At 43.9% G+C, this 72,089-nt stretch overlaps 3 protein-coding genes across 3 annotated transcripts; 2 read left to right on the top strand and 1 right to left on the bottom strand.

The window, feature by feature from the left end:
- The first annotated feature begins 26,636 nt into the window (after positions 1–26,636).
- On the top strand, positions 26,637–40,673 carry trpm3 (transient receptor potential cation channel, subfamily M, member 3). The gene is made up of 8 exons (XM_062542462.1): positions 26,637–26,808; positions 28,297–28,425; positions 29,612–29,863; positions 30,399–30,573; positions 33,368–33,515; positions 34,483–34,676; positions 35,325–35,457; positions 36,265–40,673. Exons 1-8 carry the CDS (start codon positions 26,671–26,673, stop codon positions 37,832–37,834), a joined length of 2,739 nt encoding a protein of 912 aa, XP_062398446.1. The 5' UTR covers positions 26,637–26,670; the 3' UTR covers positions 37,835–40,673.
- A 4,842-nt stretch (positions 40,674–45,515) lies between these two features.
- klf9 (Kruppel like factor 9) lies at positions 45,516–49,272 on the top strand. Its single transcript, XM_062542464.1, has 2 exons — positions 45,516–46,407; positions 47,670–49,272. Exons 1-2 carry the CDS (start codon positions 46,005–46,007, stop codon positions 47,945–47,947), a joined length of 681 nt encoding a protein of 226 aa, XP_062398448.1. The 5' UTR covers positions 45,516–46,004; the 3' UTR covers positions 47,948–49,272.
- A 1,759-nt stretch (positions 49,273–51,031) lies between these two features.
- On the bottom strand, positions 51,032–56,419 carry fam219ab (family with sequence similarity 219 member Ab). Its single transcript, XM_062543934.1, has 6 exons — positions 56,167–56,419; positions 54,706–54,805; positions 54,268–54,370; positions 54,039–54,119; positions 53,871–53,925; positions 51,032–53,255 (listed from the first exon to the last, which is right to left on the bottom strand). The coding sequence occupies exons 1-6, from the start codon at positions 56,227–56,229 to the stop codon at positions 53,097–53,099; spliced, it is 561 nt and encodes a 186-aa protein (XP_062399918.1). The 5' UTR covers positions 56,230–56,419; the 3' UTR covers positions 51,032–53,096.
- Positions 56,420–72,089: the final 15,670 nt, after the last annotated feature.

Raw genomic sequence — 72,089 nt, 5'->3', positions numbered from 1 at the left:
CTGTCTACAGCTTTCAATTCCATATCTGTGTATGTGGTCTGCATGATTATCGCTACATGTGTTCCTTTCTCTGTGTTGTGAACCAGTCTATCTGAGTGCATGCTGTGTAACTGATTCAGTTTATGTACAGTATCTTCATTTGTGTCAGCCTTCTCAAATTTCCTTTATTTCATTTGTTTCCAATAAATCAAATAAACCATGGTGTGTTTGTGCCATAAATAAAAGTGGTGTTTATCTGTCTGTGATGCTTTTGTCCCGTGGAACTGTGTTGGCATGATACTCTCACATTCATTCATTTGGACAGCATGCAAACACACCAGTGCTTACTTGACATATACTGTATACTGTAGCTGGGTGAACAGTACACGTGTGTTATATTCCTACACCAACATGACACTAATCCATACACACCATACGAAACCATAACATATTCATGAAACGTCACCATACACACACACACACACACAGAGAGAGAGAGAGAGAGAGACACACACACACACACACACAGACACACACACACACACACTTGAGCGAATGAGCAAAAGCGAGAGCAAGAGATTGAAACCCACACACATTGGGATCTGTGGAGTGAGAGCGCCGTGCGGTTTGCGCCTCAGTGGGGGACTGCAGTGTGACTGACGAGCTGGCAGATGTGATCGCAGTGTGCTGAGATGCACCAGCTCCAGTCAAGCCCCCACAAATCCCATTCCACTGCCTTAGTACGAGCCACACACACACACACACACACACACACACACACATACTGCGCCCAGCAGCATCAGCAGCGTTTAGGCTGCCTTCTCTAATTCCCTCCGGCTAGAGCTCGATTTCCCGCCACCTTCCTGCGGCCATCGTTCCCGAGCCCTAAAGAGGACGCTGCTTAAGCTCGAGACCAAAGAGGCCATCAGCCGAACGTGACGCCGCAGCGTTATGAGACCGCAGATTTCTCTCTCCACTCCACTCGAGTCGTGCACCGTCGGGAGTGGATGACAGTGGATGATGTCTGGAGAGCCCACAAAGAAGCAGAACCAGTCGCTGGACTTATTGGGTCTCTCCTGGACCGAGGATATGCAGGCACCCTGTGCTGTGCCTTGTCTGATGTCCACCCCCTGGGGATGGTCATTCCCCCCATGTTCCCTCCCCCCATATCACATCTCAAGGACGCCCACACGGCGTAAAAACGTCAGCTGGCACTGACCACAAGTTGTTTTGCTCTGAGCTTGTTTTATTACCCTGATCAAAGCTGCGGCTCAGAGGACAATAAAACTGAGGTGTCAATAGATTGAGTCAGTCATGGTGTACGTCGCTAACACACTGACATGGATGGTGGTGGGTGTCTTGTGGGCTGTCTGTTTGACCGACTCCTTTTCAATGGAGGTGAGAGGTTAGAGTGGAACATGTTATTTTAGAGTATTACGTAAAGGACATATCATCTAAACACATCCTTGAGCATAACTGCTCTGCCTCTGACTTGTTGTTTGTCAATGTAAAGGATTTTGCTCATGTACAATTCATGTACAGTGGGCGTATGCATGTAATCAATACTTCCTGTTGACTCATATACCGTATCAAACAGCCCCCCAAAGCAGTTTCTGAAATGATACAGTAAAGAAATGCAAATGAATCATTGATTTATGTCAGACTACATTCAAATGAAATGCACTTCATCAGCTTGGTGGTACACAGCACCAAAGATTAGATGCCGCGGATGTTAAGTAGGTTTGAGAAATAACCTCACAGATGCAGTGTTGGGCTTAGTATATGCTTCTGGTATACATACTGTGACGTGTTAAACATGATCACTTTCTAATGCCATATTATTGGCTACTACATCATAGTACTCTGCTATTTTACAAGGAAATTACTCAATTTGCCTGACAGTTGTCCTGTTTTTGTTTTGGCTCACAGAAAGGCTTGACCACTATGATAGCAAAGCTGTGTAGATTGAACGTGTCAAATAGGCTGTAGGTTGCTCTTGTAGTCTGTTAGGGAAGTCAGCAGATGGGTGTCAAATTTGGCATGATGGGGCAATTGCTCTGTCGCTAGTTTGGAGTTTAACACGGTTTTAAACTCCAACTTCCATCTCAAACTCCAGTTTAAAACTGTGTTAAACTCAAAACTAGCGACAGAGCAATTGCCCAGATGTGTCTTGATGATGGTCCACTTGTTCTGGAACTTCAGTTGAGTCCGACTCTTGGTAGGTTAGTGCCAGTAAGAGGGGGAGCTGTGCTATTCATGCCTCTCAATATTGCATTGTAGTGTGTCAAAGGATAGTGGTAGTGTGTAGTTGTAGTGGTAGTTATTGTGCTTATGTATGACAGTGAAATGGGAAATTCTCGACAAAAAAACACATGTACTGTATGCACATATATTTGCACACATAAACAGTGAGAACCCTATGAGATACATACTGTATATTTACAGAGAGGGAGAGGGAGAAAAAATGACTTTTCACATACCCCAGCCCCAGAAGTGTGTTTTCCTCCTGGTTTGCGGAGGGTGATTGTGTTTCCAATTCCATTCGCCATGGAGGCCTATGTGTTCTACAGTGGAGGAAAGATGGCTATATTAATCAAAGTGACAGGCAGGAGCCAGCCTGGTCCAAATCCCCTCGGGGGGGCAGGCTCCTCTGAGGCCCCACCGCAGTGGGTGAGAGGCTGGGAAGGAGGGGGGGCAGGGGAGAGGGGAGGAGTGGGGGCTGGGTGCAGCAGGGCTCTGTCAAAACTCAGCTCTGCATTGGGAAGTCTAAGCTGTGCAGTCAGGTGTCTTAGAAACACTACCATCCTTCTGCTCTTTCTTCGACATTCTCTCTCTCTCTCTCTGCTGGACAGGATGTGTGCTTTAATGTCTCCGGCTTGTGTCTCTGAAAGCTGGCGGACGGGAGACCCTGGTCTTAGCATTAGAGCATGGCACATACAGTATTCTGCAGATGACGATGTAGGCTTCCTGCAGACAGCTATCGTGGAGTGCGCTGCTAGAATGTGCAGTGGCCCACATCTCTGTATTTGCATAAGCAGACGCATCAGCTGATGACATCTTCCATTAACATGCCTGAAAACACCATTAACTCATTTCCATACTGCGGGGTATTGCACCTCGAGAGAGAGAGAAAAAGAATCCTATTCACTTTGTTTGATTTTCCTTCCAGATATTTCATAAACTGAATTCTGAGTAGTTGCTAATGTAAATAGTGTAACCTTCAAAAAATAATAAGGTCATCCCTCTGTATCTAATATATCTAAACTTGAAGGTCAGTGACAAAATTGGCCTGCATGTTAATTTTCAGCATATTCCGTCAGGAAAGTACGTCTATACTAATTGGGACTTATCAGAAAGGTAATGTTTGTAATACATAATGCATTGTGTAGTGTTAGTTGAGCTTTGTTATAGTGTCAAAACAAGTGTGTAATAATTGTATACTGTAGCATACTTCTAAGAGATATGTGCTACACCACTATTCTGATGCTTCCTGCTATGCCTTCTCCTTAAGCTGAGGGCATGGGGATAAGTCTATTAGGAGAGCTGATTTGATTGAGCATGCAGTCCCAGCAGGCCGGGGATCCGCATTGCAGCTGTTAGCTCTTTGGTTTCGTGTGTCCTTTCGCTTTGTTTTCGTGGGTGGTCCTGTGGCTCATATGATGGGGCCTGAGAGTACCACACCAAAGGCATCACAGAGGAAGGACACATGGTAATGATGGACACCTGTATACACATCTGTATATACACATGACCAACGTGCTGCTTTTGTGGAGGAATGTGGACAACAGAAAGGCTTTACAAGACTCGGAGAGAGACAGAGTTCATCATCATCACTTAAATCCTAGAGTAGACGTCTTATTTTACAACGTTCTGCAGGTAATTGGATCAGCTAACTTATTGATTGATTGATTGATTGATTGATTGATTGATCGACTAAATAGGGACACTGAAAAGGCCTCATGACGTTTGTATATGTGATGGTCTGTGGTGAGAGGAATGTGTTCCTCCAGTCCAGCTACAGAGAGCAGAATATCACCTCAGCAGCCTCTGAGTCCAGCTACAGAGAGCAGAATATCACCTCAGCAGCCTCTGATTGCAGCTACAGAGAGCAGAATGTCAATATCACCTCAGCAGCTACAGAGAGCAGAATATCACCTCAGCAGCCTCTGATTGCAGCTACAGAGAGCAGAATGTCAATATCACCTCAGCAGCTACAGAGAGCAGAATATCACCTCAGCAGCCTCTGAGTCCAGCTACAGAGAGCAGAATGTCAATATCACCTCAGCAGCTACAGAGAGCAGAATGTCAATATCACCTCAGCAGCTACAGAGAGCAGAATATCACCTCAGCAGCTACAGAGAGCAGAATATCACCTCAGCAGCTACAGAGAGCAGAAAATCACCTCAGCAGCTACAGAGAGCAGAATATCACCTCAGCAGCTACAGAGAGCAGAATATCACCTCAGCAGCCTCTGAGTCCAGCTACAGAGAGCAGAATGTCAATATCACCTCAGCAGCTACAGAGAGCAGAATATCACCTCAGCAGCCTCTGAGTCCAGCTACAGAGAGCAGAATGTCAATATCACCTCAGCAGCTACAGAGAGCAGAATATCACCTCAGCAGCCTCTGAGTCCAGCTACAGAGAGCAGAATATCACCCCAGCAGCCTCTGAGTGCTAGCCTGACTCTCGCCAGACCCTTGTAGTTCCACCATGCTCCGCCAGAGGCGTTTCGCTGAGCTCCACAGCGAACTACAAGGATCTGGCGAGAGTCAGGTTATCTGAGTGCAACTATATCACCCCAGCAGCCTCTGAGTGCAGCATGCACAGACAGACACATCCTGTTTGTGTCTCGAGCGCAGTGATAGGATCTAAGGCGGGGTCCAATCTGCCCCAGCTCCTACTGAGACGCTGTGAGCAGCGGCAGTAGGCCTACTGCATAATCCCACGTAACCTTTGCATGGCAACACTACTTTGCACAGACAAATAGCACCAGTGGAAAAGCCCCCACGCTCTAGATAAAGCTCAACTTTGCAAACATGAGAATACTTGTGAAAAATATTTTTCAGTTATCAGATAACCATTTGCTTTCTGTTGAAATCACCGTGATATGAGCTGTCAGCATTCTGCTTACCTCCTGATTTAAAGATAATAATTGAGTGCATTTGAGTTGAACTGTTATTATCAGGGTATTTCCATGAAAACGGAGCCTCTAGCCATGGCCATGGTAATCTGTAATCTGTCCCCTTCACCACTTATCTAATATAAGATGTTTCATGAAGTTCTGGGTGATGAACAAGATTCATGCTGCCATGACACAAGAGGTCTAAGGACCTTGGACTGGGCTGTGTGTTAACCTTGACCATGTTGAAGTGTGTCTTATGAGAATTATGGCCGGTAATTGAGATGCATGTACTGTAGTAATATATTCAGCAACTCCAGAGGCACATCAATCTTGGTTAATGTCATCTCCTGTACGTCAACTTGGATTCTCATCTGGGCAAAATGGGGGGGAAATTCCCGTGATCGTGCAATGTTGCATTTGCATGAAATGACAGGACGGCCCTTAAAGCAACACAGGCAGTTGCGGTCTTACATGCACAGTAACTCCAGCCTGATTTAACCACACTCACAGCTTTATTTCACTTTGTGAGGACAGTCTGGTCTTTCACGATTGGGAATCATTTCCAACCCTTAGCATCATGAAAGGGGTGGAAATCATTGGTGTAGCGTAGCCTAACCAATCACATTGTTCAGGGATTCCTAACATTGCTTCCTACTTCGCTTAACCTTTATAAACGGATAATTATCCGTGTTACCGGTCAGAAAAACATGTATTTAGGCCTACCTTTGCAGTAGACAATCTTCCGACTGCAATTCTTTTATGTTTTCTTTTATTCTACTGCCACAGTCACTTTTGGTTTCGTAACTAACATCATCCCCTCTCGTCACTGGTTAGCCAGCCACCCTGGTGGCTGAGAGAGACGTAAGTGTATCGTCAGGTGCCAGACCAGTATCTCAGTGAAATGAAAACGAACGGAGATGCTAGACTGGCGGGGCCACCTGCTTGGGCTACACCGCCGCTCTCGAGGCTCTCCGCAAACAACACTGGGTGGCTGGTGCTCCAGTAATCGCTCTGCTGCTGAACCACCCTCAATAACAACTCATTATGATGGAGCGTCCCATGGCTGAGCGCTCAGTGGTAACCACCAACCACACGTGCGGGCAGAATTACCCCCCACCCCCCTCACAGCAGAGAGAGAGAGAGAGAGAGAGAGCTGGGTGCAGAGGTCAAAGACTCTTGGATCCTCTCTCCACTGGCGCCGCCGTCACTCATCCGGGGTCATCAATAAGGGAGGGCCTGCTGTAATTGCCTGCTCTGGGTCCGCGCAGTAATTGCCTGCTCCTCGTCCACACACCGGCGCTCTTTAGAGAGCGGGCTGTGAGCCGATGGAGTCGATATCGTGGTGTTCCATTCACCACGCTTTATTCCCCATGGACAAAGAGCTTCGCTGTGCGTACACACTTGCTCAAGCAGGCCTCCAGAGATTGACCTGCACACTACCAACATCTGTGTGTGTGTGTGTGTGTGTGTGTGTGTGTGTGTGTTTGTTTGTTCAATCTCTGACATGCACATACATACATACATACATACAGTATTTACATACATACGTGCATATACATACATACATAGATACATACATACATACATACATACATACATACATAAAGTATATATAATATGACTGTAAACTCATTCAAAGGTCACTCAGAAACCAAGCAGTAGTCTCTTAATTCTTAAAGAGAATCTTCCCTTCCCTTTTTTCCTTTTTAGTTACAGTATATACTCTACAGAGAGAGAGAGAGAGAGAGAGAGTATACAATGTATACCGTGTACACAACTAGCAAATATGGCGGCGAGTGGACCCGGGAAGAACACAGTCTCGTATTTTTTTTGCATTCTACTCCAACTCAAAATGTCTTATTGATTCTCAGTGCAAGGCTGACTGATATATGCATCCCCCATTTAACAACAACAAAAAAGACAAATTGGAAGACATTTGCACCCACATCTGGGAATGGTTGAGCCGGGGAAGTTGCTAGCGGAGGTGGAGTGTGGTGGAAGCAGGGAAATGAGGCTAGGCAGTGAAGCATACTGTAGCACTGGAAGCACCTAGCTCTTCATTATGGGTGGGCGTGTTAACTTCAGCCATGTGATGCATTAGCGCACCAGAAGTACTGTAGACTGTGGTGGTGGTGGTGAAAAATCAATGCATGGTGCCAGTTAGCCAGCGTGTTTAGACGCTCATGAATTCTGCTCACACGCTTACTCATATGTGGAGCAGCAAGGTGCCCTTCATGCATGCGCCATAATGCGGCACGCAGTCTGTTGCAGCGGTTACAGTTCTCTCTCTCTCTCTCTTCCTCTTCCTCTCTCTCCTCCTTCAGTTCCTTCTCCCTCGGTCTCTACTGTACCGTAATCCCCTTGCACAACTGAACAATATGCAAATCACATTTATGCAGGCTTTTATGAGTCACAGAGCAGTCACCCTCCCAGCACAGCACAGCGTGCTCACAAATAGACCTCTTACAACCTGATCTATAGTAAAGGACGAGGCAATCAGCTGCATAAAGAAATGACAAACAAACACATGCCACGTGTCATGCATAACCATGCACCACTCACTATATCCCTTTTATGTATCCCAGGTTTCTGAACGGTGGGCAAAAATCTGAATCTATTTCTGGTTTCTGTTGTGCCCTACCTAGCAAGCAGGAATACATACAGTACACTAGGAAGCAGGAAGCTTTTGCTTCCATTCATCTTCTAGAGTGTGGAACTGAATGCAGTGTGATGGACAGTGCAAGTAGCGTGGAGTAGTAGAGACATCTTTTGGATCGCACTTCACATTCGGTTATCAAGGGCTCCAATGATTCACAAATCCAAGTGGCTTTTAATTTGAAATAGCACTGCACTCCGCAGACTGACTTTGCCGTTGTTGTGTTGGCGCTTGCCATACAGTAAGTCATCGTGCAAGTCCAAGCCCAAAGTGTTGAATCCAGTCTGATGTCCATCTCCTCACCACTGGGGTCCTCCCGCGTCTCTTTCTGTCCCTCAGATAACTGTGTTCCGGATGGGCTCAGAAGGACATCAGGACATCGACCTCGCCATCCTCACGGCTCTGCTCAAAGGTAGCACATCACCTGTGTCACCTCTTACCTGTGAACTAACACACCACTGCATGTACCATGACACCAAAGATCCTTAATTATTGACAAGATAGAGCAACGTAATGCATCTCTATGGAAGCAAAATTCGAAGAGTTCCGGTCTGCTTAAAGGGGCGTGTTGCAAAGACGTCATAGTGGGATATCGATCTCTGTCAGATCGGCAACCCACACAAGCAGTGCATTTCGAATGTTAGCAGGTCTGCTTAAAGGGGGATTTAGCCCCCCTCCCCCTTGTGAAGACAGAACGCGGAAATGATGGAAAGTTTGCGCCTCTCGCTCCGCTTTAACCCTCTCTGATGACACCTACTGTATGGAAGCATTGGCAGTGGGGTCCTGTCCACCTGTCTCTGTCCCGTCATCACTTCTGTCCTCCAGTTCGCAGAGGAAATGCAGTGCAGTCTCTCAGTCCTGCAGTTGCTGAGCTGTCAAACACCCTCAGAAATATTTACAGTCTCGAGTTGTCCTAGGGGCTTTCAGCGTTATAGTTTGAGAGGATAATGGACTAGGCTAACAAAAGGCACACACAAAGGCACACATTTACATTGAGTATCAATAGGCTGATTGTTTTTTTTTTTTTTAGCATCCAGTATTGATTTGATAAAACAACAGGGACTGTTGACAGTGAAAGAGAGTAAACTACTTGCTCTGTTTTCTGAGAAGCGTGCTTAAATCCATTCCCAGAGATTGATTTTTAAATGAGCGCAGCATCAGACTAGCGCAGCTGCTGTCAAGTGGTCTGTCAGCCTAAAAATGCTGCATTGTTCACGGCAGCATCTTCACATACTCTTCTGCATTTTCTCCTGTTTACAGTACAGCATTGTGATGCTAAAATGGAGGCATTGGGGAAATGATCGCTTCTCCAGAAAGAGACACTATTCAACTTCAAGCTCATATTCAAATTCACATTCAACCAACTACAAGTTGTAAACGCAGATTTTTTTAAAAAATAATGCGTACACATTTATATATATAATATAACAAAGACTGTAATTCACTTCACCTAACCCTCTATTGCATGATGTTGGCACATGGCAACAATTGATCTATCTTAGTCTTTCTGATTGGCAGTAACCCTAGAGTAGTATGACCCACACCAGGGACCCCTCGGTTAGGCTGATCCCAGTGTGTGCCTGTAGTATGACCCACACCAGGGACCCCTAGGTTAGGCCGATCCCACACCAGGGACCCCTAGGTTAGGCCGATCCCACACCAGGGACCCCTCGGTTAGGCTGATCCCAGTGTGTGCCTGTAGTATGACCCACACCAGGGACCCCTCGGTTAGGCCGATCCCAGTGTGTGGGACCCCAGATGGGGATGAGGCAGGAGAAGTGTGTCAGGGGGATGTGTGTGAAGGATCCCTACAGTATGTCTCTCTGTGTGTAGGCTACGCCATGGATTTGCACACTTTCTGAAGGAGAGGGCTCTGTGACTGTGCACTCTCAAAGCAGTTGAATATGTCTTCTGACTGTGATAGAAACCTATGAATATGGGAGATGAAAGTCATCCTAATGTAATAAATCAGGCGAATGATGACTTTATTCTTTTTTTAACTTCAGTTTTCTACTGCTAAGTTTTGATCAAAACAATTACTTAGTGTCCCTACAGGAAGGTTATTTCTCTTCCAAGACGGACTGCACTATGATAATATTACCACCACAATATCATCACTTTATTGTCATCACTTTATAGCCCAAAACACAGTTGAGTTTGTATGATGTTAGGATTAAAACTAGATGTATCAGAGCGTAACTAAGGGTGATACAGTAGGACACACCCTATGGGCTGTACAAGTGCCCTTGATGTTTTGGAGGAGAGCCCTTCATCACTCTGTTGCAACACACAGGAAGACAGGCACAACTGTCACAGCAAGACAAGCTCCAGGACAATGGCAGCCAGTGTGCTCACTCTCTCTCTCATGCTGTTCATCAGTGGTGCTCATTTCGAGCAAAATCCCAGATATCTTTTTTACTCTGAAGGAAGAGAATGTAACTTTTACATGGACATGGATCAAGATGATTACTATGTTTTGTATCGGAAATCTGCTGAAGGAGACCTGCTTTTGTTGAACTCCTCTGGGATTCACTTGCCTCAACCAGGATATTATGTTAGGTTTGTCAGTCAACCGCAAATGGGACCATATTTTGTGCTAGGAAACACAGTTGTGTCACATTCTGGAGACTATAGGGTTGATGGGTGGAAAAACGGCAGTTTGGTTGACCAGGAATCTTTCTGCCTCATCATCTGCACTAGACCGACAAAACTCTTCGGATTTCATAAGGCATCACACGGTGAAAGCATTGATTTGTGTGATTCAAATTCAACTATGAAAGACCTTACAACAATACAGCTATACTTATATACACCAACACCTTCTCCGCAGTATCGGTTAGTAGTAGACACCAATTCATCCCTAGAGATGACACCTGAAGAACTGAAGGGTAGACTACAAGTTCTCGATAATGCATCCCAGATTAGACTTAATAACCTCACTGCAAATGACCACCTGTCTCTTTATACCTGTCTGACTTGGAGAAGAGGCCAATGCCAAAGCTTCAGCAAAGCGGTGATGATAAATCCCAAAGAAAAATTTCCCTACCAGAATGACAGCATAATTCTTGCTTGTCATGTCCGTGCAACATACCCTAACCAGGTGTACTGGAAATCTCCGAGTGGCAATATCACTCTTCTGCCAAATGACTCCTCTGGGATTCTTTACGATGGAGCTCCCCAACAAAAGCGGATGCACATGCTAAATGGAAGCAAGACTGGCAACTTCTCCCTTGTTCTACCCTCCGTCTCAACTCACCTCTCTGGGGAGTACAAATGCATGCACCACCAGTATGCCTTAGATATTTACAGAATCTACACCTGCATACGCTTCGCTGCCATCCACATCAGGGTTTCCCACGGCAACGCTGCTCGTTTGGAATGTGCTCCACGCCCAAAAGACGGGGAGGACACCCAGACCGTGACCAAGTGGTACCGCAAGAGGCCCACTGAGTCTGAGGCTTTGATTCTGGACGTTGCGGGGTACTGGCCGCCTGTGCTCCACGCTATGGATCTCACAGGCAGGGTGTCCATGCCTGACCCTTACCTTACCTGGTTCACACTGAACGTCACCGCCGACGACAGTGGGGTGTACAGGTGCCGGGTGTGGGCAGCTCATCCCCGGGTCTATTGCCACGAGCGAGTCATCGACCTGCAGTATGTGGACACCCTTTCAGAGAACGTGGACACCCTTTCCCCGACCCAGAGCATCTACGCCACGCTGATAAGCTGTATCCTGCTTGCTTTGGTGGTCACTGTGATCGCCATGAATCTGAAGAGGAGAGGCTTGCGCCAGGCTGGTGAAGCTCACTATCATCTCCCAGATAGGCATCAGCAGAGTGAGGAGCAGACTTCAGACCTTTATGATGATGTTCGTGTGGCTGAAGTTAGTGTTTAGTCAGACCACCTGTCTCAGTTCATCTGTTAGTGGGTGCCATAGCTATCAGTTAAGGCACAACTTAAAATACTTAAAATCTTACAGTAATATAATAACAATTTCCTTTCTTTACTTTTATTCTTTCTGAAATATGTATTTGCTTAGTCAGTTAACATACTGTACATAGTGATGTTGAGATTACTTATTCTAAGGTGTATGTAAAGTCTATACTACCATATGTTTTGCTGATGAAATTTTGTTTTAAAATAAAAAAAGCAAGAAAATGTAAAGTGTTGGTTGTTATTGTACAGCCATTATTATGAGCACGATCAGGAACACATGGGGCACATGAAACTGTGGCGTATACTGTAGCCCCTCCAGGTTGATAAGGATTAGACGTAGAAAGCTTCCTCCGCAAGGCTATCGCTAAAGCATATTCTGTTCAACTATAACTACTCCAATTTATGTTTTGGTCCCCAACAAAAGTGTACACTTGTTATGAGACCAATGAGAACCATTACCACTTGTGTTTGACTGGAATACACATTCTCTGTACATTGCCAAAGCAGTTTTGACTTGGTTCAGATTGGTGTCCTGCAGAGAGGTAATTGTCTGGGATCTGGGATGGATGCTTGAATTACGTAAGGCTTTGTGTCAGTTTATGGTTAGGATAAGTTAGCCTATACACAAAATAAATGTATTGGAGATACATTTTGAAGATTTTGTGTTCATATATCAGAATAGAATATTTTGACATATGTTTCTAAATACATTTAAATATAGGATGAAATATATTTTGAAATATATGGTGAAATATGTTTCTAAATACATTTAAATATAAGGTGAAATATATTTTGAAATATATGGTGAAATACGTTTCTAAATACATTTAAATATAGGGTGACATATGTTTTGAAAAAAAAAAATAATTTGCATTTATCCCATCCATAAATGAGTGAACACACAGTGAAGTGAAGCACACACTAACCCAGAGCAGTGAGCAGCCTACAGGCCGGGGATTCAGTTTCAAGTCTGATGCCCTCCTCACCAGTTGGCCACAGCTGCCCCACATGTACAGTACTTGTGAGATGTGTCCAATATACTGTATATACTGTATCTTTCAGACAGCTTCTGTTAAAAAATTGCAAATGTATGTCAAATATAAGTGAATTTATATTACAATGTATTTCAAATATATTTCAGGACTCATGTATGTTCTTATTAGCTTTCTGAAAGTAAATTTTAATTGCAATATATTCTATACATATTGTTGAGATACAGAAATGCATTTTAATATATTTGTTTTGTGTATGGGAGTTGTTGATTGGCAGGTGAGAGTCAAAGCAAGGGGAGAGATAGTGTGTAGTTAACAGAAATCTTTGCCGTGTGGACAGGTGCAAACGCATCCGCCCCCGACCAGCTGAGCTTGGCCTTGGCATGGAACAGAGTCGACATCGCTCGGAGTCAGATCTTCATATATGGACAACAGTGGCCGGTACTGTAGCTTCTCCAGCTACTTTGTTGTTGTTGCTGTTGTTCTTGTTGTTGTTGTTGTTGTTGCTGCTGTTGTTGTTGTTGTTGTTATGGGTAGGAGTCACTGGTTAACCCTTGTGCTTGCCACCCCTGCGCCTCAGGTGGGGTCCCTGGAGCAGTCCATGCTGGACGCCCTGGTGCTGGACCGGGTGGACTTTGTGAAGCTGCTGATTGAGAACGGCGTGAGCATGCACCGCTTCCTCACCCTCAGCCGGCTGGAGGAGCTCTACAACACGGTAGCGACGCTCACGCCGCGCTCTCCTCCACTCTTTAACCCTGACAGGGCCCAAAGGGCCTCCCAGGCGTGTTTACGCTACAATAGTTTTGTGTACCTGGTACAAGTAAACAAATAAGCATGTTAAAAAAAGTACAGTACTCTTTCTACTAGTCCAATAATTCAGAGACACAAGGCACAGTCCTTCTATATTCTATTGAAATTCTTCACTCATCCATTAAGATGTCCAGCTGAAGTCTTGTTCCTTGTTTTGTTTTGTCGGACAGAGGCACGGACCTTCGAACACACTCTACCATCTTGTGCGGGATGTGAAAAAGGTATGTTACCGTGTGTGTTCACAGTAGGTGGGTGTATCTCCTCTGCTCTCATTGTGCGTGCATGTGTATGAATGGGTGTGGCTGTGAATGTGTATGACCTAGAGATGTGTTGCTTTATTATGCTTTTTTTTTTTCTTTTAATTTCTTTCTTTTTGAAGCAGCATATATTTAGATTTTTTCGTGGGTACAACTTCTCTGGTAATACCACGCATAGCATAAGGCGCCTCAGCAAAAGCTTTCATCTTGTAAAAACACTGCTGTTTGTTTGTGTGTGGCTACTGCTTTAGTCATGACAATACCAGTCATCAGGTTTTAGTCCGACAGACCCATGCCTGGTATATTGGTACTCATGGGAACTACCCCAGAGCTCTAGAACACGGTGTTGTATCATCGCAAGCGTTGTTAGAATAGAGGAGAACTTGCCTCTTGTACCCAAAGAGTACCAGTGTCTCTCTTGTAGGCATTTCCAAATGGCCAAAGGGTGGAGGAAGTTGTCATAAATCAATTGAACAGTATTCAAGCCCTGGGGTCATTCTTTCTGATACCAATCATTTTTTATTGAGTCTTTGTACCCAGGGCTAACTTAAGCAAGCTCGTGAGTTTGTTTGTTTTTGTATTGATTGTCTGTTGTTATTTGTTTATCTGCTTTTTGTAGGCCATGGCATGGTTGACTAGTTACATGTGTGATTTTAGATTGTTAGAGAAAGAGAGGAGAGGGGTAGTGAATTCATGAATAAAAAACTGCTCTTGTACCCCTTCATATTACATGGCTTTCAGATTTTCAATCAGCTTACCGTCATTGTTACTGCAGTAGGTCTCAGCCAATTAGCATTTGATCAGCCAGAGGCACTCTGATGAACATGTGCTTGCTATGGAGTCAAAAGTACTTGGTCATCACATTCTCTGTTCCCCCTGTGAACTGAAACATACCACTACACTACTGTATTTAAGGTTTCCACCATCATAGTAATCCAGCTCTGCTTTACATTCCATTTAGTCATGTGATATAGTCTACCAGGTCGCTCAGTAGTGTTTCCTCACATCAGCTAGCTAGAATTAGCCAAACAAATAGTTTAAACTTTTGGCGGTTTGTGGTATTTTCAAATGGAAATCATGAAAACAAGGACATTACCCTACAGTATATGTGAATATAATTTGAGGAAAACATGGAAAACATGGCCACATAAATCAACTAAGGTAACAGTCTCGGTAGTCAGCGCTGAGGTGTACTTGAATCAAAATGAAGAAAAAAAAAACAAATCAATAGGAGTCCTGATGAGATCACTTGGGAATGGTTGTGTGCTGACTCTCTGTTTTCCAAATGCAATTCTATTCAGTTAGACCTCTGCCACAACCACTTCTGTTATTATGTCATCAGATATTATAGGCTAGCACAGGTGTTGTTGGATTACAAATCATTTGTGAAGCTCTTGTTACCTCGACTTCTTGACGCCCTGTATCATTTCTTAGATGTTCAAAAGAACGTTGACTGTTAATTGATCTCACAAAATGTGCTTCTCTGATCCCTGTTTTGAGACTTCAAACAGGCAGCTCTGGAGTTTAAAATGCAATTCTGGCACTGTGAAATACTGTAATTTGCCAGTTTACAGGATCAGGTTTTGTTGAAGGTTCAGCATCTACCGGTAGTCAGCGTGTCTTTATTTGCCTCGTAGATTGTAGTCTGATTTCAGGATCTCAGCTGCGAAGATTTTGCTTGTAGAAAGGCAAGCCCACTAGCTGCAGCATACCAAAAGAAAGAAACAGGCTCATCACCAGGGCCGGGAGTATATGTGGGTGGGCTGGTACAAATGTTGGGAAGGAAACATAGCAAAGCAGTCAAATTGGATCAAAATTGACATACACACAAGACGCACAAAGTGTGTGTCCTTTTAGGTATCAGAAGGGGGGTTTACCTAACATACTGTACATACAGTAGGCTACATACTGCACAGATACAGTATGTATCATAGCTTCCATTACACTCAACGCCACCTCATCTACATCCAAGCTGGGTTTGAGGCTGCACGCTGCACAGATGCCCAAATGAAAAACCTGTCTATATATGGGCTGACCACCCTCCAAAAATATATACGATAAAAGTAAAAACAATTCTTGACTTTGTTTGGGGGGGGGGCAAGACGCAACGCTTGCACCATGGCCTCTGCCTAGAGCCGACCCTGCTAATCACTTCATCCCACTGCACTCTATCCCCAGTTCTCTAAACACGATGAGAACCATCTTAGTCATGAGAGCAGAAATCAAATGGACAGCACACTGGAGGCAGTACATCATTTCAGTCCTTCTCCTGCCGCCCTCCCATCATTCTGTGTCAGTGGTGGGACTGGCCTTAAGGCTTTCTGCTTTAGCTCCCACAGTCCAGTCCTGCCGCTAGCCTAGATGCCATCTTAGCCGAGTGTTCATGTTCCGCCCTAAGAAAGCCCTTCACATATGATATTGTCTCATTGACCTTGTGTGTTCTTTCCAAGCAAGAATATCGAGGTTTCAGTTGGATCTACTTCAAGGTGAATCCATTAAACACATTCCTTTTATATTCCGGTATCATTTTGTTTCGTTTTTTAGCGACTTACTATCTGTGAGTAGAGGAGTGTGTGTGTGTGTGTACTGCGACTGTGCGTTCCTGTTGCCTGAGAGTGGCGTGGATGCGGCATGCGTCAGAACGCGTGGGTGGGAGGATTTGTGCTCTTTCTCGCTCTGTCTGATGTCTTCTGCATACCCACAACCCTCAGCGTTCTCTGAATAACATTACTGTCTCCAGGGTAACCTCCCACCAGACTACCGCATCAGTCTGATCGACATCGGATTGGTCATCGAGTACCTCATGGGCGGAGCCTATCGGTGCAACTACACCAGGAAGAGGTTCAGAACCCTCTACCACAACCTCTTTGGCCCCAAGAGAGTAAGTCACGAAGACATATGAGAGCTTAGCGACATGCCTGAAGCCTGCAACCCCCCCCCCCCCCCACACACACACACACAAAGTGTTTCATATCCAAACAGCACGTTGGAAGGTCTTAAAAGACTTACAAAAAACAAAGATAGAATGATAAAACTCACTTTTTTATACATTCACACTGGTGGTTTTCTCACTGTCAACTCACATTTATCAAGCAATTGTGGTGTGCGTATGGGACTACGAGAGTGTGTCTCTTGTGACAGAGAGGATTGAGAGTGTGTGTGTGTGAGAGAGAGTGAGATATCCATCTCTGCATTGGATTATGTACTGTAGATGGCTAGGCAGAGAGCACACTTGCTGCCCCTCTTTAGAGCCGTAGTAGGAAAACATCCCCAAAAATAGATGCCGTGGTATCGCAAGGCTCACAGGAGGCTTGGTCTACTTATATCAACGGCAGAATCTCACTCACACGCCAGATACCTCATTTATAATTCATACATGGCCTGTTTCCACTGCAACAGATAAAACCTCGATTTAGTGTGCTCCTCTTTCTCATAAAAACAAGAGGTCATTGATTACATTGATAAAGGTGTGTGTGTGTGTGTGTGTGTGTGTGTGTGTGTGTGTGTGTGTGTGTGTGTGTGCATGTGTGTGTGTGTGTTTAAATAAATAGATGAAAATGTTATGTGTGTGTGTTTATGTGTGTTAAACAGTGTGTGTGAGTGTTAGATAGAGAATGCCTGTTTGAGTGTCCGCTTGTGTGTGTGGTCTTCAAATGGACATAAATTAGTCTCTCAATTTTTTTTATCTTATAGCCCAAGGCGCTTAAATTACTTGGCATGGAGGTGAGTCTTGTGTATCTATCTTTGGTTTTCTATATAATACAATAGTGAAACCAATTACATTCAGCACTGACATCCTAATGCATGATAATGTATGGATAAGGAATTGTATATCGCCTTCATGTTGTAGATTGCTTTAGGCCACCCCCCCACTGATGTGTGTGTCCCTTGTGTTGCCATGGCGTAAATGCCCCACTCACACACTTCACCTGTCTGTCCTCTTCACCTCCACGCCAGGACGACATGCCGATCAGGAGAGGCCGGCAGAAGACGACGCGCAAGCGCGAGGAGGAGGTGGACATCGATTTGGACGACCCCGAGATCAACCACTTCCACTTCCCCTACCACGAGCTGATGGTGTGGGCGGTGCTGATGAAGCGCCAGAAGATGGCGCTGTTCTTCTGGCAGCACGGAGAGGAGGCCATGGCCAAAGCGCTGGTGGCCTGCAAGCTCTGCAAAGCCATGGCCCACGAGGCCTCCGAGAACGACATGGTGGACGACATATCACAGGAGCTCAACCACAACTCCAGGTAATGGAGCAGGGATACTCCAGTGCAGTGATCACCTATACTAACGGCCAGGCTAACTCCAGTGATCCCCAGATACTAACGGCCAGGCTAACTCCAGGTAATGGAGCAGGGATACTCCAGTGATCCCCAGATACTAACGGCCAGGCTAACTCCAGTGATCCCCAGATACTAACGGCCAGGCTAACTCCAGGTAATGGAGCAGGGATACTCCAGTGATCCCCAGATACTAACGGCCAGGCTAACTCCAGTGATCCCCAGATACTAACGGCCAGGCTAACTCCAGGTAATGGAGCAGGGATACTCCAGTGATCACCAGATACTAACGGCCAGGCTAACTCCAGGTAATGGAGCAGGGATACTCCAGTGATCACCAGATACTAACGGCCAGGCTAACTCCAGGTAATGGAGCAGGGATACTCCAGTGATCCCCAGATACTAACGGCCCTGCTAACTCCAGGTAATGGAGCAGAGATACTCCAGTGATCCCCAGATACTAACGGCCAGGCTAACTCCAGTGATCCCCAGATACTAACGGCCAGGCTAACTCCAGGTAATGGAGCAGGGATACTCCAGTGATCCCCAGATACTAACGGCCAGGCTAACTCCAGGTAATGGAGCAGGGATACTCCAGTGATCCCCAGATACTAACGGCCAGGCTAACTCCAGGTAATGGAGCAGGGATACTCCAGTGATCCCCAGATACTAACGGCCAGGCTAACTCCAGGTAATGGAGCAGGGATACTCCAGTGATCCCCAGATACTAACGGCCAGGCTAACTCCAGGTAATGGAGCAGGGATACTCCAGTGATCACCAGATACTAACGGCCAGGCTAACTCCAGTGATCCCCAGATACTAACGGCCAGGCTAACTCCAGGTAATGGAGCAGGGATACTCCAGTGCAGTGATCACCTATACTAACGGCCAGGCTAACTCCAGTGATCCCCAGATACTAACGGTCAGGCTAACTCCAGGTAATGGAGCAGGGATACTCCAGTGATCCCCAGATACGGCCAGGCTAACTCCAGTGATCCCCAGATACTAACGGCCAGGCTAACTCCAGTGATCCCCAGATACTAACGGCCAGGCTAACTCCAGGTAATGGAGCAGGGATACTCCAGTGATCCCCAGATACGGCCAGGCTAACTCCAGTGATCCCCAGATACTAACGGCCAGGCTAACTCCAGTGATCACCAGATACTAACGGCCAGGCTAACTCCAGTGATCACCAGATACTAACGGCCAGGCTAACTCCAGTGATCACCAGATACTAACGGCCAGGCTAACTCCAGGTAATGGAGCAGGGATACTCCAGTGATCCCCAGATACTAACGGCCAGGCTAACTCCAGTGATCACCAGATACTAATGGCCAGGCTAACTCCAGTGATCACCAGATACTAACGGCCAGGCTAACTCCAGGTAATGGAGCAGGGATACTCCAGTGATCCCCAGATACTAACGGCCAGGCTAACTCCAGGTAATGGAGCAGGGATACTCCAGTGATCACCAGATACTAACGGTCAGGCTAACTCCAGGTAATGGAGCAGGGATACTCCAGTGATCACCAGATACTAACGGCCAGGCTAACTCCAGGTAATGGAGCAGGGATACTCCAGTGATCACCAGATACTAACGGCCAGGCTAACTCCAGGTAATGGAGCAGGGATACTCCAGTGATCCCCAGATACTAACGGCCAGGCTAACTCCAGTGATCCCCAGATACTAACGGCCAGGCTAACTCCAGTGATCACCAGATACTAACGGCCAGGCTAACTCCAGTGATCACCAGATACTAACGGCCAGGCTAACTCCAGGTAATGGAGCAGGGATACTCCAGTGATCCCCAGATACTAACGGCCAGGCTACGATGTAGCAGAACAGCCATTACCTTCCACTGTATATAATCAATGGATCTGGCTACACCAGACTTGACAGTGGTGAATTATGCTGAGGTTCTGAAAATAAAGTAAGATTTCTACTTCTGCTCAGCACTTGCATTCACCTTGGTGGTTATGGTGGTTATGGTTGGATGGGTAAAGTGTAAAATCAATAAATTAGTAAGATTCCCGAGACAAATTAAATGAGTAAATTAATTGATCTTGTACAGCAATGTGGCCAACTGCATGTCTTCTGCATTCCTCTAGAATGACTCTCATTTGTGTCAGAAAATCACAAGAAACTCTCAAAAAGTCAGACTGGTGGTGTGGCCATGTACAGTACATGAAATATGGATACACAGTGTCTGCATATTTCTCACATTAGAAGTCACATGAAATTATATGGGTTAATGGAGTCTGAGGTGGATCTATGCAGTCCCTCTTGCATAGGGAACTGAGTTTCCCAACAGCACTGCTGTACCCCATCTTTTTGTCACTGATTTGTGTCCCATGCTAGTTCAAACGTTTTGTGATTTTGACAAAATCCATATGATTGACAGAAAATACTCTAAGAGATTCTGACTCCAGTTTGAGACCATACATATGGCATAAGGGGGAGAGGAATTATTGAGTGCCAAAATGTGTTGCCGAGGGTGATCGACCTCCTTGACTCTGCCAAATGGAAGCCTTTGAAATTCACAGCTGGGCACATTAGTGTGTGTATTTAAGTGTGTGTGCATGTGTGTGTTCACATTGCCTGCTCTTGCATGTTGTGTGTGTGTGTGTGTGTGTGTGTGTGCGCCTGCGTGTGCGTGTGTGTCTGTGCACGCGCGCACGTTTCTTAATTCACAAACCCACATTTCAGTCACGGATTATATGCCTACTTTTTTGCCACAGAGAGTTCGCTCAACTGGCTGTGGAACTCCTGGACCAGTCGTACAAGCAGGACGAGCAGATGGCCATGAAGCTGCTGACCTACGAGCTGAAGAACTGGAGCAACGCCACCTGTCTGCAGCTGGCCGTGGCCGCCAAACACCGCGACTTCATCGCACACACCTGCAGCCAGATGCTGCTGACCGACATGTGGATGGGCCGCCTGCGCATGCGCAAGAACTCCGGCCTGAAGGTGAGCGCACGGCGCCGCACGCACATTTAAATGAGAGGTTCATTGTAGGATTCCCATAGCAAATCAGACTGGAGGACTCCATCGGCCAATCAGAATGCAGCTTTTTTCAACACAAGATTCCATCAACCAATGATAAAAGTGTATATTCATAGTGTCCATACATGTAGGTAATCAAGGAAAAATATGCACCAGAGCTTTCTTCAAATAAGACTTGGTTGTTATTCCAGCAATCGTACTGGTTTATTGTGCGCCACACAGTGTGACTTGGATGGATCTAATAAACGTTGGTACATTACGTTTGATGTACAGTATGTACAGTATGTAGGCTGTACAGCTATAGCACACTCTCACAATGGTAATCTGGAGTGATGCTAATCATGTGGAGAACAGGCTACAATCGCATAGTGTTTAATGGGTTTGAAGAACTGACTGGTTGTTGGCAGCAGAAATTCCCTTAACGATGATCTAAACCAGTGCTCTATCAAAGACCATTAGAAGAATCTTTACAAGCTCACCTACTCAGTCACTCAGTAATTACATTTAAGATATAAACCACGATATTGTACTAACAATGCACAGGATGCATTAGGCTATTCTTGGATACCTGCAGGGTTAAATGCTATCACATGCTGGTAATTAGAGAATCTTCAAAGGAGTTCACTCAGAATACTTGGCTCTAATGAGAGGGTGTTTGGAGTAGTTAAATGGATATAAAGAGCTAAAGAATAGCGAACAGCCATTAAGGCTGTGACACTGGCCCCCCTCTTCTGTACCGTGTGCATTTTCTCCTTGACAGAGATGCTGTGTGTGTGTGTGTGTGTGTGTGTGTGCGTGTGTGTGTGTGTGTGTGTGTGTGTGTGTGTGTGTGTGTGTGTGCGTGTGTGCGTGTGTGCGTGTGTGTGTGTGGTGTGTGTGTGCGTGCATGCGTGCGTGCGTGCGTGCGTGCATGTGTGTGTGTGTGTGTGGTGTGTGTGTGCGTGTGTGCGTGCATGCGTGCGTGCGTGCGTGTATGTGTGTGGTGTGTGTGTGTGTGTGTGTGTGACACTGGCCCCTCTTCTGTACCGGGTGCATTTTCTCCTTGACAGAGATGCTGTTATCTAGCGTAGTGTAACGTCGGTGAGTGGGCTGATGTTGCCTATGTTAAGCGTTCCTCTCGTGCACAGTGATCTCCTCCTCATGCTTCTACTGTGATGAAGATGAGGATGAGGATGAAGATGTGAGCTACAAGCTGAGCAACAGGAGCGCTACACCAGAGCGCAACACGGAATTAATATTGCAGAGACGAGGTTAAAGTCAAGCACTTTACCTCCTGCATATTTCATCCTTCAAAATCTTCAAAAAGAAGAGTAGAGTACAGCTGACTAACATGGACCATGCTTCCTTAAAAAGGGAGTGACGCACTGCATACGTTTGGCACCATGGTTCCCGTGAAAGTCCATCTGGGAAAAAGCAGAAGAGAGTGTCTGTAAGTGTGTGCATTCTCCTGGCTGGAACAACATGGCCTAACACCTGGAAGACTGCAATCCCCACCTGAAGCCACGCACCTGATTCATCTCGACAGCGTGCCAACGCAGGACTATAAAAAGTGTTTCTAGTCTAGACAGACAGCTCAGAACCTTGGCACCCCAAGGAGATGACCGTGAAGCTAACAGCCAAACTCTGAGCAATTAGCCTTTACCCCAGTCAAACCCTTGGCAGGTGCTTGGATCTCAAAATAAATCTGGGCTGTGGGAAAAAAACAGAATATTCTCTTCTTTTAAGTCTTTATTGACGCTTCTGTAAGCACATTTATAAGGTGAAGATCCTCCTTTGCAGTGGTGTTCATAGCCTGGTGTGTGTATGGATTGGATACATCACCATAGGCTACACACCTCTTCGTTAGTGCAGGAGTTTTATTTCTGTGACTACACAAGTTGACAGCACTGTGCTCCTTTTTTGTGGGCGAGGGGGTGAGATGTTGTCATTTGTCTCGTCTTTGATTTGCACTCTTTCTTTCCACTTCAGCTGTTTGTCCTTGAGTGAACACGTAAATGCTTTTTCGTTAACAGCTTTGGGAAAAGACAGTGTCGATTTCTGAGGCCGCTCTCTCTCTCTCTCTCTTGCACGCACGCTCCCAGCAGCCTATTAGCGGCAATCGCTTCCCCTCCCACGTCACTCAGACAGACGAGGAGAGACGAGGTGAGGAGAGGAGAGGATGGGAGAGGAGAGGAGGGGAGGAGGGGAGAGGAGAGGAGGGGAGGGGAGAGGAGAGGAGAGGAGAGGAGAGGAGAGGAGGGGAGAGGAGACTCAGGAGAGGTGCTCTGCTCCGAGGCCAGCCTCAGCAGTGAGGAGCGTCTGGCAGGAGTTTCATTATGCGCTCCCCACGTGTCAGACCTCACTGCTGCCACCGCCGCCACCATGCCACAACCGCACTGTTTTATTCAGACAAATCATTCTTTAATTATCTCACTTTAATGGGCCACGCCGCACTTAAGGGGATGGGGGGGGGGGGGGGGGGGGAGTAAGGGGCGAGGGGGATGGGCTCATTGGAGGAATATATAATCCAACATTTCTCCCGGAAGCCAGTCTCTAAATATAGGCTCTCACTGTGGAGAGGCAAACAAAAGAGTCGAGTTGTGTGTGACACCGTGTGTGTATGATGGGATTTACATCCGTTTGTGTGAGCTGTAATTATGTATGTCTAACCGTGTTTGCTCATGCTTGTCTGTTTACGCATGTTGGGGTATTGGTACATACCCTGATGATAACTGTAAATATGGTGCACATATGTATAACTATTGTGTGTGTGTGTGTGTGTGTGTGTGTGTGTGTGTGTGTGTGTGTGTGTGTGCGGGCGTGCGTGTGTGGTGTGTGTGTGCGTGCGTGCGTGCGGTGCGTGCGTGTGGTGTGTGTGTGTGTGTGTGTGTGCATGCGCGTGTGTGTGTGCGCGCGCGCGTGTGTGTGTGTGTGTGCGGTGCGTGCGTGTGGTGTGTGTGTGTGTGTGCGGTGCGTGCGTGTGGTGTGTGTGTGTGTGTGTGTGCATGCGCGTGCGTGCGTGTGTTGTACAGGTCATCCTGGGCCTGCTCCTCCCACCCTCCATCCTGAGTCTGGAGTTCAAGAACAAGGACGAGATGTCGTACATGCCCCAGGACCAGGAGGCCTACCTGCAGGAGAAGGACGTGGAGGAGCCCGAGAAGCCGGCCAAGGAGAAGGAAGAGGAGGACATGGAGTTCACAGTAAGAGCCTACTGTGAGGCGCAGTACAACTCCGTGGTGAGAGCACCCACCTCAGCCCGACCTCACTCACCCACTCACACACACACACACACACATACTGTATATGTATATCTGCGCACACACACACATACTGTACATACACACACACACACACACACACACACACACACACACACACACACTAACACACTCACACACACACAGTCTTTACCAACATGCTAGGTCGGTGAATGCCTTCCAATTCATGCTGAGGATGCCCAACTAAAGCCAACTAAAAACTACCTCAACAAAAAATTCTACCTCAAAAGCAATCGTCCAAATTATTTTACTAACAGAACCAGTCTCCCTCCCAGGGATGCACAGCATAGCAGTTGTTCCGGATTGGCCTCCTCCAACTCAAATTTGCGTCGCCTCATTTGCCGTTCTCTAGTCCCCGCCCCCTTTTCTCTCCTACTTGTTTCTTGTTGTCTCAGTGCAGACAGGGCTGTGGAGTTGTATCGTCTCTTCTCTTCCTGCTTTTTTAGCACTTTGGAAAACCTGTACGTGTCTGTGTGTACATCTCTGTCTCTGTGTTTGTTTTGTTTTCTATTTTTGTTTGTTTGTTTGTTTGTTTGTTTGCTCTGTGTCCTCTATGATCCATGAGTCAGTCTGCCTGTCAGTCTCTGTGTGTTTGGTCTCCTCTTGGTCTCTATGCCTTCTGCTTTATGTCTTCTTTTAGCGAAGGTCTCGTCTGACGTACGGTACTGTGAATGAATGCAGCCCCCCCCCCACCCCCACCTTATCATTTTTGCAACTTTGGCATCACTCTGCATGCTTTTGGATGTCTGAACTGCATGGTGTTTGTACTGCCAGCACCCACGTTTCTGACACAATCAGGGAAAAAAAAGACGTTCCATCTGCTGACATTGCACAAATATGCATCAGCGCATCTCGCATTCAACATCCTGCCTCAGATGCATTGGCGAAACAGGCCAGTACTAATGGCAGAAAATGGGAAATGTGTTTCAGAACAAATCAATCGAGTGGCGCTGACCCCTGGGGACAGCATTTCCCATCATGTAGAGTACAACCATTTGTGCTGCTCTGATCGTGACATGCAGTCAAAAGAGAATTCTTATTTGCTTGTAATACGGATTCAAAACATGTCTGTCCGCAGCAAAAACTGAACCAGAATTGTATTGCAATACGCACCGAAAAAACATCTGTTACTTGTAAAATATCTCCTGTCCAACACTAGCGATGGACGTCATGTGATTATGTGTTGTACCATGTATCCATGAGTTGTTCTTGAATTCTGTTCCAACATTGTTAACACTAGTGTTGCAGTACCATCATTTGTTTGAATATTTTATTCAAACAGTGCTGATTACTACAGTATATTACTCTCTCACTCTCTCACTGAGTTCATCAGCAGCTGAGCATCCTTGGTTTTTTTTCCTTTAGGACAGAAGGGTAATCACCTTTGAATTTGATAACAAAACAACATTTGAATGACTCAGAGCGAAATCATTTTGAGGGATAAGATATCAGGGACATCAAATCAGCGTGGAGCAAGACAGCGAAGGCAATGTTCTGCATTCACCCAACACGCTCTCATGCCTCCCCTGCCTTGAAGCTGTGTCTTTGCATACACACACACACACACAGAGAGAGAGACTCCCAGTTGAGACGAGCGCACACCAGAAACAAGTGCCATGCTTAGCTCAGCACACTGAGCTTCCTTAATGGAGTCGATGAGTCTGAGTAATCAGGGTGTGTGTGTGTGTGTGTGTCTGTGTCTCCGGAATCAGGCCATTCCTGAAAGTGGGGGAAGAATCAGGTTGTTCCGAGTGTATGCACAGGCAGGCAGACATTTTCTCTCCCCGCAGGGTGAGATAGGGAAGAGTTCATTCCAACGCAGGGTGAGATAGGGAAGAGTTAATTCCAAACGCAGTGCTGTGCAGATGGCTAAGATTCAAAGTGGTGCAGGCACGGTTCCCCAGGGACGATTGAGGTTGAAACCCGCGTTTCTTAATGGCAGCAAAGCGTCAACATTGCAATACAATGTTCCCATGATCCAAGAGAGTGCCATGGTGCTGTGATGTGTTATACAGTCATGGATTACTCCCCTTCTCTCTTGGATGTAGCAGGTGTCTAATCACTACAACTGGCATCCACCTCTCTCTCTCTCTCTCTCTCTCTCTCTCTCTCTCTCTCTCTCTCTTCCCTCTCTCTTCCCTACATTCTGTCCGTCAGAAACACAAACACACTCATCCTTCCACGACCCAAAGACTTCCCTCCACCTCACCAAAGACATGGTCATGCAGACATGCCGCATCCATCCCCCTCATTGTCGCAGCATCCACGTAACAGTACAGTATATAGCGCGTGTGTGCCTGTGGATGCCGTGGTGTGTGTGTGGGGATTGATTTCCCGTCTCCGTGTGTGTGTGCGTTGTCTCCTGCACAGGCCATGCTGGGGAAGGTGAGCTCCGAGGCGTCGAGGAAGAAGGACGTGGAGGAGGTCCAGAGTCGCTACAGGCTCATCCCGCTGGGCCGCAAGATCTACGAGTTCTACAACGCCCCCATCGTTAAATTCTGGTTCCACACGGTGTGTGCCAGTCACCTGTTACAAGCGCCCTGCTCCCTAGATCAATATGATTAAAAAAATGTGTTCTTTTCCATTTATGACAAACAATATGAAAAGCACAATCCTGTAAAGCCATAAAGTAATGAGTCAATACAATCCGTCCTGTATGACTCCATAGATGTGTGTGCTTGTTTTCTAATCCTGAATTTTAGAAATGCACTCCTATATCTGTGGGAAAACAAACGCATTACAGGCACAGCACCGTTGCCTTCAGTTTAAAATGAAAGTTATGATTTGAAGTGCACAAACAAACTACTAATCTCATAAAGCGTAAGCTGCTGCAGAGGCCCTGGAGAGTTGGAGAGGGGGGAGTATTTTCACCTGTCAACATGAAAACTTATGCAAAGGCAGCGAAATGGGGCCCTCCATTTAGCAAACAAAATAAGCGCAATGGTTTGATTGCACTCTTATCACGCACTCAGCCGAAAGCGAGGTGAGTGTTCCGCACGGGGTGTTTTATTTCGAGCCCTTTATCGCTTTTTATCAGTCTCATGAATATAAGAACATAGTGTACTGCAGCTGATAGTGGAAAACGAGCACCCCCTTTTCAGTTTTAGAGTGCGAGCTTTCAAAGCGGCTCTCAAGAGCGATCTTGTGATAACTCTTTTTTTATACATACACTGTCTGATTTCATTTATAGCCATCAGACATTGTCCTTGCACAATGTTCAAGCATCTGTGCAGTCCTCCATATTCTTTTTCTAAATACAAGATTGACTCCTGTGTATTAAACAGAGTTGGACAAAGTACACAATTCCTTTATTTAAGTGAAAGTATAGATACCCCTTGTCAAATGTTATTCATTCTCTGTTCGCAAATCTAAACCATTTTCACTGCCGAATACAAAACCAGATATCTCAATTATGAGTAGACTATTTTTTGTTTAATGATGTAAGCTGAAGACCTAGCTATGTGATGTATGTCAGGTGATTGTCTAATTTCATTTCAACATCACAATGACCATAGAGGATAGCCTGGTTAACACCAGACCACTTCTCAAATCTCAGTCACTAACAGTTTCCTCCGGTTCCAGAGTTCTCTCAGGCTACATGGAGGATGCTCTGATGAAGAATCTGCTGTCGCCATCATTACCACAGACAAGTTCAAATTGAACTAAAACAAAATGAACCTCAAGATGGTCTTTATTGCATTATTGAATTTAAATAATCACTTCAAATGTGGTCAAAAGTAGGTTAATGAGTACAGTAGGCTACCTCATGCTCATATTTTAAATGTAGTTGAGTAAAAGTCATACGTTTCCAAAAATATTAATACTCAAGTGACGTATAGATATACTCAAAAATCACACTCAAGGGCAGTAATCAAGTAAATGTACTTAATTACTGTCCACCCTTGGAATTTAGAGGCACTCCTGAGTGTCGTCGTTCAAAATGATTGACAATGAATTCTCCTCCGAGCCGTGACCATCTCTCTGTGTCCGTCTGAGCAGCTGGCCTACGTCGGGTACCTGATGTTGTTCAACTACATCGTGCTGGTCAAGATGGACCTGTGGCCATCCCCGCAGGAATGGATCGTCATCGCCTACATCTTCACCAACGGCATCGAGAAGATGAGAGAGGTGGGGAAGAGACTGGGCAGGCCAGTGCAGAGGGGGAAAAGTGCTCACACATGCAAATACAGAAATGTGTTTTGTGAGGGTCGCGTTATGCATGTGTACAGTCCAACAGCTGTTCTTGCAGACAGACAGGCTAAGGTGGCACACAAAAATAGAGTACTGCTGCCCTCTGCTGGTGTTACTCAGTAATGTCTGGAGAGCTATTATGCAGTACAGTAGCCTACTCCAGTTTCAGCAACAAAGTGCAACAGTCACTTACAGTAGAAGACAACGATTTCTCAGAAACTGAGCTGGGATGTGTTTATTTTTGGCCACACTGAGGCAGGATTGCAGTGAGTGCATCTCTGTATGGGGAGAATATCTTCAGTGCAGCTTGATGCTGTTTGAGGAAAAGATGGGAGATGGGGACAAAAAAGAGCGCTTATCTCATATTTCAACCGTTTTTTTTTATTATCTTTTTTTAAGTAGAACTAAATGTGTATTATATGTATTAGACATGGAAGAAAATATTGGTAAAATCGAATGTCACAATGTTTTATTTGGCAATACAATATTACATTTAAAAAATATACTGTAATATTGATTTTTTGTATTCATATTTTGTTATTGACATACGAATAACTCTACTGTATAGTGTATTGAATTGTCTGTCTAAAGCAAACCTGTTTTATGTATATTTTATGTGTATGATGGAGTCCTCTTTACAATATCATTTTTTTTGTCAAATTAGACTTACAAATCGTGATATATCGCTTTTCGCACAGTATTGAAATACATTTGATGTATGTATAGAAAGTACAATACACTCTACACATAAAGAACACAACACATAATCTACAGAAGAGGACACAGAAAACACCACTATGTACTGTATGCCCTTACAGTCCAACGAGCATCTTCAGTCCAGAGTGTCTGCTAAATATGAACGAGTGCTTTTTTGTGAGACCACAATGGAAATAAGCCTCAGGGCTTTTTTGTGTAATCCTGACATTCTTGTTGAAAGAGATGGTGCGGTCTATGATCTGTATCATGTTCTTTTATTTTAAATCTGAGTTGGTTAAATAAATCAAATCAAATCAAATCAAATGTACAGTAAGTGGAGAGGAGTATGAATGATGAAGAGGAATGTATTGGTGCCTGTGCCATCTGACTTTGTGTGTGTGTGTGTGTGTGTGTGTGTGTGGGTCAGATTCTGATGTCTGAGCCGGGGAAGCTGCTGCAGAAGGTGAAGGTGTGGCTGCAGGAGTACTGGAACATCACGGACCTCATGGCCATCCTCATCTTCTCCATCGGCATGGTGCTGCGCCTGCAGGACCCGCCGCTCATGAGCTACGGCCGCGTCATCTACTGCGTCAACATCATCTACTGGTACATACGCCTGCTGGACATCTTCGGCGTCAACAAGTACCTGGGGCCGTACGTCATGATGATCGGCAAGATGGTGAGAGACACTGACCTCCGTTAGCTTCTGTCAATGTCTGCTCAGTGTTTAATGTCTGAGGAAGGGCAGTGTGTCCCGAAACGTCACATGTGGTGAATAAAAAGAAAAAAGAATATTGGAGCTTTAGTGTGCGGACTTTTCTGTCCTTTTTACTGTTGCTTTTTGAGTCCAGCACCTACTTTTTTAAATATTCAGATGTGCACCCGCTTCTACACTATTAACTCAGTGTTTAAGACATTCTATTGTTTTCAGTTTCCTGCACAGTCATATTCATGTTTAAGATTAATCATTATACAGTTTTCTTTTCAAAAATACAGTACACCTATATTCGTTTTTGTTAGAAATATCCACTGAGATTTGAGCATCGATATTACTCTAGATCACTCTAGATAGATGTTACTCTAGATCACTCTAGATAGATGTTACTCTAAATCACTCTAGATAGATGTTACTCTAGATCACTCTAGTCATTCGCTGTATCTCATTCTGTCCACTGTGTGCCTCTTTCCCCCATTACCATTGGCCCCTGTTCCAGATGATTGACATGATGTACTTTGTGATCATCATGCTGGTGGTGCTGATGAGCTTTGGAGTGGCCAGACAGGCCATTCTGAACCCAAACGAGGATCCATCATGGATGCTGGCCCGCAACATCTTCTTCATGCCCTACTGGATGATCTACGGGGAGGTGTTTGCCGACCAGATCGACCGTAAGAACGCCACTTCACCTGCTGGACCACAGAGAGAGATATGGTTGTAGACATACAGTATGGTTGACTCTAGCAGAGCTCAAGTGGGCTGATTGTGCTGCGTGTTTATCCCACGACACGATGTTCCAGAACATTTAGAACAGGTTGCTCGGGTTACGCTAAACTCTTTGTGCAGTCATCCGCAGAGCTGGCTAGCACCAGCGCTCCTTTGCTCCTACTTCAATTCAATTCAAAGAACTTTATTTTTCCGTTAGGAACTTCACATGTGGAGAAGCAGCACATACCATCACACACACACACACACACACACACACACACACACACACACACACACACACACACACACACACACACACACACACACACACACACACACACACACACACATTCTCTTCTCCGCCGCTCTGTGTCCTAGTTTGGATCAAGGTGTGGAACAGTCTATTTTCCCCCTTGCGTCTCTAGAGTGTGTGTGTTGTTCTCCCACACAGACCCTAGTGGGTATATCCTGTATCTGGCCATCCTGAGGAGGCACACTGTGAATAGCACAGAGGTCAAAGGTCAAAGTGCCAGAGAGACTAAAGAAGACGACGTGTGAATCATCACTGCTCTGAGTCTGAGTCTTAGGAGTTACTTTAGGAACTACAGTATGTGGCTGAGACCTTGAGCTTTTGCATCCAGAAACCTACCATCAGTATTACACACATTTTCTCAGTTCTCGGGTCGCTGTTCAATTAGAATTTTTAAATCCACTTTAAGATTATTTTTAATGAGAGGAGCTAGTGCATTATATAGCTCATTGTTTTTGTCACCAGGATGAGTTTAAATAGTAGTGTATCTCATGCATGCACACCAACTTCGCAAAGTTGCAAAACACCCTTAGACCGTCTCCGGTATCAATCAAAATGGCATACTTAAGTGCATAAACCGGCATTTAATCCTTATACTTCAGTCACGTATGAACATACTGTCACTTGATCTAGTGTGTACAGTATGTGTTTGTGCTCTGCATGTGTGTGTGTGTGTGTGTGTGTGTGTGTGTATGTTATGTATGTGTGTGTGTGTGTGTATGTTGTGTGCTTGTGTGCGAGATGGATGGCCCAAAGACAAGAGAGCTGAAATAACACTGTGATTCTTTGTTTCAGATTCATTGCATAGTAGGAAGCTACAGCACAGGCTGAAAGACAAACTCTGGCTGGTCGAAAATTACTTTCGAACTCATGGAACCTGGCGTCACAATGGTCCATCTCATATATACAATATATACATATATATATATATACATATAAGACTCTAGCCAATAAAAAAAAAAGACACAAGCTGAATGAATTATTAATAAAAGAGTTCCCACCAGCACCATCCCAGTCTCACTCAAGTCATGCTCATGAATCCGAGCTTCACATCCCCCTGCCCCCCCCTGCCCCCCCTGCCCGTGCCTTGTGCCTTGTGCCTTGTGCCTTGTGCCTGAGTAGAGAATCTATGAGTGACTGACTCTCACACATCCTCTCTCTCTCTCTCTCCCTCTCTCTCTCCATCTCTCTCCCTCTCTCTCTCTCTCTCTCTCTTCTCTCTCTCTCTCTCTCTCTCTCTCTCTCTCTCTCTCTCCCCCTGAGGAGCTGAGCGCTCACATGACGCGGACTCTATGCATGTGTCTGTAGACCAGTCATGTTTATTCACGCAGAGAACCCATGTCATGGAAGCTCTGCTGCACCCCCCAACCCCCCCCAACCCAACCCCACCCCCCACCCCACGTCTGCACCCCCCCCACACTACACCCCCCTCATTATCGCCACTCTCACCGGCACCCCAGGAATGGCACAGCAACATCAACACATCTCCCACCCATTGCTCAGCCGACTGTAAACATGATTTGAAACAAAGCAAACAAACAAACAAATAACCAAACACACACACACATGCACGCGCGTGCGCACGCGTCGCACTCTGTGTGTGTTTGTGTGTTTACAATCACATAAACAGCAACATCCCTGATGTTCCATCAGAGGTGCTGTGAGAACACACGTGCAGGAGCCGCGAGAGCTGTCTCGTCCGCATCAACACTCCATCCCCTCATCCGCTCCAATGTTTTTTCACGTGGTTCAGTTGTCAGAGTTTTCGAACAGATTTACTAAGGGAAATTCAGGCAATTCAGGCAAAAATTGTGGAATCCAAATGACGATAACAATAAAGCTAATAATGTGAATTATTAGTATATATAGATTTTGTTTAAACAAAAAAAAAAGCCAGTTCAGATATTTCAGTTCTCTTCCTTTGGGCTTCTGGGTGTGATGTGTTTCTCTGAAAATTATGAATGGGCCATATTCCTGAATAAAACTCAAACCCAATTTTATCCAATGTCCTCTCCTACAGCAACTGAACCATCCCAAATGGAAAAAACGTGTTATGAACCAGTGCATTCGAAACTATTGCACAACCATCCTCTGCAAGACAACAGCACACATGAGTGGCAATATATTTTAAACATTTAGGACATGTTTAAATATATTGGGTATGCAAGCGACCAACATGAATGAATATATTTTTTTGTATATATTTGGAATGCATTTCAGCACACATAAGCTCTCCATTATAGCATTCAACCCTTACTGCCTTCTGTGTGTGTGCATGGTGTGTAAAAGGGTGTGTGGGCCTTGGCGTTAGTGTGTGTGTATGTGTGTGTGTGTGTGAGAGAGAGAGAGAGAGAGAGAGAGAGAGAGAGAGAGAGAGAGAGAATGTGGGTGTGCATGTGTGCTGTTAAACTCAAGGCCTCACTGTTGTCTCTACTCTGTTACTCCAGCTCCATGTGGGCAGAATGTGACCACAGACGACGGGGTGATTGTGCACCCTCCCTGTAAGACTGGGGCCTGGATCGTCCCAGCCATCATGGCCTGCTACCTGCTCGTGGCCAACATCTTGCTGGTCAACCTGCTCATAGCCGTGTTCAAGTAGGCCATTTATCTCATACCGCTTGATTTCCACTGTGCAGTTACACCTTGTTGCTCTTTATCAGGCATTTTTATGAAAGTTTCATAATTCTTACGTTTTGGTAAACATCTACAGTACCCTCCAGAATTATTGCCACCCCTGGTAAAGTTGACTAAAAAGAGCTTTTAAAAAAAAGAATCCTTTGGTAAGTTAATGTAATCTTACAATGAAGACATTGAGGAAAAATCCAATACCTTGAAGGGAAGCAAATGTATTCTGAGAAAGGGAAAATCTACAGAAGCGCATTGCATTCACATAATAATATACAGCATATACTGTGTATACTGTTACACACTGTTATAAAACTGTTATTTTAAGGCTTAACTACCGGTAGTTGATTAACATGATATACTGTGTATATATATATATATATATATATATATATATATATATATATATATATATATATATATATATACAGTATATCATGTTAATCTACTACCGGTAGTTAAGCCTTAAAATAACAGTTGTATAACCTTTCAAAACACTTACAATGCTTACAATATGATTTGTCTGTAGACAACTTCACCATGCTGCCACTGTGTCATTATATCTTGAACATTGGCAGTGGTGTAAAATAGTTTGTTTTTGACGTGAGTGTATGCCCTGTTCGCTTTCACTGTAAAACAATTTGGTGTTAATGCAAACTACCGTCTTGCTATAAACTCCACCAATTTACGTTAATTGTGCTCTCAAACAACATTTTGAACCTATTAGATTCTGAAGATAGACCCTAGGTTGAGTTTGCTCTGGAACATTCCTTTAAGAAAGATAAAGTCACTGTTTAGTGAAAATAAATATGTTCTGCGTGTCATTTAAGGTCATTTGTGGTCTGGTAGTCAAACTGTGAACGTAGCACTTTTATTTCCTTTACTCTTTTAAGTTGGCTATGGTAATAATTCCTCCCATAACACTTTGTGATCGTAGCAATACGTTCTTCGAAGTGAAGTCCATCTCCAATCAGGTGTGGAAGTTCCAGCGCTACCAGCTGATCATGACGTTCCACGAGCGGCCCGTGCTCCCGCCGCCCCTCATCATCTTCAGCCACTTCACCATGGTCCTCAAGCACCTGTGCTGCCGCTGGCGCAAACGGGACGACGACGAGCGAGACTACGGCCTCAGTGAGTCATCAGCTACTCGCTCTTCCTGCGTTGGACCAGTGTTGCCAGACTGGGTTGACTGATTTCCGCCCAATCACCCCGCCGTCTTCAGCAAAAACAAAACGCCCAATGACGTTTTTGTCATAGAGAACCATTGAACTCAAAATGTTATTTTACCCGCCTACAGCTTATTTCCCCCCGCTGAACGATATAAAAAGAATCTGGCAACACTGCGTTGGACTGGCTTCTTGTTCTTGGCCGTCAGAGACAGAGTCTAACAGGAATACTGACATCCCACCCCCCCCCCCCCCCCCCCCACACACACACACACACACACACACACACACACACACACACACACACACACACACACACACACACACACACACACACACACACACACACACACACACAAGCACTTCTACTTAGTTTGAGATCAAAATACCTCATTTGAATAAAGCAAATTAAATCTGGTTCTTCACTAATCTGCATGTAACCATACTGATTCAAGGACATGGCTCCACTAGGTCAATGCTTCTCTTCAGTCGCGTTATTTCATACGCAGCATGTCCACACATGAGCAGCATGCCCAGGATACAGATAGATGCTTCTGTTTTCCAGAATCATTTCAAGCGTTCTGAGTGTTTGTGTTTATCTCCAAAACCACAGAGCTCTTCATCACTGAGGACGAACTGAAGAACTTGCATGACTTTGAGGAGCAGTGCATTGAGGAGTACTTCCGGGAGAAAGACGACCGCTTCAACTCCTCCAACGACGAGAGGATCCGGGTAACATCAGAAAGGTCGGGAACACAGCAGCACAACACACTAAGCACATACGCATCCTTATCCCAAACACACCCAAGTCTAACATCTCCTTACACACTGGAACATGGAGTGGGATCTTCCAGCATAGGATTAGTGTTTTGCAGACGCTGGGTACTCTAGGTAGTACTAATAGTAATTAATTAAATGACCTTTTCTTCTGATCCCGATCCCCAGAGTGAGGATAGAGGAGTTCACTTGTCTTGTGCTCTCCCATTATTTTCATGCATCCCATCCCAGCATTCTCGCTGACCATAGGATGGCGACTTCCACGTTAATTCAATGCTCATACATACCAGGCCAGCATGAACTCCGCTTACAGTATATAATGTTCAAGTATCAATTTGGCTTATACAATGTTATGTAATATTGCATAATATATACTGTATAATATAGATGATATATAATGTATTTCCTCATACCACTCCTGAAATTAGATTGCATTGGTCAGCACCCCAGCCTACATTAGGTGACTGTATGAAAGATCCTTCATTACTGACAAGATAGAGCAACATAATGCATCTCTATGGAAGCAAAAATTCGAACAGTTCCTGTCTGCTTAAAGAGGCGTGCCGCAAAGACGTCGTAGTGAGATATCGATCTCTGTCAGATTGGCAAGCAGTTCAGTTAAAATGTAACGTCACTTTCTAGTTCTGCTTAAAGGGGGATTTCACCCCCCTCTCCTTTGCAAAAAAAAGAACGCAGAAATGGTTGAGCGTTTGCGCCTCTCGCTCCGCTGTAACCCTCTCTGACTGCATTCTCCATGTCCGTGTGTTGGTGCTCAGGGTGGAGAACATGGCCATGCGCCTGGAGGAGGTGAACGAGCGGGAGCACTTCATGAAGGCCTCCCTGCAGACGGTGGACGTCCGCCTGGCCCAGATGGAGGAGATGATCGGCCGCATCGCCCTGACGCTGGAGCGCGTGACGGGCCTGGACCGGGGCGAGGTCACCAAGGTGCGCTCGCGCTCGCGGACCTCCTCCGACTGCACCGACGCCAACTACATCCTGCGCCAGAGCAGCTTCAACAGCCAGGAGGGCGGCGCCTCGTACCGCCCGCCCGAGTCGTCGCTGGAGCAGGGCGGCGAGGAGTCCGTCTCGCCCACCTCGCCCACCAGCCTGCCGCCGCGCGCCCGCAGCCACTCCTTCTACGTGGGCGGGGCCAGGGTGGGCGGCGCGGCCGAGAGGGCGGAGAGCTTCTTCAAGGAGCGCTCGCTGAGCCTCCACCGCGCCAACAGCTCCCAGTCGGTGGCGTCGGGCGCCAACGCCAAGGACGCCAAGCCCGTCCCCGTCAACACGCTGTCCGTGTCGCAGCACCACCGGCCCTCGTCCTGCATCGACATCTACGTGTCGGCGTCCGAGGAGGCCGGCCCTTCCGAGAGCTTCCTGGAGCCCGTCAGGATGGCGCCCCCTCTGGCCCGGGAGTCCTCCTTGCACTCCGAGATCATGGAGGCGGTCCTCTCCGGGGGGCGGGACTACGGCGGGCGGTCCGGGGCCGGCGAGCGACCGTCGGACGCCACGGCGATGTACGAGGACAGCGCGGCGGCCGATCTCTCGCTGTGCTCGGCGCAGCTGCTGCTCGCCGACAGCCTGCCGCCCTGGGACCTGGACCCGTCGCCCCCTCCCTCGGCCGGCCTGCTGGAGCGCTCCAAGAGCAGCCGCTACCTGTCGGCGGCCGGCGGCCTGTTCCCGGACGAGCCGGCGCTGGTCAAGTCGCACAGCATGATGTTCTCGTCGCGGCCGTACTACGGCGGCCTGAACGTGCCGGTCAAGGCGGCCGAGTACACCAGCATCACGGACTGCATCGACACGCGCTGCGTCTCCGCCGCCTTCCCCATGCCCGAGCGCTCCGAGTCCCCGGGCGGGTCCTTCACCTTCGACAAGCCCCAGGACGTGAGCTCGGCGCACCCGGAGCGCGAGGCCGAGCTCAGCCACGCCGAGTCCGACCCCGAGGACCCGGGCGAGATGCTGGGCGAGTCCAGCCGAGCCTCTTGGAGGGCGGGCGGCGGCGGCGGCGGAGGAGGAGGAGGAGGAGGGGCGGACCTCGGCATGGCTCTCGGGCCCTACTGCTCGCCGCTCTCCCGGCTCGAGAGAGCCAACAGCTGCTCCTCGTCCGAGGACTCCCACTCCGCCAGCGCCTACGCTCGCAAGAGCTTCTCCATCAGCGAGAGGATGGAGCGGGGCCACGGCGGCGCCACCTCCTCCTCCTCCTCCACCACCGCCTCCTCCTCCAGGAACCCCTTCCAAAGGAGCAAGTCGGGGGCTCGGCCCGAGGGGAAAACTGACAGCTTGTCTATGAGAAAGCTGGCCAAGCCAGCCGCCTTCCGGAGCTTCGATAACAGGCACAACTTCACATGATGGCGGTGGGCTCCAGGCAGGCGTGGCCCCGGGGAGACGGGGGAGGCAGACTGGATGGAAGCGGTCCTCTACCTCATGTGATTTCTAAGTTGGCCCCTTCCATTGCATGCTTTGGCAAAGCTTAAATCTCTCTCAGAATGCACGGAGTTACTCCGTGCTGTGGACACACTGGTAATGAAACCTACATCTTTAAGGAATCCTAAACAAAACCAAGCATCATAAACACTATTTTACTGATTTCTGTTCTGTATTTGATTTGGGAAACCAAGAAGACAAATATCCCCCCTGACATCTGTGTGCGTAGAGATTACATTGAAGCTGTCCAATCTGTATATAAATTGTGGATCACTCCATAGAATAGCCCACTTTTATGGTTTTTTCGTTTTGCTACCCGAGTTGTGGACGGGGTCATTTAAACTAGCCAAACAACCACAAAAAAGGGAAATACTGACATAGTGCTCCTGCTGACTGTGTCAGAGGAGATTTCTGTTGATGTTCTGTTGATTCATTCTGATGCCCTCTAAAATGCAGATGCATTACAATTAGGAACCATGCATCAGGCTCCCACATCTGCCATCTGGCGATGATGAATGTAGTGAAATTGTGGGTTTCCTTTCAAACGTTCTTAACAGAACAGGCTAAACCACAAAAGGACACTGTCCTAATACTCAATAATCAATAATCAAGTTGTCATTGTCAAGTTGTAATCAAGTGAGGGTTTGTCCCTCATCATGGCTCTGCACTGAGATCAGAAGCAGAAAGTTGTTGATTACGGAATTGTGAAGCCAAACGCTTGTGTCTCTGCAATGGTCATTATCACCTCAAGAGGGCACCATTACTCTTCAATGAGGCAGGATTTTAGTTGCAGATTTTTAAACTTACACCATACCATACTAAGGTCATAGTATTACATTTCACATACACAAGTAATTTTTTAAAACCCAAGCTAAGTGCCGAACATGGAGGGTTCTGGTAGACGTTTTTATTACTGTTTTTAGCTCATGGATACAGAGGCTCTGTAATTTGTATGTAAACTCAACATATTGTAACACTTGCTATGCAAGATGTCAGAGATGGAAATTTGGATTACAGTATGCACTTTAGACCATGTTTTTTTTTCCTGGTATGCACATCTCAAACTTGAAGATTTCTCACAGATCACTGATCTCTTGCTGAGGAGCTGCCGATATACAGTACAGTTTGCTGATCCCATGGGAGTTCCACAGACACATCAGGATTAAACCTGACCAAATTTCATGTATTTAGAAACATTGATCGGTATTCCTAAATAGATGATTCAATAAAATCCACAAAACTAAGCTCCAGCTGATGCATACCATTTTCTTTCTAATGTACAAATATGATTTAACAGGCCTCCTAAAAATACATTTCTGATGATATTTTGAATATTATATTATCACTATATAATTGTTTGTCATAGCCTATTGTATAATACTAAATATAGGAAATATTTTACATTTATATAAATAATTTATATTTACTCAGTATTCATTTGAGATTCTTGATTGTTCTATGTTTATTCTTAGTGTCCTTTATCTCCCAAACATCCTTATTGAGCCATTTCTCTCACAAGACATAAAGTCTTCTATCAATTATCTATTTTTTATCTTTTAATCAGTATTTTGGAATCAAGGAAAGGATGTGTGTAATACATTAACAGTTCTGGACACATCCAATTCTATCTTAATTTTAATCGCAATTTACGTATTTCAGTATTTATGTGTATGCATGTACACTAATCTTCTGAAATCAACAAACCCCACGAACCCAACCAAACGATATTCTGACTTGTAAAAACTCTGAGCAATACGAAATGATGTGCACTACCAGGTTCTGGGGGTCTCCGTTGAGTTAGTCAGTCTCTTGCTTCTCACCACATGTAGTACTCGCCAGATCCTAGCCTACTGCTAGACCTTATGACTGCATCAAGAGGAGTACTGGGGCACGCTGCTATCAGCCTGTGCATACAGTATCTTTGCCATCAACTGAATCATTTATTTTGCCTTATCCACGTGCAATACTACAGAGAAATACTAGAGAGAATTTCACCTGTTCTCTTAATATGGTCTCCATGCGGTATTTGTCACTCAATCCGAACTCCAGATATAACAAAGACGTCAACCTGTAGTTCTTGACTATAAGCCATCATTGTAGGACAGGATGGGAAATTCACCAGCTTGCATTGGAAGGTTTATTGCTGGACATCCTAGGGGGGGTGGCACAACGGCAATGGACGCGCATATCACAATGTGGGCGTCTTAGTTTGTGTCCGCAACAATTTGAAAGAATCACAGGGATGAAAAGGCACAGCAAAAAGAAAGGAAATTTGTATCTTTCTGCTTATCCAATCACTGTGACATCCCGCCCCCCATGAGGGGTTTCAATCACAGAACTTCCCATCACTTCCTGCTTTGTGGGATGTGGAGTAGATAGGATGAGATGCATGGTGTGGAGAAGCCTACCTTATACTCATGGGCCATGCAAAAGACAACTAATTAACTTTCTTGTTTGATTTCTTATCTGTCTTTATGCCTCAGTGATGTTTAGCTAAATCTGATGGAACACTTGATTTTTTATTTTATTTCTTTTTTTTTTTGCAGTTTCTTTTGCCTTGTCTCAGATTCAAGTTCATTTGGCCCATTAGAGTGGAGTGGATTCCCTTATCTCCATTCGTAATGAGCATTATTTTATATGACTTGCTTGAGACTGAACTTAGACTTGCCCAATGCTGATGGTCAGATGTACATGCCCTGTAAATGTAGTTGTGATTGTTGTAAGAGATACAGTACCAATATCAATAAATATATATAAGAATTTATGACAAGTCATTGTATGACAGACACATACCAATAAGGACAACCTACAGTACCTAGCATTGTGCCAAAAGGATATTATGAGGAAACTTTATGTACAGTATTTTCTTAATATTTTCCTATATTGTAGCATACAGGTTTGTGAATTAAATACCACCTATGTGAAAATGTTTTTTTTTATATTTATTGGTGAGCACTTGTATGCTACTAAGGAGCCCAAGCACATGTTTTCTGCAATAATATTGTAGTTTTAACTGAAGGGCCTCGGTTCATGTAGTGTCCTTTGATGCATGCTGTTCTTCCTCAAAGGATGCAATCTGTTATCACCCAGTGGAGCGTGGGGGGAGGGGGTTGGGGGGGTTGGGGGGGGGGGTTAACAGAGGGGGGTTGTGGAAGGCAATTTGTTGGAGTAGTAAGTATTTGGATTCAAATACAGTTCTACTTTCTTTAATATTCCTTAATGTGAATAGGATGTTTGGCATGTGTTACTAAATAAATTCATGATTCAGTGAATTCCAGCAGTGCCCCCTTACTGCCTTTCTGATCTTCTTCCTCCTGCCCACAAATGAGTATGGATAGCACACAGCACAGACGGCACAGCAAGCGAGAGCAAGCAGACAACACAGCAGACAACCACATCTCAAACCACCACCAATTTCTTTCAGACTGTGTTCAATCTGTTAAAAATCGGCGCTGGTGAATACATCACCTCTGCTCAAATAATCAAGCATATATGGCACATCACCTGACTGCTGATACAGTTTCTAAATGACAGGATTGTTGCACAGCTGTGCCTTGGTCACAATAAAAGTGTGCAGTCTTGTAACACATGCCACAGATGGCACAAGTATTGAGGGTTCGTAAGGGTAGGAGCAGGGTTAGACTTATAATGTTTTTAGAGTGCTGACCAAAGTATAAACTATCATTGAATAACAAGAAAAAAGGCTGCACTATGCATAATCACCATTTAGTGCAGTGACACACTGAGGAAGGCAGAACGCCGAAACAAGTTTTGAGGGACCATGCAATTGGCATGATAACTTCAGGAATGTCATGGGCTGCTGCCGATTAACTGAAATGTTCATTTCACAACCAAACGTCGCCTCCAGTGCATTTCCAATAATTCAGCAGCTAGGGCATCCAAGCAGCCTCATAACCACAGACCACGTGGAACAGTCCATGCCAGCCCAGAACCACCGCATTTGGATTCATCACCTGAGAGATCTCGTCTGAGAACAGCCACCCAGACAGCTAACGCAGCACGACCACAGAATCTCTGCACAAACAGTCAGAGACTGTATCAGTAGCTATGTGTCATGTGTGTTAACGTCAACAGAGTGGCCCATAAGGTGGTGGGATATGGTATGAAGCTATGGACAATGACCACGGGTGCATTTGACTGATAGCCAGGGGTGGATAGTAACTATTACCGCACTTAAGTATGATTTTTGGACCCATATTCCACAGGCCAAATTGAATAACATGGTCAACTTTAAGTGAAGGAGAGTGTCGCATTGTATGAGTAAGTGTTGCCCACCACTGGTTTGGCTGAGTGCCTTCATGAAGAATGGACTACGTGCTATGTTGGTTTTTAGTTTTTAGAGGACACAACTTTTTAAGCAATGTTGCCATGGCAAACGACCAGTGTTCCTAGTATTCTGTTCTGATCGGATGATTGCAGACGTTTCCCACTCATGATTACAGTTCTCTAGGTGTGTTGCACAGTATCATTTGGAAAGTAACCAAAAAACATTGCTCAGCAACATTGCTTTAATACTCATAATCAACTTGATACAGCTGCCGTAACACATTGTTGCATAAGAGCAAAACATAATATGCCATGAATGACATATAATTGATCTTGTAAGACATTTCAATCTGTTCTTCTGACTACGTATAGAAAAGGTGGATTTTAGTCACATGTTCAAATACCTAACTCCAAATATCACAAATATGTCACTTTATTTATATTGTTAAAATACCATAATGCTGTAACTATTTAGTTATATAGTTATAAGATAAAACTATATAGACTATAACATTTGAAATGTTACCATGTAACCTACTTCCTAAAGGGTTACAAATTCCCAGTTTGGCTACAAGGCATTACAGCTTACTATGAGCAAAGGTGTCAGAAGGCACACTCATCTTCAGGGAACATTTTGTTCCTCAAAATAACACGTGGGAAGGGAAGGGCTGACTAACACATCAACAACGAAGTGACCTCAAGTTGCTGTTATCGTAGCCTACATTTGGCAGGCTACATATTTCCATTTGTTTGACTTCTTTACTGAACAGATGTAGGCTACATAAATGCAAAGCAGCACAATGTTGACATGTCTGAACAGCTTATTACCAAAGCAGCTGGTTTCATGAATTTTGCCAAGCGTAGGGTTATAAAGCTATGTGCCACAGATCACATCGCATCTCCAAGGCACATATTCGCATTAGAAACGGAAACGGAAGCGGAATTTCCATACGTTTGTTGAAAAGAAAGCCATGGGCCTATATACGTGTATCTACCCATTCGGTAGTCTGCTGTACATCGTAAACAGACTGTTCTGCACAATACCAGGACAAATGTGTGACGCCCCTTCACGTGGGCTTCCAGGAAAACACTGTAGGGGGGCGTAGCCGCTCACATGGGTTGTTTTGGCCAGATCAAATCCTACAACTCGGAAGTGTTTGGTGAGCTGCTCAACAACTGCATGCAATGGATAAGGTGGCACTGCCTATGAGACATTTTACTCGGATATAAGCCCTGAAATGTCCTAAGTGTACCGCGAAATTGGTCTTTTACAAAAACGCTCCAATTTTGCCCTCATCCTCGTTCTCAGAAAACACACGACACTGTCATTATAGAGATTTAATTGATCGCTATCCAAATGTGGTCCGTTATCAACTATAATGCATGCATTAGAATAAAGCATTTGTCTTAGTCGTTGTTGACAAATGGATGAGAACTGAGCGTCGTCCTATTCTTGTATGCTGAGCTGAGAAACTCCTGCTGAGCCTACACTGCCTGTTTCACTGGCAATCATTTATTATAAACAAAACGTTACATCTGTCAACCTTTGGTCTTCTCCTACATAGGCACCTGACAGGTGTGCAAAGGTTTTGTTCTTTGTTAGCCTATTACAGGTTACACACACGACCCCACGTTATCAGCACGAGATCATGATTTTGTGTATGACAGGGGACACCTGCTGGCTCGTGTCCTGGCACGGGCTACTGACCTCGTGAACTCTTGAAGACTTGTATCATGTGCTCACTTGTCAAGTGTAGTAGCATGCAACAGAACATTCCACAGCACGTTCGCTTAAATCTTCTAAGCTACTGCATTACCCATTTGATCTTAAAAGTGACACAACTCAAGCCAAGCACTATCATTATGTGTACTGGGAAAAAATATTGGGCCCCCTTGCACGTTATGCTTTGTGGAGTGCAGTGGAGTGGGACCACTCATCTACCACAGTCATTGAACTGTGTTAAAGGGACATTTCACCGATTAGCATTAAGCTTTGTATCTTTAAAAAAATAGTCATGTTTTTTGAATGGTCGCGCATCATTCCCTCAGTTTGCCTTGAGATGGGAGAAATACGGATTTCAATGTTGGACTTCCTGCTTTCAATGATGTAAAAATCATAATTTTACATCATTGAAAGCAGAAGTCCTATTCAAGGGTTTCATTGAAATCTGTATTTCTCCCATCTGTGGGAATGAGTTGCCCAGCACTCTCTGTTCCTGCGATAGTTTTGGATCTTTCAAGAGGGGCCTTAAGACATACAGTATCTGTCCAACATCCACTTAGTTTATTAAGCGCTTCTTACGGGCTATGGTTTGTATATTACAGTATTGTTTATTCCCATTAGGCTGGTGATCGAATTTACATTGTTGTTTACAATTGATATTCTAGCCATACCATACCATGCCATTGTTATTATAGGATTGAATTATATGTTTGTGATATATGATTGTTTATTTGCCATTCTCATTAGGCTATTGATTGCATTGACTTTGTTGTTTATTATTGCTATTCTCCTAATGTAGTCTAACAAACTTTTTAAATGTCACTGTTAAATTAATTATTGTATCGTTACCTCCGCCAAGGAGTTTGTTGGTTTGTTTGTCTGTCTATTTGTTCACAAGATAACTCAAAAAGTTATGGATGAATTTTTATGACATTTTCAGGGAAGGTCTGAAATGACCCAAGGAAGAAACGATTGAATGCCGTCTGGATGCAGGAGGCGGTTTTGTGTTCGCTTGACGGAGGTTTGCGCTCTCTTAGTGCTTTTCTAGGTTTTTATTTGTATGTTGCTTTGGACAAATGTGTCTGCCAAATCCTATAACCATAACCTTGTGTGCTTCAAAATAGACTTTGGGATTAATCCAACAGGCCTGCCTCCTGTGACTGGGTGATCTCAAACTATCTCTCTACACTTCTAGGCTATTTCATATCACACTGCAGTAGGCCTAGACATATACATGTATATTACCAACTTTGGGTGTCAACCTATTAGTCAACAAATATCACGCTCGCATTATCAATCAAAATGGTTCATTATAATAATCCATCACCAAAGCAAAGTTGTTTTATTTATTTTCTACTGAACCTATAACACAGGCCTAAAGGAGATAAACTAAGAAAAAAAGTGATGTAAGTAGTGAGCCTCCCATGTAGTGGACCTCCGTCTCTGACGCTCCCTCGCTTTCGAATTTGATTGGACAACAGAGTTAAACTAGAGTGTCCGTGAGCCAACCCCAACCTATAGCCGGCTTCCTTGAAGGTGTTTCCGAGTAGTGCATAAACGGAACGTCACTGACACTCTTGCCCAATCGTATATCAGATTCATGATGACACCCTGAGATTCCGCGAAATTGCTACTTTGAGAAGGTACCCTGAAATGCAGTAGCCTGAAACGAATGGTATTGATGCCTGTGTCTTTCGGCAGGGGATCACAAGCGTGGGATGTTGCTATAGATCAACATAATTTTTGGTTTCATTTCATCGGTTGGATGTTGTCTTTTTTTAAAAAGCTTCTCTTCTCACCATCAAAAATACTTAGAGCTTTCAAATTGAAGTTGTTATTTTAGGTTTGCCCACTCCATCGCATTTCGCGTGACGGCTTCTATTGGAATTGTGTTGCTATTTAGAACACTGTAGGAAACACGTGTGGCCCAGCCGCATGTTTCTTGAAACATTGTCAATGTTTCGGCGTTATAGCCATTTGAACCAAAACGCGAGTAGACTAAAGATCAGCAGCGAAATAGGACTGCTGCGTTGATTTAAAACTTTTACGGATTTAGCAGCCTATACCCGCATAATCTTTACCGTTATGTCAGATCTGGCTGTGAAGTGTTTGGACTCAATCTCTAACTGTTTGAACAAAAATGACTGTCCTATGGACGAATTGACCAAAGAAAATCAAGAAAATAGGACTTTGCTGATGGTGGCTATGATTTTACTTGACCTGAAACAGTGCGATTCATCTGCTCGAAGCAACGTCGGTACAAGTAAATGTTTAGAAGATGACGCAGATAATCAGTCAACAGAGGATGAAGCGCGGAATCCCTTAACCGGACGATGTCCACCAAATACAAGGGTGGTTAAGCAGAGTCATCGGCGCACCGGGAGGTCACACGTGTCCCCGGAAAAGAAACACTGTTGTCCCTTCGATGGTTGTGGCAAAACCTATGGCAAATCATCTCATCTCAAAGCGCATTTGAGAGTTCATACAGGTTAGTTTTTTCTTCAAAAATGTAACGTTATTGAATTGTGAAGGCAGGTCCTCGTGAACTTGCTGGTGTGACCTGATATCACCTCAAAAGTGTTGGGTTTCCAAAGCTTACCATTGTCCTTCAGGGCGTATGCACGACATGGGACAACGTGTTAGTCATGTGGATGATTCAGTGTGTAGCTTACCGTAGAGGTGTTGTTGACTCCGTCATATTTTGTGTCAGGCCGATGGTACGCTGTGGGGGTGTGACTGCATATCAGTGCGCCTGTTTCTTCAACTGGAGTTTAGTCATAGCCTACTGGCGTTAAAAGAGACGCATTCAGCTTAGCTATGCAAAATGTCCACCTTGTCACGGTTGCTGTCGTAGCCAACGTAGAGGTATTGGATGCTACCCGAAGTTGAAATAAATAACAGAATAGACACCATCAATAGACAGGCTGTTTGAATGCGAAACGTTCAACTCCAATGTGACCGGACATGACCCTTCTTCCGCCAACACCCATTCAAGATTGTAAACAGGTCACACGTGCTCAATGGTGTTACAACGTGGTGTACCTAGAACTATTCTTTCACATAAACTTACGTCAAAGACCAAATAATATCGGATCTTTGGTTGATTTGATCATCAGGCACCAGGCACTTTACTTTGGATAGACAATTAAAAAGAAAAGAAATACACCAGGGAGTAGCTAATTGACGTCAAAAAATCTAGACTGGAGTAAACATTTCAAGCCTCCGATATGTTAAGTCTTCTTATGCATGGGTTTCATCAGGTCCCCCTCCACAGCACAGGTGTTTAAATCAAGCACCTTGATTATCAACGCAGACTGCATTTGTGCTTGATTAATACATCTGTGGAAAGGGACCTGATGAAATCCATGACTAGTTACCAAATGAATTGCCAGGGGGCCAGAAGTGAAGATGAGGTGGGCTTTCATAATACTACTGAACAAGACACAGTGGGTTACTTGTATAACTATTGAGTCAGCTCCTTTGTGATCACAATGGCGATTTATATTTGTTTGCACCTCCAACAGCATGGCGTAGGCTACCTGGTTACCTTCCAAAAACGCCCTCAAAGGCTCGTATGTTTGTGTGAAAGAATAAGGGTGTCTTACATGTGCCAAAGTTGCAGTCAATATTACGCATTCATTATGCGGCTCACAATCTTTTTTAATAAATAAAATATCAACATAGAGCTTTCGACATGGTTGTGGTGGTGACCTTACTCTTTTTCTCTCACTCTCCTGGCTGTGGCTCCAGGTGAACGACCCTTCCAGTGCACGTGGCCAGACTGTGCCAAGAAGTTCTCGCGCTCGGATGAGCTGACTCGTCACGTTCGGACACACACCGGAGAGAAACGCTTCACCTGTCCACTGTGTGACAAGTGCTTCATGAGGAGCGACCACCTCACCAAGCACGCGCGTCGGCACGTGGGCTTCCACCCGAGCATGCTCCACACCGCATCGGGCCGGAGACAGCGGTCCTCTTCGTCCATCTCGTCATCTGGCTCGAGTGACATGCTGTCTGGATGCGTGTGATGGGCGCAATTAACTCTTCAAAACACACACACACACACACACACACACACACACACACACACACACACACACACACACACACACACACACACACACACACACACACACACACACACACAATGTACTGTACTCACAAGCAGACATGCCCAGGGGAGCTGCAGCTGAATACCCTTGTACAGTCCTATGGAGTGGACCACTTGTAAAAAATGTTGTGGTGTAAGGTAGCTTTTTCATAGATCATTAATAATTAATAATTAACTAGATTAAATGCTATATGGTTATAACATTTTAAAGACATGCAACCGAATGTAATGTGGTCGAGAGGAAATATGTTGCTGATGTAGTGATATCAATATATGATATATATTTCCCACCCTGTAGACACTGGTTTACCCATATTGTGGATCACTTCTGTTTTCCTGGGGAATTTAATCTGATCATCCTATATGGGTGTTGTTACATTGCTTTCCATCTTTGCATGGATTTATTGTTATTAGAAGGAGGGGAGAAAGAGTGAATTGTAGTCTAGGCCTATGCTACTATACTACAGGGCTGCGTTACCCAAAACCATAGTTGCTAACTACAGTAAGTTACAGTAGCAATGTTGTCGGTTGCAATGCAGTATCCCATTGCCAACCAATTAAGTTGCTAAAAGTTTAGCAACTAATGTTTTGGGGAAACGCACCCCTGACTATAGCCATAGTTTTGTAACATGGTTGGAATTCATTCGTGTACATGCGGTCATGTCCATTAGCCTACTGATTGGAATGGAAAGACCATTTTTCCTTACTAATCTGGGCAACAAAGGGTTAGGTCCTCTATGCTATTCAACATGTATGAATGCCATCACCTAGCCTATTGTATATCATGTCCACACTACATACAGCAGAGGAATGTTTGTGTTCAAGGCCTTCTCCGTGTGTGCCCTCTAGTGGTTTTAAGATACAACTGTCACTTTCAGAACTGCAGTTGTGCCTCATCAGAACTAAATGTTCTACTTCTGTTTTAAAGTCGGGGTATTTTTTTTTTTATGTGAGTGGGGAGGGTAATTTGAATGTAGCTGTTTGTACTGTGAACACGCCATAGCTGTCTACCAAACCTGCCTTTGTTAAATCATGTTTATCAGTCAGTGTATATATGTGAAGCCAAATCAGACACTACAGATGAATACTGTCAGCAATACTGTATCCATATAGACAGGTTGCCTTTCATACTGATAAATCACTATGTGTGCCTTTAATTGAAATGGGCATATTCATGTCAAAATGAAATTATAATTGCTGTATTAATATCCAATACAAATGTAATAAATCCTCTAAAAATAATGTTTTCTTAACATTTAATGACTCGATTAACCAATACGTTACAATATTTACCAGAGAAAATATCAACAGTGGTGAAAGAGTGTATTTCAACAGCAGAATGTTTTTCTCCATTGCTTTGATGCCTGTGCCAACTCTGACATCACGTTTTGAAAACAGTTACAGTAACACCCATGTCTGCTTGCAAAAGGCTGTTACTCTCTTAAAACATTTAATATGTGCAGCAAAAGCAAATTGTGCCTTCAAACAAGACATCCTGTCATCGAATCACTGTGTGTTTCAATCAATCATTGCACACTGGACAACAAAATGCAAAATACAATTTTCTAAATTAGCATTTTTGCTATGTCTGTTCCATTTCTTTCACCTTTTTCTGGTATCAAAATAACTGAAAAGACCATAGATCATTCCTCCCAAGATGTTACTGTCATGGACATGTACAGTAAGACCTACAGTAAACACCTAGACAAGACACATTTCACTGAACTACAACTTGTCATTTTGATTGAAATAGACCTAAAGTAAATACCATTTGTACTGTCCTTTCTCTAAATGTGCCTTAGATCCATACTTGCAAATAGCAACACAGAACAGACATGGCATCTCTTAAGGATAATGAATGAGTGCTGATTGAAGAATTGTGCAAAATAGTTTCACACAGGTGTATCAGAGACTCAGACTTCTGCAAGGAATCTCTGCAACCTGTGAAAAGATGTTTTCTTTTTGTTTAGCACGGGGAAACTGATAGAGTTTGGGGTCTTTGAATGTTATCAGTCTTCACTGTTTTGCAAAAAGGGTGTGAGAAATGTGGGAACCCAATGAAAACGTGTCAACATTCGCAAGAGATTAGTTCTGCTGTGCAAAGAAGGTGTTCATGACGACCAAGTGGATCCCAATTTCTTTACAGTAAGCAGGTCAAAGCAATTGAGAAAAACTGTAAATGAGCTTTAGTTTAGACTTGAGACTATTAACTGCAGTTTGTCCTGCACTTCACTAGACAGAGAAAGTGAACGAGCCTCACAAGAAAAGTGACACTTCACTAGACAGAGAAAGGAATACAGATATATCGCTCCTTCATTCTCTGATGACTGTGAACTTGTTTAGATTTATTAGTGGAAAAGGTGTGTCACTGGTACTGTGTTTTGTGTAGCCTACTGTCTCACAGGCAGGAGGGCATCTTAGAGCATTTTGATATGACATAGTGATATTAATTTAATACAGTAATGCACAAAACACATTTTTTCCTAGACGGTTTTACATGTATCGATTCCTGAGGGTCTCCGCTTTCAAATAATGTGTAGTATCACTATGGTGCTTTGTGATACAGTGCAGATAATCTACAGTACAGGGAGGAGGAGGGGAGCACTGTAACAAGCGCCAGGCCTTCACAAGCTAACGGGTTAATATTGATCACTTTATAAAAGCAGTGGGTGACTTTATCTCATTTATGTGTACAAATCTTTTTTTTTTTTATTCGGTACAAGTTAGGAAGTATGAAATACTTTGGGGGCTACAAGAAAATACCAATTAAGTCTAATAGTGTGTGAGTGAGTGTGTGTGTGTGTGTGTGGGGGGGGGGGGGGACAAAGAATGTCCCACGCATAATTTGGAGAAGAAATCAAGAGACTTGTTCTTTTATCTGTAAGATTTGCTGCTGGCCAGCATGTTTTTGTAAATGTGTTTAAGTTGTAAAAGTGGCTTGTATCATCACATACTGTATCTGAAAATATATGAAGTCATGCATAACTCAGCAAGGTTAATTTGGCTTTGTGTTTATTGATATCTTACACAACAGAGAACTGTAACATAGTTAAATACTCATGGATATTTCTATACATAATCATTAATATGTTAAAAAAAACAACGTTTTGTTTCAAAAAGACACTGTCAGCATGTCTTCCAAACATAGCATTTCCATTCTTGTTAGTACTCCTCGTTTAAGGCATACTCTATACGTAAACTAATTTGGACATGAGCGAGTGCAGTAACAACAAAATGTCAGAAATGTTGTACACATCCATGCTCTTAGTAAAACAAACAATCAAATTGCAAAACCAAACCCATGTAATGGAGCGGATTTCAAATCATGATTAGGAATGTGGTGTGTTTATTCAAAATAAAAGGACTGGGTAAAAGTGTGAACACCAATGGAACCATTTGAGTGATTGATGCACTCTTAGAACAAAAGGTGCTATACAGAACCAAACATGGTTCTATTGCATGCTTCCTATATGGCACCCCTAAATGGTTCTTTAAACCATTTTGAAGAGTTCATCAAAAGAACCCCTTAAGGGTCCTTTAAAGCCTGCATGGTTCTATACAGCACCAAAAGAACCCTTTTTTTAAGAGTGTGTGAAGAACGTGAGTTTGTTTTAGACCAAGAACCTACAAGAAATGTTATATGACAGAACCAAATCCACATAAGCAGAGATGACATTGATAACATACAGTGAATGTATCTGATACTTGTCATATTCAAGTAGTAAAACTCTTCAGTCTACACTACAGTACCTTGGAGAGCATTTCCCTCAGTGCCAAAACATTTCACAAGACTCTAGCTGCCACTCTCAAATTCAAAGTCTGTGGTCCAATTCTTTGTACAATCTCTTTTATTACTTGTTATGAATGGGCCAAGTGTAATATCTTGTGCTCATGTTTAGTGCTATATAAATAACAGATTTCCTAGTAATGCCTCTCTACAGGCTGGTTCTCTTCTCCCAAACATGGATAATCCAATATTTATTTTTCCTTTCTGGCCTGATGACTTTCACAGAAGATTGTAGATGTTTTACCTTCACCAAATGTAATAAGTATCCTCTACTTATAGGGAGGAAAACTAAACCACATTAAAGCCATAGGCAGTGATAGGAAAGTCACATTATTCGCAAGATATTATTTAAGGATATGCTTTAAGTAGTGTGCAGTATATTGCAATATGTGCCACATGGATTGTGAAAAAAACGGCAAAGAACATTTAAAATGTATAGATTGATATGCCTGATCAGTTGAGAAGTACCTACACACTCTTCCCTTGCGATACATTCACTCTCATTCCACCATAGATATGTGGGTCAATCTGAAGTAAATCAAAGTGTTTTAAGTCAAACCAAAAGTGCAACGGCCTTAAACATGCTACACCATTCTGCCCTCAGTGCTATGCCCTGTCTACCTGCAGCCCTGCAATGCTCTCCAACCCTTACGCAAGGGACCAGAACATCCTAAAAAAAAAAAAAAAAAACATCTCGGGACTGTTCCAAATGTCCAGGATTAAAACATTACATGTGAAAAATAAAAATACAACTTGTAAAGTGTAAGCACTGAACAGTAAATATAACATAGAAGCAGTTGTGTCACAAGTTCAACACAGAAGTGAGCGTAAATTAGCAGCAGATTTTAAACAAGTTTCACATTTCTAAATTGAATGTTGAATTGAAATGTTATTTTTCCATTTCTCTTTTTTTAATCCACTACTTTTAATTAAATGACGCAAGGCCAGCCAGGAAGAGAACCAGTGAATTCCTCACTAGCTTCTCCTGACTCTTTAAACAAACAAGGAAGTGCATGTCCTGCCATAGGAGGAAGCAATCAATAAAACACCTTTGTTTAAAAGAACCCTTCCCTCATTTCCCCCGTTATGAACTGTAAATTCTTGAATTAATGTGGTTATTGTATGCTTGCTTGTTTCTCTTCTACCACCTTGATTATTTGTCATTTTGTAATGTTATGCTCAAGCATGGCGATTGGTCACCACTCACACGGTGAGGTGGGCTCACAGGAGAGACATCACTGGATGGGGTTGGGCTCGTGGGGAGGGACGGGGGACGCGTCTACTGGATCTGGCAAGCTGTGGCGGAAGTGGCTTGGCAACACATGCACGTGGGATTCACAGCTTTGGGGGGTATGAGGTCCAGGTCTTCATCATCTGGGATCTCGTCCAGACGGTAGCCGTCCTTCAGCAGCTGGATGTTTAAGTCCTGGTTGATTTGCTACAACATGAGGAGAAATGGTCACAGGATGGAAAGCAGAACAGTGGCTCCTTTGCTTGTTGGATATACTACTGTGTGGTGTACTGCTTTTCTCCCCAAAAGTGTTGCTCTGTGCAAACATTGTAGTGGAGTGGATAACATTCTCATTAAGCCCCCCTGTATGGAGCACGTATCATTGCACGATTGTTTTGTATATCTAGATAACATGTTATGCTCGTTTTACTAAACTCTGCTCTGCTTCTACTAGACTGTGCACACAGTTTAGTATATTGTGTTCTCGCCTTAAATAGTGCCCTCGTTTTCGCATTGTGCACAATTTCACAAAATGACCACATACTTTAGTGATGAGCGCACTTCCTCTCGAAATACACAAAACATATCTGCCAATGACACCTTCAGGGTTCCATACACTTGTAAAAGTCATTCTTATCTTTGTGAAAAAATCCCTTCCTTCGCGATAGAAGCACCATCATTTCAAATATTCTTCTGGCAGAGAGAGGTGTTGTCCTTGAAAGTGTGTTTACTTTTCATGTGCAAATTTTCCAAATGATCTTGACATCAAGCTAAAAGAATTAGTGTGGTGCCTACAGGTACCTGTTCCTTTAGACATCTCACCTCAGCTGAGGAGTATCCTGACGAAGAATATCTCGACATGTCAAAGTCATCATCACTGCAGCAGAAGCAAGAGCACGTGCACATGAATATAACTGATCATATTTTAATAAAGCTTGTGTCTTAGAAATAAAAAGGTTAGTTTAGAAAATGATTAAATAGTCTTCATACCTGTCTGTATCTAAAGCAACCAATGGTTTCTCATCTGGACTTTGGTCTAAAGATGAGTAGCCTTTATTAGGGACCACCAACCTAAGAGTCAAACATGTGGAGACCATGATAGCAACTTTAGACTGTGCTACATTAACACTCGAGTATTCTTCAGAAGAAAACAGCTTGCTTCACACCCTGACGTGCTGCAGCCTCTGCAACAGTATGTAAACAGTGAGAGAGTTAATACCTCGTTCTGGCCATCACGTTGTTCTTCTTGGGCTGCTGACTCACTGGACTACCTGCATTTCCATTCTTCACTGAGCCCTTCCTGGCCAACTCTCTCTGTTTCTCTGCACACCACAGGACACAAGAAGTACACTCAATGAACTGGTAAAAAAAGGTACACTCAATGAACTGGTAAAAAAAAGGTACACTCAATGCACTGGTAAAAAAAGGTACACTCAATGAACTGGTAAAAAAGGACCATACACTGACTTTGATTCAGTATACAGTATTAGGGCCTGTACACTTCCGATTCAGCACAATGTAGAAATGCAATTAATCGTATTAATCCAAAACACCACCATATAAAGCCAGGATTAGCGTCAGATATACTGACAATGCAGTCGTCATGTCTGTAAGTTCAAGGTACTGTCAGAAAGCGAGTTCCAAGGTAAGAGCTCACCTATCTTCATCTGCAGAGGGGAGGGTTTATAGTTTAAAGTTGCAGGTTCCCCGTCTCGGGTGTCTGAGTCAGCCTCGGATGTGGTAGAGGATGCTGGGTCCTAGTGAACGGAGAGATGGGGAGGGGAGAGGCGGACGAGAGAGAGGGAGAGAGAGAGACGTAGAGAGAGAGAGAGAGAGACGTAGAGAGAGGGAGAGTGAGACGTAGAGAGAAGGAGAGAGAGACGTAGAGAGAGGGAGAGAAAGATGTAGAGAGAGAGAGAGAGACATAGAGAGTGGCCTGCATTATGACCAATATTTGAGAATAGAATATTTCTAGTTGACAGCGGTCAGTCCTAGGCTGATCCTACCCAAGACCAGGTAAGTAAAAAGAAGAGAAATTAATTGCGAAAGTCAGTAGATAAATAAAGTAAAATAAATGCCATAATTAGACAAGAGGCGTGTGTGTGTGTGTGTGTGTGTGTGTGTGTGTGTGTTTCTTTGGGAGGTCTGACTATTTCAATCTCAATGACAAGACCATTGACTGGATTTCAAGGCCTTATTGGTCACTAAATGAAGGGGACATTACAATCCTAATGATGTCATTATGTTTGTAAAATAATGTCTAAACGGTGTGTGTGTGTGTGTGTGTGTGTGTGTGTGTGTGTGTGTGTGTGTGTGTGTGTGTGTGTGTGTGTGTGTGTGTGCGAAAGAGAGAGATTTACAGAGATGAGTAGACATGAATGAAATGGTTCCATTCCCACTTACACTGACAACTAATATAAAGCTACCATAACAACCAAGATTATGGCCTTCAGAAATACATGCGTCAGCCGCACATGGCATAAACACATTTGGTCAGAACGAAAGATCTAAATCCTGCTTGCCCGTTGGCTGAGATATAATCAACTAAGGCAGGGTTCGAGCGTCTGTGTGGGCAGGTTACTGATGTGCACGTCTCCGTCTCTGCATGATGAGGCAATCTGTAGGACAGGGCCTTCCCCTGAACCGTTCGAGATGTATAAGAATACCCCTTGCGATGCAAATCACAGACCCTTCCTTTCGCCATCGAATATAGGATGGTCCTTTGCTCGTTGCCACCTTGAAACAGACTCTGATCACCATTTGGTTGTCGAGATTGAATAACCAGGAGAATCAAACCATCGTATATGAACATCATCCCAGAAGTTATTTTGGATGGTACTGATGCTGCTTGTTTTCGCTGCCGGGAAGCACTTACGATGATCGCTACCGTCTGGATGACAAATGATCGCATTATCCGTTTTCTCTTTCATATGTTTCGCTGTAAGCGGTAGATAATTGTTTACAAACCCAATCTAACAAAAGCCTCTGTGGTTAGAATTGAAATATTTAACGAACCTCTAATAAAACTCAAAAATGTCTGCTAAAATATGAATATACAAATGTTATTGTGTTACAACGTACACGAACCGTTGTAATCCATATATTGTAGGCTACTTACCAAAGGCTGCATCTCCGATTGAACCGACGGCGGCACTTGAAATCTATCCATTTCCTCCATCATCTTGCCTCGGCGATTTTAGCTTCCAATAGCCTAAGCTACCCAATAACTCCTTCAGCAGTTAGTGGAATGGTGCAGTTGTAGGTTTCAAGATGATCAAAATCAGTTTCTCAGATACCAAACGGGCTCCAGCCGTCATTCGTTCTTAGCTTCATCCCAGCAGCCAGTTCAGTCAGCGATGACCAAGCGGCGACTCAACCCGCAACCACCCACTTCCGGGGCCGTGGCTTCCAACCAGACTCGCCAAACTGTGGCTCGATTATGGAGCGGTCCCCACAGAGGCCGCTGCGCTCGGTGCACTACAAAACAAGGCCCACATCGGCTCCACCCAAGTCTAGACACCAACATTTAAACATATTATGTCATTACCTATTTCCTTGTGACTTCGCCAGATACAAATGACACACTAGGGAAATAGTGAAGTGAAACAGTAAGTAAGACTAGTACATTGGATTATAATTGTGCCGTGAGAATTTACATAACCTACCTTTATCACAATACATCAAGGAGCTACTTCTTCGAAAGTTCAGTGATTTTACAATGTGAGTTTGTAGAATCTTGAGTTGTGATTAGATGTTTGATATGCACGCCAAACCAGGATATAACAAACACAATAGCACAATCCGAGATTAGTTGAGAGTGGAAATGTAGAATTTAAGAATCTTCAACATCCAGTTCAGAAGTTGGCATAATCTAGCACCATTCCTTTGAATGTTCGAATTCAGCACCTTGGACAGCAGCGATGCAGCTACCTGCGGAACAAGGTCACCCGCAGATGCTGGTCAATTAGGTTTAGGCGAAACTCATTTAGAAGGAGTCTTCCATCTCAAAAGTGCTTCTAGAGAACTGTACATTCGAAGACTTTATCATAAAAAAAAATCCCCTCCCATTAATTTCAGGACAAAAACATATCTGACTTCTGACTGATGTGAAGCTCGGTGATTTTTTATGTTTATTATTGTCATCACATTGTTATGTTCATTACAGCTACCTTATTGGAATATTATTTTGCACCGAGAACTTAACAATTCAATGCCTCAACAACGTGAAACGTTAGGGGGCGCCAGCTGCATATTACATGAAAAAGTTGACTCAGGTTCCCTCTTCTCCATGTAGGCATTTCAGAATCAGTATCTTTCATTACGCATCTTTTGCCCTCCAAGATCGACTATTTAGAAGTGCATCTCCAAACAATATCTAGCTCACTGATATGAAAACTATAAATGAAATGAAAGTAGATAAGTATACTTTATTTATAATCAGAGGTGGACAAGTTCAGCTTCAGAAGGTAAAGGTCCATCATGTGCCAAGCATTCATTTAAACCAGCTGATTCTAATTAGCACAACTCTACAGCTAGGTAGAGCAGAACATTAGTGAGATCACATTTGTTAAGTGCACAGCCACAGATAGAACCAATACATGGTTGGATTTTTACTTTCTGAAGCTGGACTTTTCCACCTCTGTGCATAAAGCACATTTCAAGACAGCTTTCACTGATCAAGTGCTGTACAAATTAAAATAAACGTTGTAATAAAAATATATAAACACACCTTCAACAGCAAAAATACAGTACACGTATCACAAACAACAACAATCAACGTGGGGGACATGCATAGTTACAGATATAGTAACAGGGATATTTGCAAAGAGGAGAAGCGATTTAATTTAATTAGGCACAATGAGACGTTACATTTAGTTTACATGCAATGGTGGTTTTGGTTGTCGGTGGCATTATTGCATTTGCATCCTAGTTGCAATGCACATTTATTCCCTTGCATGACAGCGAGCTCCTGCACTGCACGGTCATTTCAAAACATCGCGACGTGAAATGCCACTAAAAGCGGGTTGTGAATAGGTCTTAGTGAGTTAGAAGTCCTCTCGAGTTCTTTTACACTGTCCTAGACTTAGGAGCTACTTTTAGGTTTAAAATGCTTTGTGAATAACTTTTAGTGAAAAAAATTAGGAGTCATAAAGTTAGGAGTGACACGCCCATTATTTTTAGGAGTTCCTCCCTAAATTCGCCAGTTAGGAGCTACTTTTAGCCCTAAAATTCTTTGTGAATACGGGCCCTGAACAATAATTCATAATTGACCTGGGCCCGTATTCACAAAGCATCTTATCTTACCACAAAGAGTACTCCTAAATCGCGCTAGAAGATTTTAGTTAGGAGTTTTCCTTTAAAAGTTATTCACAAAGCCTTTCAGACCTACTTTTAGTAAGGAGAAACGCCCACTCCTAAACTAAAAGTGAGTCTTCGTTGCTATGGTTGACGTCATTACTCATGCACGAGCTTGATGAAAGTGACCACCTTGATTGGCTGGTGATTATAACGCGGGAATGATGGCAAACCTCCCCTACAATGACGAGTTGAGTGACAGGTGTTAGGTCTTAGCTGGTGAGAATGCGTGCGCTATGTCGGGCTGTGAAGGATGGAAGAGGGAAGCAGCCTTGAGGAAGCCACCGATGTAGTCACTGGATATATCACGTTCTGCGAGGAAATGATTGTTCCAACTAAGTCTGTTAAAATATTCTCTAACAATAAACCCTGGATTACAAAAGACCTGAAAGCAACATTAAACGAAAAGAAAGTGGCCTTCATCTCCGGGAATAAAATTGAGTCCAAACTCATCCAAAACAAACTCAATAAACAAATAAAGGCAGCGAAAAGAGAATATAAAGAAAGGATGGAGAAACTCTTCCAGGAGGGCAAAGCAAGAGACGCCTGGCAAGGTGTCAAAACCTTAGCTGGCCTTCCCAATAACAACTCAGCTATGCCCACTACAGGGGCAGCAGACTGTGTCAATATGGCAGAGAGACTAAATGAGTTCTACTGTCGGTTTGACAAAACTGACCACAAGCATGAAAGGGAGGGGCTCATGAGGGAGCTACTGACCAGGACTCATGAAAAGGCAAACTGGCAACTACAGCAGGAGGAGGTTGAGCTGGTGCTGAGGCGGGCGAGACCAAATAAAGCACCAGGGCCGGACCAGATCAGCGGCCGCCTGCTCAAGGAGTGCTGCAGCCAGCTTGCTGGAGTCTATTGTGACCTCTTCAACCGCTCCCTGACAGAACACTCCATCCCTTCAATCTTGAAATCATCTATCATCTGCCCCGTACCAAAGAAGAGCAACCCCACCTGCGACAATGACTACCGCCCAGTGGCCTTAACATCCTTGGTCGTGAAAAGCTTTGAGAGGTTAATTCTCTCACAGCTGCAGGAGGAGGTCAGTATGTACACCGATCCACTCCAATTTGCATACAAGCGGCAGAGGGGGGTGGATGATGCCATACTGACGCTGCTCCATGGAGCCTACACCCACCTAGAAAAGCCCAAGTCATTTGTTCGGCTGGTGTTCGTGGACTTCTCCAGTGCCTTCAACACTGTGCAACCATCTGATGGGCCAAAAGCTTCTCCAGATGGAGGTCAATCCCCACCTCATTCTCTGGGTTCTGTCTTTTCTGACAGACAGGCATCAGAGAGTCAGAGTAAATGGCCATCTCAGCTCTGATAAGTTGATCTCCACAGGCGCTCCACAGGGCTCTGTAATCTCACCGGTTTTATTCACACTTTACACCAACGATTGTCAGAGCACTAACCCAGACATCACATACAGTGGCTATAGTAAGTATTCATACCCATGCTAAAGTTGACTAAAAAGAGGAATATAAAATCATCTTTTGAGAATTGATTGTAATGCCTTAATTCAAAACATGAGTAAAAATCAAACCGCTAAGGACACTAATTTTCTTTGTGATTGAAGAATGTATCGTAAATAGATAAATGTTCTTCCTTAAATACAGGGAGCATAAGTAATTGACCCCTATGTTAAATTCCCATAGGAGCAGGAGGATTTTTTATATGTTTTTATTTTTAAAGGCCAGCTATTTCATGGATCCAGGATATTATGCATCCTGATAAAGTTCCCTTGGCCTTTGGAATTAAAATAGTCCCACATCATCACATACCCTTCACCATAGCTAGAGAGTGGCATGGTGCTTTTTCCAGTTAGCCTATTAGCCTGTTTGATGCTCATTGAGCTCAATGCAAATCAAACAGGCTAACAGGCTAACTGGAAAAAGCACCATGCCAGTCTCTAGCTATGGTGAAGGGTATGTGATGATGTGGGGCTATTTTAATTCCAAAGGCCAAGGGAACTTTATCAGGATGCATAATATCCTGGATCCATGAAATAGCAGGCCTTTAAAAATAAAAACATATTAAAAATCCTCCTGCTCCTATGGGAATTTAACATAGGGGTCAATTACTTATGCTCCCTGTATTTAAGGAAGAACATTTATCTATTTACGATACATTCTTCAATCACAAAGAAAATTGGTGTCCTTAGCGGTTTGATTTTTACTCATGTTTTGAATTAAGGCATTACAATCAATTCTCAAAAGATGATTTTATATTCCTCTTTTTAGTCAACTTTAGCATGGGTATGAATACTTACTATAGCCACTGTACATCAAGTACTCTGATGACACTGTTATTATGGACCCCACCAATTCATATGATCAACTACAGTCTGAGCTGGCCTCCTTCGCAGACTGGTGTACACATAATTCTCTGGACCTCAACATATCAAAAACCAAGGAACTACTAATTGACTTCCGTAAAGCCCCCACCACCATCCCCACTCTAACTGTCAACAACCAGTCTATAGAGAGGGTGGACACATACAGGTACCTTGGGACAATGATTGACCATAAATTGAACTTCCATCATAACACAGACATCATCTACTCCAAATGCCAGCAACGTCTATTCTTCCTCAGAAAACTCCGTAGACTTCAGGTCCACTCATCAGTTCTGACAGCTTTCTACAGATGTTTCATTGAGTCCATAATCACCTTCAACATCACATCCTGGTTTGGGGCACTGTCCAGTATTCACCTGAACCCACTCAACAGAATCATAAAGCTAAGTGGTAAAATAATTGGCCAACAACAGGAATCACTCTCCAGCATATACAAAAGACGAACTGTGGAAAAAGCAACATGCATATCCAAAGACACCACTCACTTTCTCCATAGTCAGTACTGCCCCCTGCCCTCAGGACACAGACTCAGATCCCTCCCACTCAGAACAAACAGAGCCCTGGCTAGCTTTGTGCCTGCTTCCATTAGACTGTTGAACAGTCACTCTTAGTCTTCTTTTATGTATTTATGTATTTTATGTATTGTATTTATTATTATCTTTTAGAGAGTGTGTGTGTGTGTGTGTGTGTGTGTGTGTGTGTGTGATGGTATGTGCTGCTTCTCCACATGTGAAGTTCCTAACGGAAAAATAAAGTTCTTTGAATTGAATTGAATTGTGAAGGATGGAACGGAAGATGATGAATAAATAGGCATAGCCTTAATGAATAAAGAGTAAAGCAAGCCTAGGCTTAATGAAACACTATGGACTGGAGCAGTATATTTGCAACATGTTTTAAATTAATCTGTATGAAAACACGTAGCCTGCAAAGAGGAGAAGCGATTTAATTTAATTAGGCACAATAAGACGTTACATTTAGTTTACATGCAATGGTGGTTTTGGTTGTCGGTGGCATTATTGCATTTGCATCCTTAGTTGCAATGCACATTTATTCCCTTGCATGACAGCGAGCTCCTGCACTGCACGGTCATTTCAAAACATCGCGACGTGAAATGCCACTAAAAGCGGGTTGTGAATAGCTCTTAGTGAGTTAGAAGTCCTCTCGAGTTCTTTTACGCTGTCCTAGACTTAGGAGCTACTTTTAGGCTTGAAATGCTTTGTGAATAACTTTTAGTGAAAAAAATTAGGAGTCATAAAGTTAGGAGTGACACGCCCATTATTTTTAGGAGTTCCTCCCTAAATTCGCCAGTTAGGAGCTACTTTTAGCCCTGAAATTCTTTGTGAATACGGGCCCTGGGCTGTTTTTAATGACCGAACACATGTGTTTGTCAAGACAGAGTCAAGAAAAAACAGCCTGGTTTTTAGCATGGGACTTGACATAAGGGCTAAAAATGATCATTTTCGTTTTGTTGTTGTTTAACTGGAGAACGTTATTTGCCATCCAGCCTTTAAAGAGTCACTGCACCCTAAAATATGTTTTTTGAGCTGTTGATTGATTGAAAATACTCACAAGTGGTGAACTGTACTATTACCAGGGTTAATATTGACAAAAATCGTGTTTCTCGACAAAAGTAACATTTCATCTGATTTTGTATTGGAGATATTGCTCTCCACGCATTCTACAGGTTGGCCATGGCATGTTGGTCCAAAATGCTATTGGAATGCTGAAGTCCTGTACTTCTCGTCCAACACTACGTCACCGGGTCGTTACAAATTAGGAATGAAACGCCCAAACACCTGCTGCCCTGATTAGCCTACCTGTGATAAGCCATGTCTGCAGCACTCATTCCCAGATTGACACGAAATCACCATGGTTGATTGGTTGCCGCAGTGCTGCACTCCATCTCCAAATTTCAGAGCATCTCGCCTATTTTGAAAGCCTTTTTCAGAAATGTGAAGTGGGTGGAGTTATGGGGTGAAGTGACTCTTTAATGTCTTCAAGACATTCCAGGAGAGACTGTAGGGAGCCCCATATAGGCGTGAATCATCAGCATAAGGAAGGAGATGTCATTTTGTCTGATTGCGTTATCTACTGGGAGCATATACAAACAGAAGAGAATTGGTCCCAGGATGGATAGAGATAGGAGCAGAGGATGAGAAAAATGACTGATAGACACTGAGAATGTCCTGTGTTTAAGATAAGAGCTGAACCAGTGTAGGGCTGTGCCCTCGAGGCAGACCCAATACTCGAAGGGAGCTAGAAGAATGTTATGATCCACAATTTCAAACGCAATGCTAAAGCCTGATAAAGTCAGGATAGGCTATCATTATCACCTGAATCTAATGTGAATAATACATAGGGCTTTAGGAGCCTGACTGCAAGGGTTCTAGTATCTCTTCTGAGTTCAGGAAAAGCAGCGGTTGTGACGAGACAACTTTCCCCCATCACTTTTGATGGAATATAGAGACCTTTCAATATTTGTAAACATCCAGAGCCTAGGATGGTGCGCGCACAGCATGGGCTCAGAAAAATGGCACAGTTAACAGGCCAGTATATTGAGCTGTCAAGGTATGCGCTTTCATTGTCACCCCAGGACCGTGAACCGTACCATCGGAACATGCCACCGTTTTATGAAATTGAAATATGAAATATTCACCGTCTCCCCTAAAGTTAGATACCTTAGACATTTTTGTCTCCCCCCATTACCCATTACTTTCCAAAAATTGCTAATCCCTATGGACAATTTATTCCCTACACTGGACTATTTGAACTTTCTGATACTACAAATGACCTTACTGTTCTGTAACTGACCCTATACAGATGGGTTGGGCCCTCGAGTCGTGGATCTGTTCGAGGTTTCTTCCTATGTATCTTTCCTCGCCCCTGTTACTCATGGGCTCTCTTTAAATTTTTAACACTCTGTAAAGCGCCATGAGACATGTGTAATCTCTTGATGCTCTATAAGTGAAATTAAATTGAAATTGAAACTTTATGGTGCTTTTGGAGTCAGTATTTATCTGAGAAGACATACATTTCATAAATCACTTTTTTTTATTTTGTTTTCCAAGTAATTTCAGTGGAGCTGTATTGGGTTATGTTTAGTTAATTTATCTTTACTCAATCGAATCAAAACAACTGCATTTTTATTGATTTTACCTGAAATACACAATTAATGTTTTAAAAAATGGATTTATAGCGTTTTGGAAAAGAGGCATATTTCCTCAACAGTCAGGCCAAAAAAAGCCCATAAAGCCATAAAGCCATGCCACACTGTCACTAGTGCTGAACATGATTTGGAACTCAGTGTTGTGTCCTGTGTTGTTGTGCCACGGCAGCCTGGGGAGAACACTGACGGCTTTATGATACTCTGGCACTTTGCCATTTTGTGCACTCTAGTCTTTTCTGGCCTAGATTCCTAGAACATCCTGCAATTGCTTTGCTGCATTGAGTTGATGTGATATGGTCATGATTTGTGGAGAGAGCATTCCTTACCAACTACCTCTGGACAGGAAGGAACTCTTACAAACAAAATCAATAGTCTTTGAAAGAATGAATTGAGTGCATCAGAATTCCATTGTCAAATTTGAAGTGAATGAGACTGAAAGCGAGAGATGAGAGGGAGAGTTGATGGAGAGAAAGACATGGCATGGGTGAGTATGCATGTGGGACGGGACACAGAAAGAAACAAAGGAAGAATGCTTGATGATGTGATGAAGAGATGTGCTGTCTGTCTTGGTCAGATACGGCTTATGCAACCCTTTGCAGCCTTGCAGATGGGGAAGTAGATTATATCTTGCATTAGATTTTTTTTGTTTTGTTTTAAATATTCCCTGATCTTGTTATGCAATGCTACTGTGATCAGTTGACTAATCCTGTCTGTGGAGTATGTGTGTGTGTGTGTGTGTGTGTGTGTGTGTGTGTGTGTGTGTGTGTCTGTGTGTCTGTGGCGTGTGTGTGTGTGTGTGTGTGTGTGTGTGTGTGTGTGTGTGTGTGAGTGTGTGTCGGGACACAGTATAAATAAGACCTCTAATTCACCCACTAATGGAGAGCTATTGAAACACATGCCAATTTTGTGCTGAATGATGACAGGACAGGAGTAAATGTCCCTCAGCAGTCCACATCCTGTCTGTATTCACACTATGCTCTTAGAGTACTACAGAGCCTTTGCTCTCAAATTCATTTGATTGTGTTCATCTTCTTTCTTCTTCTGCCATGAGAGTATACGACAGACAGCCCATGATCAGGTCCTCTGTCAGAAATCTGAGGTGATTTTTGACTGTGCCTTCAGCTTTGAGCAGCAGGTCAGTGCAGTGGTTAGGAAAACGTTTTTCCGCCTAAGAACCCTAGCTAAGACCAAAGCCTACCTGCCCCAGAGTCTTCTAGAGAGAGTCATCCATGCCTTCATCACATCTCAACTGGACTACTGCAATGCCCTCTATACACTGGCACTGATCAATCTGAGCTCTGCCACCTACCGTTGGTTCAGAACTCTGCCCGACTCGGCACCTGTACAAAGAAAACGTAAGCACATCACCCCGGTCCTCGCATCCCTCCACTGGCTCCCCATCCGCTACCGCATTGATTTTAAACGTCTACTGACTGTGTACACATCCCTCCATGGCCCCCGTGTGCCTGTCTGACCTCCTCCTCCACCGCATCCCCTCCAGAGCACTACGGTCAGCTGACCAACTTTACTGTGAAGCACTTTGGTGCGGCTCAGCCGTCTGTAAATGTACGGTAGAAATCAAATTGACTTGACTTGATTAGTTTCACCCAGTTTCATATCTGTAGCTTCAGCGCCACCAAGGGGTCAAAGTTGGACTGTCTTAACTAAGAGGTACCACTGGAATGCCCAGACTATGCCGAGCCATATGGAATTTTACTGAAAATGTAAAAACAATTGCACAACTCACACATTTCGCCCATCTTCAACAGCACTTGTCCATTGTAGCCAAATGAAACCAAACTTGGCACATGGACAAGATCCCATTGTGAGCACATACAAGATGTATTGGGATTAAACGTTTAGTTGCTGTGTCTGGCAATACTATGAGAGGTCTAAAGGCAAAGGGACTTCAATCTAATTGGATTTTATCAAAATGTGTCAAAATAGTTCACAGGCCACAATTTTTGTCCAATGCACACCAAAATTAGCACAGAGGATGTTCATCATGCATTCACATATACTTGAAAATGACCGGTCATCATGGGCAACTGATGATAATAACATCCAGTTTTCTGGTGAGTTGCTAGACTTCCTCATTGCTGTTTGCATCTAGAACATCCTGCAATTGTTTTGCTGCATTGAGTTGATTCTATAGGCTTTGTGAACCCTGCCTGACCTGCTTTCCTGAGGCTGGAAACCTGCACATCTGTAGTATCTGCCCTGCTTCCTTCCACAACCTTTGGGTCCAATCACAAACTTATCCAAACAATACATAGATTTCTCGAAAACATGCGCGTGCACACAAGGGGCAGAAAGCACCATGAACAGCATTAAGCAGCTGCTCTCCGTGAAAAGATTAAAATGAATTTTAGTGCCGAAAACAGCACTATTCGAAATGACGAAGGTTAGAGAATGTTCAGGAATGTAAAGTAATGCATTTATTTGCCAGAAAACACCAAAACCGGCAAAAAGAATGTTATATAAATAATGAAAATGAACGACAAACTCTGAAATAAACTCTGAAATGAGATGTTATCATCATTTAGACAACAGTGGCATATAAAAAATGCTGATTGTAGCTTACAGCAGCTGGTTATTAGGTTAACTTTATAACGTTCTGACCGGCCATCCGGCGTCTTCTCCCCCTCGGGTGCGCACGCATCTAGTTTTGTTAGTAAAACTGTGAAATCTGGGAAATCTGCTAATGTTGAATCTTAAACGATTGAGCTTAGCATGGTGATAGGCAGACAACTGATTTTATCAAATGTTTCAAAATAGTTCACAGGCCACAATTTTTGTCCAATGTACACCAAAATTAGCATAGAGGATCTTCATCATGGCATTCACATATTTGAACATGTTCTCCCATCATAGCCAATTGATGATACTAACTTCCAGTTTCCTGCTGAGCTGCTTGACTCCCTCATTGCTGTTTGCATCTATTTGTTTTTGGTGTTGCTGTTGTTTTTGTTCCTGGTGCTTTGTGGGGAGATTTTGAACAAAAAAATGAGGCTGTAGAGATTTGTAGGTAGGCTACAGACAAATCTCTAAGTGACAGAGAACATTGGGGCTGGCATCAGACAGTAATGTCATCAGTCCCAACTGATCTTCTTTCACAATGCTTAGCACACTTATCAAAGCTGGCACACACCTAAAGGAATGTGTAATTTGCTTTAATGCTTATGTTTGATCTTTAAATACCAAAATGAGATTATGAGTAACATTTTCCCTAAACACATCATATTTGATAACTTATTCAATTCTGACTTTTTTATGTCTTGTTGATCACCTGCTACTGTATGTGACAGTTTATTACAGTATATTCCCACCATACAACAAAGTAATGAATTGTACATTTAAGCACGGGCAAAAAACATGATCACACTATGACAAACTAAACATCCTAGACCTTTTATTACATTCGTCTCACTCTATGTTCACTTTCTGAATGCTTGTCACAACATTGCAAACCTTAGCAATGGCACTAATGGTTCACCTTGAACTTGTCACAGGGCAGCTTGTGTTTCAGGATCTTTTAATGAAGAGAATGTATTGAAGCATAAAATATAGTCTATTTTGTGGAGTAACATAACTATATGATCATATTATCACTTTGTCCATTAGAATCCATTATCCAGAACTATTTTTCTCTAGTCCAGTAATTGATCCCCAACATAATGAACAAATAAATGACACAGTAATTTGGCTATTGGCACAATACCTGCTTTTATATGAGTTTGGATGTTTGCGTGTTCGCAAAATCCGACATTAGTAATTAGCCAAATAAACAAAACCTTGTTAAAATGAATCCATCAACTAAAAGCCATAGAAAAGCACTGCATTGCACCCATTTCTACAATGGAATACTGTAATTCACCATTAAATAGTCCTGTAATGGGTTTGCCTAAACAGACTCAGATTTGGTGTGTGTGTGTGTGTGTGTGTGTGTGTGTGTGTGTGTGTGTGTGTGTGTGTGTGTGTGTGTGTGTGTGTGTGTGTGTGTGTGTGTGTGTGTGTGTGTGTGTGTGTTAGCTGAGCTTTGGGAATATGATTCAAGGGAACACCCACTGGCATTCCCCACCCCTTCTTCTGGCCAACTTGCCGTTTTCACCTCTGTGTGTTTTTCTGACCGCTATCGTTAAAGGTGTGAAAGCGGTGAAGACAAAAACGACCAGCGTTGTCATGTAAACGGGACCTTTGAGTCATTGTGATTTGCTCCACAGACAAAAGACTGAATACACACAATGAAAACACACCCCCTCAGTAAAAAAGTTAAAATCTGAAATGTTGAATTCCAAATACTCTTTAATAGATAGAGAGATAGACTAAACTCAGTTCTCTGTCACAAGGCCAACGACTTGGCACTTTGGCAACATGATGAGCTACTGTTCCTCCAGGCTAAGTCATGCTTTCTGTACTCTGTCATCAGCCATAAGTGTGGTGCTGGCACACCTGTGGAGATTACAGCTCTAGGTTCTTATTTTGGTCGCTGGTGTGATCGGTCCTCTCTTCAGCTTTGCAGGCTATTAAAGAGCTCTGGAAATCTCATTAGTGTGAGAAAGTAACGCTACAAAGAGAACCTGTAGATGTTAGAGCCTCACCTGATGGGGGATGGCCTGACCTAAGGGCAGCCTAGTCACCCACAACCAGCATTTCATACTTCAAACAGGCTTTTGGCTGTTTGTTAATGTTAGCACTCGCATACTGTTAGTGTTCCAGTACTAGTAAGGTGATGCTTAGTTTCAATGAGAGTATACATTCTAATGGAACCCATCAATGAAAAACAAAGGTGCTGTATTAAAGCCAGCATTTCCTTTTTCTTCTTCCTAATCATATGTGCTGTCTAGTCGTTTATTAAGGTCATTATAGGGTTCATTACTCAGTGAAGATGTGTTGTGGCTTTTTACATAAGCAAAATAATGTAAATGAAATTTTAAATTTAGTTTAGTTAATTTAATCACATTTTAATGTGTATAGCATATGAACATGATAACAATTATGGACATTTGTATGGACATATATCAAACCATGTAAAAATGTTTGTGTACAAGCATGCCATTAATACGTAATAAATCATTATAAAAATGTAATGAATCTTTTTCAAACTATGTAAATATGGTTGCACATTCCCCATTCATATAATGAAGAGGCCCTAAAGTCTAATCGTTGTGACAACACAGTCCAACAGAGCCGCGGTTTTCTGTGGGTGCTGGTTCTCATTGAAGGAGCAGTAAATAGACTGACAGATGGACAGTCTCAGAGAGTAAGAGGCTTTGCTCCGTTTTACGTAATGCTTTTCATGTTCTACACCACCCTCTGGACTATGAGAGAGAGAGAGAGAGAGAGAGGTAGAGACGGACAGAGACAAAAGGGACAACACTCTCTGTCCACACTGAAATCTGTGTGTGAGTGTGTGTGTGTGTTAGGTGACTATGGCAAATGAACTCTGCAGGCCATTTATGACCGCCATCTGCATTAACCACACAACAGATTATCCAATACAGTAATTTCCCGTGTATTAGCTGCGTTGTGTAAAAACCGCACACAGTGTTTAATGCGAGTTGAAAAAAACAAAACCATGTTAACACCATATTAACTGTCCCCGTGCGTTATTCTCATCATTGAATACATTTTGCAAAATCAATGTATAAACCTTGGCTAATATGGGAAATTACGGCACATTTAATGCAATTACTTGTAAAGTTTCAGTCAGTCTCCCTTAAGTGAGGTATCCATGGTGACGTCCACTCGGGTCAGTGATCTCCGCTGTGGACGAAAATGTGCCTGTGCTGTGAGCTGGCCCACTCAGACCTTGTAATCAAAGATTCTAGAACAGAGCTCTGTTCTAGAATCTTCACTTGTGATCCCCTCAGGCTGCGGTCAGCAGGTACTTGTGTTCACTCCTCTGCTCCTCCGGACTGTCCGCGAGGACGGGCCTTTTGTCGGGGCACTTGGAGGGCACCTGGCAGGCCTTGTAGAGGATGACGAAGAGGACGAGGATGAGGACGCCCACCACGGAGTTGCACACGATGGCCACGATGGCCGCAGCGGACAGGCCCCTCCTCAGCTCCGACTCCATGATGACTTGATGAGATCAGAGAGAAGGCACGGATATGTGTGTGTGTGTGTGTGTGTGTGTGTGTGTGTGGTAAGAGGGCGGCCCCGAGGTAATCCTGGAGCTTTACCTGGAGAGGGGACAGCAATGTGCGTCTGAGCGACCCAACCAGCCTCATGCACACCCCCTTCACTGCCTCCTGATGGGACAACGTTCTCTCATTTCTGTGGTGCGCATCCTGAACACCTCGTGAGACAGAGACATGTGAGACCGTGTCACCCTAGAGAGAGGGTTTGGTCACTGTTTTGTTTTGGATGATGATCCAGTGGATCAGTTTTCTTCAACTGAGGACTCTGTAGTTTAGTTGACTGATACCCCTAAGTTGAGTTGTCTGTGATGAGGAGGTCCTACCGAGAGAAATGAGATCAAATTGTAAGAAACTTACAGTACATAGCAGACTTTTGGACATTAACAATAATTTACTTGCAGATACAACTAAAGCCAGTTGCCAACACTTAAGGCCCCGGTACAGTTCACGCACCCGACTTGTCGTGCGACATGTTGACGTCACGGGGAACGTTGTAACCATGTATACTTGCGCGTGGTATTCGCGACACAATTTGCAGTATTCTCCTGAACAGAGGCACGGTATCCATTGACGTTAATGGCAGTAGCAACTAGCTTCTTTGCTGATATTTCAGACTTAGCTTGCACAACTGAAGGATTAGCCTACCATCTCGTTTATGAGATGAGCTTGTGTAATCTCCCTAAATGGAAAGATATATAGCCTATATTTTTTTAGGTCTAGCAGATATCCTTTGGTTGAAAATAAATCTCTTCCTTACCTTTTGCTGGAATACTTATGTGCCTCGGTCCTAGTCATTTCCCCCTAATATCCTCCTGTTGCAACTCTCACTGGTAACTTCGTTAACTTATCCAACGTAGTTCATGACTGTAAACAAATCAGTCATCCAAACGGCAACTCTCGCTGCAGCCTAGCCAAGTTAACTTCCCACTTCTCAAACTTACTATTATTCAAACTTCATGACTACAGTCGTTTTAAAAATGAATGGGCTTATTTAAGATGTTGGATAGGCTATATGATAATGCCTGAATGTGGTTTATGTGGTTGATGACTGTAGAAGGACACTGGCTCCGTGAGCTTGGCTTCAATCTCTTCCTAGTTGTCGTGCGAGGTTGGCGCGCGCGGTTGATATCAAATGTTCGGTGCGCGACAGGTCGGCGCGCGGCTGAAATGTGGCTAGCGACACAGGAAATTACGTCATTTTGACGTCACATTGTCGCGCGACAGGTCGGGCACGTCGAGTATACTTCTAGCATTAGATAACCTAAAGAAGACTTTGAGCCCATGTGGAGAACACTGAGTGATCCTTATGTCACTGACTTACAGATATGGAGACAGAATTACATGAGAATAGCCAAATAATATTTCACATTATTAATGTATATCAAAGCAATGCTCTCTCTGCATGTGAGTGTGTGTGTTCACAAATGGTGAAGTGCCTTGCTGAGTGTACTGCCTTGCATCTACAGCACAGGATTATAGGGTACCGCAGTGTCCAGGTGAGGTGAAAGCCTGGAATGCCTCCCACTTCCAAAAGTCTTCTGACGCTCATTTGCATACCGCTATACTGCTTCTCATCACATTAATGCCATGCACAGATAAGAGCTACTATCTCTACAGGGAAAGGCCAGAAGAAACAATAGCCTCTTTCAGAAACTAGCCACAGCTCCCATCATTTCAGAGTTGGACAGCTTGAGTTGAAACAGACTCGCTGTGCTTATCTGTAATGCCACACAGAACAGGCTCATTTTCACAGTCTTGGTCTTTTTTTTTTTTTGTCACACTCACACAGGCAAGGGTTTGGGGTGGATGAGGTCAATTTGAACTAAATCACCAAAAGAGAACCTGGACTCTACTCAGGCCTCTACCAATCTGAGCCTTCAAGCAGTCATTTCTGAGGGTGAATTGAGATGTGTGGGAGAGAGCCAATTTATTCTCAGTCATATGTAGCAGTGGGCAGAGACATCACAATGGGGAACTGAACAACGTAATTGAAAGGTAGATGAACATTTACA

Source organism: Sardina pilchardus, chromosome 8 (assembly GCF_963854185.1).
Source record: "Sardina pilchardus chromosome 8, fSarPil1.1, whole genome shotgun sequence".
Taxonomy (NCBI): domain Eukaryota; kingdom Metazoa; phylum Chordata; class Actinopteri; order Clupeiformes; family Clupeidae; genus Sardina; species Sardina pilchardus.
Note: the sequence above shows the minus strand (reverse complement) of the source record. Positions and strands in the feature narration are given on the sequence as shown.

Excerpts from the sequence above, each read along its gene's own strand:
- fam219ab (XM_062543934.1), bottom strand. The coding sequence starts at position 56,229 with ATGATGGAGGAAATGGATAGATTTCAAGTGCCGCCGTCGGTTCAATCG. Across the intron at positions 54,806-56,166 it reads AATCGGAGATGCAGCCTTTG|GACCCAGCATCCTCTACCAC; the intron begins GTAAGTAGCCTA and ends TCCGTTCACTAG. Across the intron at positions 53,256-53,870 it reads CAGGATACTCCTCAGCTGAG|CAAATCAACCAGGACTTAAA; the intron begins GTGAGATGTCTA and ends CTCATGTTGTAG.
- klf9 (XM_062542464.1), top strand. The coding sequence starts at position 46,005 with ATGTCAGATCTGGCTGTGAAGTGTTTGGACTCAATCTCTAACTGTTTG. Across the intron at positions 46,408-47,669 it reads GCATTTGAGAGTTCATACAG|GTGAACGACCCTTCCAGTGC; the intron begins GTTAGTTTTTTC and ends CTGTGGCTCCAG.
- trpm3 (XM_062542462.1), top strand. The coding sequence starts at position 26,671 with ATGCTGGGGAAGGTGAGCTCCGAGGCGTCGAGGAAGAAGGACGTGGAG. Across the intron at positions 28,426-29,611 it reads GCATCGAGAAGATGAGAGAG|ATTCTGATGTCTGAGCCGGG; the intron begins GTGGGGAAGAGA and ends TGTGTGGGTCAG. Across the intron at positions 34,677-35,324 it reads CGAGCGAGACTACGGCCTCA|AGCTCTTCATCACTGAGGAC; the intron begins GTGAGTCATCAG and ends CCAAAACCACAG.